Below are 53,486 nucleotides of genomic sequence, written 5' to 3'. Positions count from 1 at the left end.
AACTATTTAGTTAAGATTTATGTAGAATTTACCTTGCCTAAAAACGTTAAAGGGGCACATAGGAGAAATACTTTTAAAAACAGTTTCTGAAGGCTAAATTAGTAGCTGTGACATTAGAGCTTTACACTGCAAACTGGGACATACCCACATTCCCATTCATAATGGGACTACTCATTTTCAGATGGAACCTGATATTTGTAAATCTCATTTATTATGTGAAACAGTAATATCCCTTAATGGCAACACCTGAAAAGTTTAATATGTGAAGAGACACATTAAAACTAGTGAGAGTACTGTAGTGTCTTGTATTGTAAAAGGTAAAGAAAAAAATCAATTAACCAAACAATCTTTCTGTTACCAGGGCTAGAGATAATAGTGTAAATATGTGTCAACTTTACATTGAATTTTGTTTGTGATAAATAAGACAGACTGATCTAACCTTGATTACTTCTCAGTACTCAAAGCCCCAATAGTGTGTTTTTTAGGTTTGAGGGGTTAAAAAAATTTTTAAAGCAATCTGTGTTATTTGGAGTTTTTTAAAGTCTCTCCTGAAGCCAGGGAGACCTGAAAATACTGAATTCATCACATAAAAATTATTTTAGTCTCCAGGCTTGATACCTTAAAGAGCAGAATCTGCCTGGTTAAACTAGAAGATACTCAGAGATGTGCTAAATGATCTGAGGTAGAGGAGAAAATATTCTGCTAAGTGTGGAGACAAGCAGAGATGTAGTACTGTTGTAGGATTGCTGTTGTCCCTGTTATGGTGGCTACATGAGCTGAATGCTGACAACAGCTTTTTTTCTAAATTCAGAGATATTTCAAATCCCCATGCACCTGCGCTTCTTTGAGAAACCTTAACAGAAGCTGGGGACTGCAGAATGGGTGGAGAGGGTATTGCTGCAGGAAAGTCAGCCTGTTACGACAGCATTCATTAGAGACTCTGGGGAAACCCTGCTGTGGGCACGTTGGAACAGCCTTTCTTGAAGTTTCAAGTTTTCTTTGCCTGTTAGGTGTGTGATTCCAGCAAGGCAAAATCACATTCTGGACAAATTTGATGGGAGGAAAAAGGCCCAGCTCACTAGCTGTTGTACCTAGTCAGGTTTTTAAGCTAGTAGAAGCAGTAGTAAGCCCTCCAAAAGAGATCATTTTGCTATCAGAAGAAGCTGGTGAGCATAATACACACACACAACTGTTATTTCAGACTACTCGTCCTTGCCCCACCTCAGTCTGACTATTTAAAACTGGTAAAACCCAAAGTGTTGGGGCAGTTACCAGCTGGACAAAGAGCACTACAGCTTAGCTGGCCCAAGGATGTTGGATGTGATTGCTCCTTGCTCTTAACCCTCTCCCTGGATGTCTCCTTTGGACTGACGGTTCCATTGAATCCCTGGGGTAGGTACAGGACAGCTTTCTTCTCTGCGGTGTGCTTGCTGGGAAGCCTCTGAGTGGTCATCCTGCCATGAAGATTTCGTGACAGCCCCATCCAAGGAGTTCCTCAGATGCATGTCTGGAAACAAGCTGAGCACAAGACTGCTTCACTTCGCTTGTCTTTATGTCTTGGGAGTCTGAAGCCACAGTTGCTGTCAAAGGTTCTCTCAGCTTCATTTGAGTTTACTTCAACAGCTTTCATCAAATTCTTTGCTGTCCCCAACTTTTATGGATGTGTTTTGTTCTTTAGAAAGTTACAATTCTATCGGTGAGTTTTGTTCTCTCTAAGTTAGAAAGGAGGGTACAGATGGTGCCGGGATTTGCTAAATGGTATTTGATATGACTGCATCAGCTGGTTCAAAGCCTGCCCTGATAGCGAGGGACTGAAAGTTGCATCTGTAATGCCTATGTTTCATGGCTGATGGATCTTCTTGTACTGACCAGACTTTTAATATTAGAAACTAAATTTGTCAGAAAACATCATTTCCCTTTCAGTTGAACATGTACAGCTGTTGCGAATGCTGATGCATGCTGGTACCAAAAAATACCACATTTTTCTTCTACTGTTTGAACGGGAAATAATTGTGGTTTCTCAGATCCCACTTTGAAGCGGCGGTTGTTTATAGCTGGCTGGCTTTAATAACTGTAATTGTATGTGCAGTCCTGCTCCAGCTGTGCACTGGGCACCATGAGTCACTGTCCAAAAACGTCCCTTAGGTTCAAACCCCTCTTAAAAGAGACCATTCTAAAAGTCTCCTGAACATCCTCTACTCTGTTATCAGGAAGTCCCCTTCTGGTCAGGCAACTATTTTGTGGCCATTTTAGATGGATCTCTTGGACTTTGCATAGGCATATCCTATATTGCATGTTCCCAAGCCAGAGCCAGGGACAGAGGAGCCGGTGTCCCCGAGGAGCCACTGCTCAACCAGCGATGGGCGCGTGTGGTGATCTCACCCCACAGCACAGCAGACAAATACGCATGTCATGTGGGCCATTGCATGAGCCACCAGCCTCACCCTGGGCCCTCTCCTGAGGGCACATGCAGGCCTGGGGACCGTTCCCACCTCTACTGCTTCCCCACTTTGTGCAGAGCTACAAGCTGTTTCTGCCTCTTTGCTCTGCTCCTTGCTGCTGTCACTCCAGCACTTTTCCTAGTAGGTTAATTTGTTATAAACACTAACCCAGAAATCCAGGAATTTGTCTGCTTTGTCAGAAGAAGCCATAGTTTAAATCCCCATGTATTAAATTGCTATAAATTTCATGAGGCTTTGTAAATTCCTTTTCACCAGCAGAACTCAAATCAGTTTATTAAACAGCTAAGTATTGCCTGGTGTGGCTGCAAAAGTAAAGAAACTGAGGCAGAAAAGTGGAGTTCACCTCATGTTGCCAAGTGGTCAGTAAGAATGCTGGGTAAAAGGAGGTTATCCACTTCCACCTCTCTTTCTAGCAGCTATTGCCATGCTGTAAATAGAATTTAAACACTTAAATATTTTTCAAGTTCCTTTAAAATAATTACAATAAATGCCTTCTTATTTCATACATTTCCTGCCCACATAGTGTATTTACATATTATATGTAGTCGGAAGGTATTATTAGAGATCCCTGTTCAGGCACCTGAGTCATAGCACCTTTAACTTGCCACCATAAATAGGCATGTTTGACTGAGGCTGCTTGTGACGTGATGCCTCAGCCTGTGCATCTCTCTCCTGATAGCTAGGGCAGACCTCAAAATCAGACTTTGTTTCTACAGCAGAATCCCCTTTGCCTGATTCCTGGCAGATGTTTGCACAGGCCTGGGACCTGACCCTGATCCTCAGTCTGTTGCTGGCCTCAACAGGTGGGATGAAAATCACCTTCAAGTCAAAACACTAATGAGACTTCCTTTAAGTGAAGTGTGGGGAGGCACAGGGGATCTGTCACTGTGGTGCCAACACAACTGTCCACTTCAACAGTTTTCATCAAATTCTTTGCTGTCCCCAACTTTTATGGATGTGTTTTGTTCTTTAGAAAGTTACAATTCTATCGGTGAGTTTTGTTCTCTCTAAGTTAGAAAGGAGGGTACAGATGATGCCGGGATTTGCTAAATGGTATGCTGTCTGTAAGTGCCTGTTCACGTCAGCAATGCTGGAGGCCGACAGCTCTGGGAGATACTCGATTGCCAAGCACTAGGTCTATGCAAACCAGCTGGATGAAGACACTTCAGTCTGATTTTCTGATGTGCTGAGGCATGTAGGAGGTGGGGAAAGAGCTGTTTGAATGTGTCTCAAACAGTTGGGTCTGAAAACGGACTCTGTAGGGCTACTATGCCCTGTACTAATATCTATTTGATTTTGTAAATATAGGACTTTGTCCAAGAAATGTCGAATCTCCCTTGCCTAAGCTGGAAACGTGGCCCAGGTGCTATGTGGGTTATCTGATGCTTTGGGAGGTCCTTGATGGTATGTGTGTGAATTGTATCTACTTGGTAGAACCTGTTTTCTAGCAGGATCAGACCTATGTGAATCCACAGTGCAGCCCTGAACAATATGTGGCATAAGACTTTCCAAAAGTGTTATAATATCCTCAGTGGTGTCAGGGTATGTGCGCTACAGTGAATAGGTGCCTTGGATTCCCAGTTTCCTGGTAAGCCTGAGTGGATTTACTGCATGGTGGTTCCAACCACCACTGGACACACAGAAGTCCTGGGAAAACATGGACAACAGTTGTCCATCTAGACAGAACATCTGAGTGGGAAAGAGATATGTATTGTTTTCTAGGGATGTTGAGTATATTTGGCCCATAAGCGCTCCCCTGCATCTGTTTTGGTTAAAAGTCAGTCCCGTACATTTTCCTGAGTGATGTGAAATTTTATAGCTCATCAGATCTGACCCAATTGTTGGGACTGCAAAGAAATGTTTTGTGTGGACTCTCAAGAGATCAGCAGCAGTCCTGGAAGGCTGCTGAACTTGGGGTCTCTCTTTTGACAGAGTGTCATCTGCATACGATGCAGACCAAGATGTGGTTTCTCAAGAATAGCCACATTCTTGCAGGAGGCTACAGGCAGAGGGAATCTTAATTTTAGTTATTGAACATGGAATCACTTGTCTGCTTATGCAGCTCTTGGAAGGAGAGCATGGTTTTTCTATGCAGTCCTTTGTGGAAGCATTGTAATAGCTCAAGTTGTCCTTCAAACAAGTGACACGGGGTGTGTCACCTGGAAGGTGTGTGACCTGGGGAGACCTTGCACTTGAAAGTGGCCTGACCTCATGCCACTCTCTCGCAAAATGCACATGGAAATCATAGGATTTTGGTATGGTTAGTATGGTCTTTGCTGGGTCTGAAATGATGGCTTTTTGCAGGTTAGCAATCTATACAATGAATGATTTCATAGAATTCTCTCTAGGAAAACCACTGTCAACATTTTAAAACATCTACCAAATCCTCTTCCCATTAAAACAGTCTTGTTAAAGTTGTCTGCTCCAAACAGAAAGATATTTTACTGTTCTTGTTTATGTGGTTTTTCTCCTTGGGTTTCTGTGAAAGCATGAGTTTCACAAGGCATATCGAAGTTGTCTCGTGAGCAAAAACATGTAAATAAGCAACATGTCATTTTCTTGAAATCTTCTGTAAAATGGCTAGCTGTGTTGCCTTAACCATGCAGACAGTTTTCAGAGCCATAAGAGGAAAGAAGGATTTTGCAGACACTCCAAGCCTGTTGCTGGGGGAGATCTGAGCTGTGCCTGTGGCTCTTCGATTGCTCATCAGGAAGTCATCCAAATGTGCTTTCTATGCCTCAGTTTCCCTATTTGGGAGGCAATGGTTGTGTACAGGATCTGGGTTCTGCTAATGAAAAATATAACACAAGATCCACATGTTGCTGAGTTGACTCCTTACGTTCAGCCATACCTACTGTTGTGATACATAAACCCAGTTCATGCTCCTGGGAAGAGTTTACTGCAGCACTTTAGGGTGTGAAGTTTCTCTTGCACTGGCTCCACATCGAGCTCTTTCTCCTTAATGTAGCCAATACGCAGAAGGAAGAACAAGCTCTCTTACTCCTTGCCTTATTTCATTGCCTGGTTCTTGAGGGTAAATCATTAACCAAGCACCTGAGTCTGGCAAAGCAAAAGATATTTGTCGAGTGCCTTTTGCAGACTGCATGGAGCCTTGGCCTTCTGCAGGAGGAATGGCTCCCCTCTCCTACAGGAACGAACGCACGGCTGAGTCCCTCTGCTCGCCGCCATGCTTTAACCAGACCTTGTGCTTCTGGTACATCTATATGCTGAAGTGTATATATATTGAAGTTCTGGTGTTGCTCCTGCTTTGTGGGTGAGGAAAGGGAATGGTGGATGTGTCCTGAAGAAAAGAGTTAAGATGTATGTTAACTTCTCCTTCAATTCTTCCTTTGTAGCTACTTGAGTTTTTTGGTAAAAGGAATGATAATCCTTTTCCCAACAGCAATTAATGAACTGAAACTATTCTCTAGGGTGATGCTGACATGCCAGCTCTCTGTATGTGGAAAATGACTTCTGAAGTCCTACAGGAAAGGACTGCATAGTCTGCTGAAGATCATGGAAAAGATACCCTTCTGTGAAAGGTGGGGTTGTTTTGCCTGGTGGCTGCTTCATGCGTTTCCTCCACAGATCTTTCTGCTTGCCTTGAAACCATTGCCTTCATATGCTGGGCTGTAAATCCCTGGGGGTGGCGATGAAGGAACAGCATGGTCTAGATAAACTCTACTTAACACGCTTATTCAGATGGAGGTTGATTGGCTTTGTGCTTTCTCCATGAGCCAAGACTGAAGAATTACTGAAATGCTGCAGCATTATCAAGTGGGTGAGTGCTTTCATTGTAAATCTGTAAATCCTCTTAACCCCTATTTGTAAGAGATGAATGGGAGCCCTGCAAGCCCACCTTCTCATAGACTATCAGTCCCATTCATGCCATAGATACAATGCAAATACCAGTTTCTGCCTTTTAAATGCAAGAGCATTTATCTGCCAGTCCTGAAACCATATTTCCATGATATAAGAGTGGTCCTGATAATTAAGGAATAGAGTTATAATGCATCAGTTTGAACAGATGTTCTTGTCTGTGCTTGTAGAACGAATGGCCTTGATTTTGCAGCAAAGTCGGTGAGATGGCACCTGAATGCAGGGGTCTGAGTTTGTGAAATTGTTTGCAGAATGAGGGCCTATATTTATATTTCTTCCAGAAACTCTCGCTATACGGCACACAAACCTCATTTACAGAGTTTTACTGACATGGCACATTCAAGCCTTCATTATTAGGAGATGTCAGCAATGAGATTGTCTGTTCAACATTAATTCTTCCAGCCGTGCCTCTATGTATTGTAATTGCCCCGATTTATTTGGTTGCAGTTCATTTTCAGCAGTGTCCCCTTGCCTGCTCAGTGCTCATGGTGCTGGGGTCGAACCCAGACTGCGTGGCAGAGGGGGCTGTGGTGTATCAGACGCACGCTCGGGCTGTCGCAGGGGCCAGCTGGCCAAGGAGCAGCTGTGCCTGGCCGGTGGGGCAGAGGTGCTGGGTGTCTTCCAGCTGCCAGTGGAAACTGCTGCTCTTGGTGGCCCTTGGAGGGTGGGCAAACACACTTGTTTCATGAGGAGCAAGAGCCAGTGTTTCCTCAACTCTTAACAGCTAAAAAGTTGTCACAGAAGTTTGGGCTTGTTTCACATCAAAACTCAACCAAATTTGGAAAAATATGGAGATGTCAAATGGAAATGCTCGTCTCTCCAGCCTACCCTTGGCCCCATACCTTCATCATCCAGCCATGGAAGGGCTGTGCAGGCATAACCGTCCGAGGTTATGGGTGAGCACAAGCTGCCACTGGCTGGCAGGAAGCAAAGCTCTTTGTCACCTGCCTCACCTCCTTTTCCACCTCTGCGACCCAGGACTCTGTTCCTAGCCAGTCTTATTCCCTGTCCGTCTTTCCTCTTCTTTCATGTGCCCTGCTAGATCCCAAAGGCAGGGCCATTTTGAAACAAATCTCTGTGTCTCTTGGTCTCTTCTCTGCCAGCCCTTCATCTTGCCAGGCCTCCACGCCATGTCTCTTCCTTGCTCCTGAGCTTCTTGGTTTTTAGTTTGCACCTCTTGCTGCAATAGGTCTGTGTCAGTCCTCCTCCTTCACAGCCCAAAGCAAGTGTGTTCCTATGGCTCTGCAGGAGATAAGGGACCTCTTGCCCACAGCAGAAAGAGCAGATAACTGCAATTCTCAAAAGCCTTTACTGAGCCTTTAACTGTAGTTTTTCCTTGCTCTGTAATCTACCCAGTCAAAGTTGGGTAGATTTTAATAGGGATAGACACATTTCTGCCACAAAGTCCGCTTCTCTGCCAAATTTCAAAATTCCCCTTCTGAAGCTAGAGATCCTCATATAAAAGGTTGTCTGGATTTGTTTAACGTGTGCCAAGCAGTATATTTTTCTCTTAATAATATTCCTGGAAATGGCTAAAGCAGATGCCGAACAGTTTGGAGTCAATTCTCAGTGTTAAAATTCGGCAAAGTCACATAACGTGCCATTTTCTGTTGTTGATGCTGGGGAAGGCTGAGCACCGTGGCAGCAGGGAAGGGAGGTGGCACTGCTGGTTGGCAAACCAACCCCAACCAACAAGTGTTGCTTTCAAGAAACTGTCAGCTTGAAGCCAGCAAGGAGCACCCCTGTGCTCCTGCACCCAATGCGCTGTGTGGTTTGTACCTTCATCTTAAATAGCAAACACAGCAGCTCAGAAGCATCAGTGCTGCTTCCAGCTACCTTCAACTGCTTAAATCTGCCTTTTAAACCACCCAGACTCCCACTTCCCCACTTTCACCGCTCCTGGGTATAAGGCTGGATCTATATGTTGAATCTGTAGGTATGTGTTGGAGTTTGGCCTAAAGTCATTTGTATTGCTCCTTGATACTCATTTCCCACCTTGGGAAGTCCATCTATAGAACCTCTCTGTGACAAACAAGAGTGTTGCCCATGGCTGTTTCACCATATAGTTACATCTTTTGGGTTAAAGCCTTACAGGGCTGTGATGTGAATGAGGACAAGACTCCTTCCCTCTTCTCTGCTCTATGCCCTGGCTCCTTTCTCTGTTTTTAGGATTCAAGGCACAGTGGCATAAAACTCCTGTTTTTCCTGGGTATGTGTAATGCTTTGGTGCATAAACAGGCTGTGAAATGATCTGGCACCCCTTACCAAGTTGGCTTCGTCACAGACAATGCTATTATTTTAGGGGCAGAGATGAAGTTCCTGTCTCTAGAATTTCTTCGTATTTTAGAATGAAAATGAATGAATGAATGAATGAACAAACAAAACCTGTTACACCCTTAAAAACTGGTGTGCCTGCTGACCTCGGCACAACCCCAAGCTGGATTATCATGCTCTTTCCAAGTTTGTGCTGTGCAAGTCCTTTCCATAACTTCACTAGCTACTCAGCAGTTTTCTCAAATGATACTGCTACCAGAGCATGGGCCCAGCACTTCTATTAGTTGCAGAGCTGTGAATATCTGTTTTTATGTGTACCACGTTCACACGCTGTAGCTTTGGTCACGGGGCACGTCAGTGTTAGTGCGGGCTTAATAATAGCCTCTAAAGACAATTTCAGAAGTTACTTAGCTTTTCCCAGGGAAAGGACACGTCTTTGTATTTCCTACCTTTAGACACACAATCCACTCGTGGGCTTGACTACATAGCAAATGCAGTGTAAGAGTCATCCTTGCATATATATATTTTTTTTTTTTTTTTTTTTTCTGCTTTGCCTGCTTGGTCATTTTCTGCCTGTTCTCTCCAAGGCTAGTAATTTCATGGCAAGTTATTGCTCATAACCGAAGTAAGGTAACAGGCAAACAGCAACTGCTGTGCTAGGTAGCCCAAACTGACCCTGCTACTGCTTTGGTAGGAGAAAGAAGCTGTTTCAGAAGAGCACGGCCATCCTGAACATGCCTCTGGGCTTGGTGCACACAAGGGCTGCTCAGAGGAGAGCCCCTTGACCCTGTGCTGTCTCTGCAACCTCTGCCACTCTGACTGATAACAGTGAGTGCAGTTTGTGTTGGAGCTTTGTTCTCCACTCTACGGAGAGAAACATTAAACTGCAGAATGACTAAGTGTCTTCTCAAAGGCCACATAATGAATCAGTGAATGAACAACAACCCCAGCAGCTCCAGGCCCCTTCTCTCTACAGAACAATGCCTCGTTCCCTGTATCAAGATGTGCACGTAGTATACATTGCATACAGAACTATGTATTTCAAAAGAAATTTGGATATTAATATTTATATTGTAGCGAGGCCACTGTCCTCTGGGCTCTGTAAATAGCAGCACCACAACAATGTGAATTATTCCTTTTATGCAAAACCCTGGGCAGTGAAATAGCTTGTCAATGCAAAATAAAATTGCTGCACAAAAGTTTGACAGCTACATTCATTATATATGTCAATCAAAGGATCCTAAAGGCTTTATTGTCATTGTACAACGTCTGAACAATCTGCTAGCCCAATATGCTGCAAAGTTATTTTCTCCCTACTCTTTTCATTTAAAAAATAGCCACCAATAACTTTTGTCAAACAGTCTGAGAAAACTGCACGAACAGCAAAGAAATCTTAGATTTTCTTGGGTGCCTGTGGGCTGGAGGCATTCCAGGCTTAACTCGCTGCACTATGCTAACATATCACAGCGCTTACAGTAGATGGAATCTGATCAGAAGCACAGGACACACAAATTAAATTACTGCACAGACCCCAGAGCAGGCTGAGGCTGTGAAGATGGCACGGTGAGTCAGAAAGGAAAAGTTATGCTAAAGAGAAGTGAATTTAACCACTTAACCTGCTTTTTGTCTGCTTTTGCCAGGTATCAGATGCTCAGGCTCCTCTGTCCCAAGTCTCTCCCACAGTTAGGATCGGCCTCTTAAATTGTCCCGACCTATTTACCAAAACGTGAGGTTTGATAAGGCCTTGCTCTCAATAGGCTAGCCTACAACTTGGGGGAGAATTCTCCGCTTCATTTTCTTTTTCGGACAGGCTCTCCTCACTGAAGGAGTCAAACCCAGCCGCCAGTTATCACCGAATTTACTGTAATCGGGGGCAGGGGGACGGACGAGAGGGCGGCTGTCTCCCCAGGAGGCAAAGCCAGTCTCGGGGGCGATGCTTCCCCCCAGGCTGCCCCGTTGCCCTAAGAAGGGGAAGCCCCAGGGCCGGGCATCTTGGGTTTGCCCGGTTTTGCGGGCTCAGATGGCAGCTCTGCGGGTCCGCGGCGCTTTTCCCGCAACGCGCGGAACAGCCGCGAGAGGGAGCTGACACGGCTCTGCGCCCGTCGCCCTGCCCGCTCGGGGCGGCCCCGGGAACTTCATCTCTACCCCCAAAATAATAGTGTCCTCTGTGACAAAGCCGACGTGGTAGGGGGTGCCGGAGCATTTCACGGTCCGTTTAGGTACCAAAAGGGCTTTGCGCGGCAGCGATGCTGCCGCAGGCAGCGGGAAAGGTGGGGTGGGGGTTCACCTACCAGCGTCCTCCTTGCAGATGAAATGCAGCGTCGTGGTCTTGTGCCATGACGGGCAGTAGCAAAATCTGATTTATGAGGATGTCACAACTTGACCAACTTTAATTTGCGCTGGGCTGGAGCCTAAATTAAGTTTCCCGATTCAAAACATTTTGGAGGTTGGTTGTTTCCTCTAAGCGGTCAGCTTGGTTCTTAGCTCGTGCTGGTGCTTGGCTTTGCTGTCACACCCTGGTCGTGGGTACCGAGAACCTCAGGAGGCTGGTGCTTCCTGCATGCGCCCTTGGCTGCTGCACCTCTCTGGTGGCGGCTTTTGGGGTGAGATGCTGCTTTCAGCCTGGGCTAAAGGGCACTTTTCAGCTGCTGACCTAAAAGTGTTAAGGACAGTCCTGCTCTTATGTTTGGGAGTAAACCATGGAGATGCTCTGTGAGGATGCACACAGAGATGATGCACCAGGAGTGCTGATTGTAACAGCTAGTGTTTCTACTGAAAAAGCATGGCGAAGAAATGGAAAAATGGAAACTTTTAAAGAATTGTGGTGTTAATGTGGTTGTTAGGCATTGGAATGGGCTGCCCAGGGCAGTGGTGGAGTCCCCATCCCTGGAGGTATTTAAGAGTCGGGTCGACATAGCGCTGAGGGATACGGTGTAGTTGGGAACTGTCAGTGTGAGGTTAATGGTTGGACTAGATGATCTTCAAGGTCCTTTCCAGTCTAGATGATTCTGTGATTCTGTAATCCATGTGCTGAGAGAGCTGTGCTGCCAGAAAACTGTGTGACATTTCCCTGATGTGTGCTGCTTGCTGCTGCGTCATGGGTATGTGTTTGATTACAGGCAAAATAAAACATATTTTTGTAATCAACAGACTCCACAAGTAACTTCAAGGTACATGGGAGTAAAATACACAGACCAACACTTTCCACAGTGCTGAAGTTTGTAGTTTTTGGTATGTTCTCTACCATACATGGTTGCTCTCTTTTTGAGGTCCTGCACAGAGCCCTTTTATTAATGTTTTAAATAATTACCACTGGCATGGAAATGGCGTAGAAGTCTTTCAGCGCAATTACTTTGTGTCAAGCCCCAAATGTCGTGCAACAGAGTGTCTGTTACCTGCGATGGAGTTGATAGCCAAAACTACTATCTTTCATTTCGACTTTTCAAGACGGAATTCAACTGAGCGTAATTAGGTGATGTTGACAGGACTCAAAAGGCTTTCTGTAAGCAGAGTGGGCTGTGATTTTCTTGCTAGTCCACCTCTGGCCAAGAACAGGCTTTGTAATGTGTGAGTGCAATGATAAAGACATTGCAAACGCTTTTCCTACTCTGGTAGGTGCTGTATACAGAAAAAAAAACCCTACCCAAGTCTGAAGCCTCAGCTGTGAGCATCACTGCTTCAGCTTGTTTGTTCTGACCCTAAGGGAAACACTTCTGAAAGACCTGGGGGATGCATTGAAACAAGTACTGAAGGAGTGGGGTACTCAGCCCCTCCGCTTCTGTGAACACAGAAGTAGCGGCAGCTTCCCAGGGGGGATAAACCCGCCTGCACACATTGCTTGCCTGTCTTGCTTCACCACCTCGTGGGAAAATGCTGTGACTCCCTCTGCTTGGGCAATTGCTCATGTTTCTGTACCCGCCGACTTAGTCCGTAAAGTCTTAGCAGAAAATATGCACGGGTGCTGGGATGGTTTTTGCCAGCTAGGAGCTGTTTTACAGTGTCACTCACTTTTAGTTGGCATGTGGAACTGCTGTGGTATTTTCTCAATGTTTAATGTGACCTAATTGTGCACTTCCACTGTCTGGAAGGATCAGCTCTTCTGGTGTGACAATTGCCATAAAATTGGTAGTGTTCAGGAGCGTCTCCAGCATTTGCAGCTGGGTGCAAGGCACAAGTTCCTTGATTTTGCTGTATCAGCCCAGCAAAACATTAGCGTGGCTGTGTGTGCAGCCAACTGTTTTACATTATGCCTGGTAATAGCTTGTCAATGTTCAAAAGAAATGTAACCTCCAGCTGCCTAATTTGCTCTAGAGGGGAAAAATGTTTTCTGATAATCTTCATATTTACTCAGCACGTTTAGTTTGAAGCAGATGAAGGTGATGGATTGATCTACAGGACAAATGACAAAGCAAGAGGAGAAAAAGTGAGTGGCCACCCTGTTAGAGGGGGAACAGGTGTTTTTGACACTGGGGCCTCACTACTGGCCCTTTCCAGGGCTTTTTTTGGTAAGTCAGCTTATTGAAACTCCTGCCCACCAGCTTGCATCTATGAGCATGGCCAGCTGTCTCCCTTGGGTGCCCATTGTTACCTCTTGCTATCACCTACAGGGGAGGGGAAGGTGCAGAGCCCTAACTAACAAGAGGAGTGGAGGTGGCTGAGGCGATCAGCACCTTCAGTTCAGTCACACTGCCCTCCTGGCCCACCCCAAACTTGGGGTGCAGGAGCCTCCCTGTTGCACCACCTGCCTCTTCCCAAGTGAGTGGTGAGTTCCTGCATCCTTTTGGCTGAGCTGGGAAGCGGTCTTTCCTGAGCCGCTGCTGCAGGCACTGGCACTGAGCAGACCTGGGTTCCCCCGGGCAGGCTGGCATGGAGGCTCTGCCCTCCCTGCTGGGACCATGCACGCCACTGCCAGGCAGCTGGTAACTTACAAAATATGGATTGGCATAATTTATTTTTTTTATATTAACTTGTGCATCTGTCCTAGAAAGGGTTAGAAATCAGTTCTGTAAAAGGCTGCAGTAGTTTTTAGTGGAGAGTTGTTCTGCCGTGTCCTTAATTATTTATAAGCATCAGGATATAAGGACATCATGTTCACCCTCCAGCAGCAAGAAAGACTGCAAATAATCTAATAAATTACGCATGCAAATTTACGCTTTGAGTAGGTTCAGTTGCAAGTTCTGAGATTTAAAGGTGAGGAAATATCAGAAATAAGGCTGCTGCTTAATATTTTGTATGACGGGCAGTTTGTTTGGTCAGGCATTTGGACTAGATGATCATTGTAGGTCCCTTCCAACTGAAATATTCTATGTTCCTGATGGCACAATCTTCTCTTACAGGGTCACAGATTTGCTTCCCACCCGTGCCTCAGTTGCTCCCACCACCTTGACCTGCAGCAGGTGTTGCTCAGGGGATGAATCAGAGGCAGGCTGCTGCCCGCAGGGCTCAGGTCCAGGCAAGGCTGCAGGAGTCCTGTGGGGTTGAGGGGTGGGATGGGGGTGGGGATACTGGTTTTGGCAGCTGGATGGTGTCAGGAAAAGCAGGCTTCTCTCCCTGCCATGGATTTCCAGAGGGCTGCCACATAAGTCAGGGAAGTCAAACCAGGGCTCCTACCTGGGCTCCTAAACCTCTGTTGTGTGAGATGTGCTTGAAGAAGTGGTCCCTGCCTGGAAGGGAACCCGAAGAGACTTGCAGAAAGTGTCATTTGCCATGTCCTCGGGGAACCGAGCCTTGTGGCAGTGTGCTGCATGGGTGGGGATGTTGTCAGACCACTGGTATGCATCATCCCCTGGGCATGTTTGCTCAGAGCACAGTGCGCTGAACCACTGACACATCTCTAGGACTGTTATGCTCCTCCACAGCTTATCTACTGTGTTGCAGAAAAACTTAGAGGCTTCAATGGATTTTTGAAGTCCAGTTGTGTCCTGCATCATGTAAAAACATCTAATCTACATCACAAACTAACTCTAAACAAGCTGCTATTATATTGTATCAAAGGATACTTAAAGATGTTCCATCAGTCTCAAGCGGGAATAAAAAGTACCAGCATACAGAACTCAGTACTGTCATTTTAACAGGTGTCTGAATGTTGGCGATGTCAATGGTTTGACCTGGTGTTCTTGCAGTGCTCAAACCACTGCTTCCACCGTAACAAATGCAAGTTTAGAGCATTTCTGAGATGTTCTAGTGCAGTGAGAAGAGGACTCTGGAGGTCACAGGTGGAGAGAGGGAGGTCCCAGAGGGACAGCACCCCTGAGGGACAGCCATCTCTGCTCTCCATCAGCTGCCAGCACTGCTGATGCGTGCAGGCTGGGCAGGGCAAGGCCTTGTTCCTTGGGCAAGTCAGAAGAGCACAGAAAGCTAATTGCCAGGTAAGGTCGTTAAATGTTTCATTCTCAACTGAACCAAGAGGTGTCAGCTTCAAACTTAGAGTGATAAATTCAGAAGCTTCAAAGCCAAAAAGTTGTGTTTTGTAATACACAGCAGAAGAGAAACAGGGATTAAAATAGAGATCAGTCCATGTTGTATCTTTGAAGCTGGATGCATGCCCATAGCTGTGGTTCTGAATTGCTTCTCAAGCTGCAAGGCATGTGGATGGGAAATCTTGTGAAATAACAGATCTCACAGGATTTCTACCACTTGAAATTAGTCACGTTGCAAGATTTGGGCACTGTCAAGACTTAGTCCTGTTTTAAAGTGAAGACTTACTTTTAAAATGAGCCTAACCATTAATTTGAATTGGGTCTTTACATAGCACCTCTTCCAGCTGCTGCAATAACACCTGTTAGTGCAGCTATAAATAAATAGTATTGAGTACTATTTAAGATGTGCAAAGCAATGTGTATCCCGGTACTGAGCCAAGCATAGTGTCTCCTGGCATTGCTTGTGCTTACGGGACCTGTGGAAGAATCTCTAATGTGGAGCAAGTACCTGTTATGCAAGCGTGAGCTGTGGTCAACATGGCCTGTGCCGATGTGTAGCTCCTTTGTCTATTAAGGGAAATGAAAATGATTTTTCTCTTTGCTACAATTTCTTACACTTATTTTATATTGCTTTTAGTTAAAATGCAAATATTTAGCGCAGCATTTTGGTGGCACAGTGATTTATTTTTTTAAAAATACTTTTGTGTGAAGGCTTTGTGGGTGCCTTGAGGTTCTTCATACCACGCCCTAATATAATTTGAAGAACTTGAAGATCATGAAGTTAAGCATCCAAGCACTAGGGAATACCAGAATGAAAATAATCAGATTAAATCATGACATGTGTAAATTCAATCCTTTGTATTGTGCATTACAGCAAACCCTGTGGCTATGTTGTATGCAGAGAAGAGCTGTGCAACGTGCCAGTGCAGCTGGATGTCAGAAGACTTAGCCCTGCACCTTGAGACAAGGGTCCCTTGGACCTGTGTGAACTGTGACTGCTTTTCACTGGCTTCGTGGCCTGATCGGGTTTGAGATAGTGTTTGTGGGGATGCCAAAAGGGACATTCCTCCCTGTGGTAGTCTGTGCCAAATCCCAGTCCCGGGCTTTAATATTTTGGAAGTAATAGGACTTTTCAACAGAATGGGTAAAATTGTAGACAACTTCAACGTGGGCAAAAGAGTACATTTCAGAATCTTGTCTTGGTGACGACTGAGAGGTCTTCGCTGGTTGCAAAGAAATATCTAATTACATCAAACATGGTATCAAAAATTTGGCTATATCTTGACAAAGTTATAAACAGCTAAAAATAGGAGAATTTGATGGGACATACCAGGCAACTTGCAATAATAGGTGACCCTATCACCATCTGCAATAATTCTTTGATACAATCAACTGGTTGAATGCTTAGTTTATCATCTCTCAAACTCTGTTAATAATTTTAGTTGTTTAGTGTTCAGAGGGCCAAATACCAAGTGCATTTAGGGGTGCAGATTTGGTGGCAACAGCTTCTCCTATCAGTATTATAAGTTTTGCAGAGCTTCAGCTTTGCGTGCCTTTGACTAAAATTAATTGGTCCTATTCAAGAAATCCGTTAAACACAGACTTAAACTCTCCTGGATGTCTTTGGGACTTACTCAGTTAAGCCTTTAAGTTAAACCTGTGTTTCCCTGCATTCTTCAATATATTTTAACATGTACTTACTAACTGTTCACATGCATGTGAACATGTATTAGAATGAAATGTGCAGTTTTGCTGAACATGGACACAAGTTTAGTTGTTTTCTTATTTTAGGCATTACAGCTTCTCGGGCCATTTTGAAGTAGGTGTTGTACACAAAATGATGGTGTTCTGTATAATCTATTTCTGTAGGAAAATGAACATATTTTTCTACCTATTATGGAGTGCTCTGATGCAGAGGACAGTTTATTTCTAGCTGTATTTTTTTCTAGCCCTTTTTTTAGTGCTGTCAGTCTTGTCCTGTGTTATTAGGACAGTAGTTTTCAACACTGCCCACTCTTAGTTGTAGAGCAATGAGATCATTTGATTTTTCATTTTGTTAGGAGGTTTGCAATTTTGAATTTTTTCCTTGATACAGGATGGAAAAAAACCCAGAAAATTTCATGAATCTTGCTAATCAAATGATGCATATTGGATTTTACTGTATTTCAGAGAATTAAAAAAATATTTTCAAAATAGAAAATTGATCATTCCACTGTGGAAAGGTTGAAATAGTGCATTTAAATCTTACTAAAGCTCTCTGTTATCAACTTATAAACTGATTTTTTTCCCAAAGCTGCCACATTCAGCTGCTCAGCATTTTCCAGCAACTTGCAGCAACCCTAGTTGGGTGCCATACAAAGTTGTCTTGCAAATAAGCAAACATGCAGGACTTCATAGACAACAAACTGTAACTATTCTGTCTTCATCAGTCACTTTTGTCTCTGTATGAGTGTTTTAGCTGATCTGTCTGTGTCCAAAATATGCTTTCTCAACGTGTCCTGGAGCAGATGATCTCTTCCTGTCCTTCTTTCCACTTAACAGGCCTTGCACAACAAAATCTTGCTCACGCTTATGTTGTGCCAGAGGTGTAGAACACATTTGCCTTTCAACAAGCAGTTATGTTTATGGAAATAATGCCTTCCAGAACTGGAAATTTAGGATAGCAGATTCAGGAGCCTTCACTAGGTAATACGTAGTATGACAGAGCACAGCTCTTGTAAGCGCAGCACCCAAACAGATGCAACTTTGAAGCTGCTCAGGAATAATTTAGAACATGCTCTCAAAGTCTGGATAACTACTGGTTCCCAGAAGGGATAAAATCGTAATTCTTCTGTGCTCTGACCTTATCTTTCAACCATTTAATATCAATTCTTTACCTTACCCTGATATGTGTGCACATATTTTAAGAGTGAGAAAGCCCAGAAATCAGCTGACTAAAGAAGTGCAATTAAAACCAGTCAAGACTGAGCATGTCCCTAGTGGCAGAGTTTTATTTTTCTCCTGTGCCTTTTTTTCAAGAACTTCTATCTTTTCCAGCCCTTGCACACTGAAGTCAAAGAGGACTTGGCATCATCAGAAGTGTGTTTGCATCTAGTCTGAGGATATTCCTCTAAAATTGGAGAACTAGGTCTTCTAGGAATGTCTGGTTTTGATTGGGCCTTACTGCAACACCCCAACACAATGTTCTCACTACAGAGCAAACCAAAAATCGTGTCACGGGTGCACACTCAACATTTCAGCTTTATGAATTGTGTCATACCAACCAAGCATGTTTTTCAGAGACCTTGGGCCTAACTCTTACCTGCATTTGTAGGATCCACATGGGACACATAATGTTCCCAAATCCTCTCAAGATAGCTGCTTGGATAGGGGAAAACAGTCTTTCTAGCTCTGTAACCCTAACAAAGATTGCAGTATTCCTTCAGAGTAAAATATGCATGACATCTGGAAACAATTATTCCTTTAAAAATCACTCTGTGAGTCAACATTGAAAATACACTCAGCACTGAAAATGAAAACTAATAAACACTGAAGTTTCCAGTTATACCACAGTCTGAGTGACCCGCACTGGAACTAAGTCATTTCTAGAAAGCCTTAGCAGGGTGGGCACAAAGCTGGACTTGGATCCCAAAGCTGGCCAAGTTGTGCTGAGACAAAGAAGTAATGTTTGTTTGAAATCAGATGGCCAGGGAGGTTTTCCTTCTGTTATATTACAAGAATAGTGGGGGAATACAAGGAACACTAACTGACCTTGCCCATCAAGAAACTGAACAGAGCATTTATGGATTTAGAACCAAATCCTGCTTTTTGGTGATATGACTCATAGTTTTCTGGCCTTTTTAAAACAGTCTAATGTAGGATCATCACAGGGCTGGAAAACTTACAGCGTAAATAGTGTGACTGGGGTCTACTGGGCTAGTGAGGGAGCATGGATGCTCTGCTGGGCTTTGTTGGCAGAGTGGATCTCAGGACATCTCTGGAAAAGGTAGATGCTGAAGCAGACCCTGATTGTTTTAGATCTCACTAGATGTTGCCTTCAACCTTTCCACGGTAATGTGGAAGATGCCTGGGAGCTGATTTCTCCTCCCTCAGCAACATTAAAGTGTGCTCTGATACAGCAATTCCTAGATTAATTATTTAATTCAAAAGACAGGGAAGACTATGGGTCCTTATCAGCCATTACTAGCCTGGTTTCCCAAGGAAACATAAGTTTGTCTGGTTATGCTGTGTCAGTTTGTCTTTTGGCCACTCTTAAGACAAAAGAAAAATATTCAGTTCCTTGAGTTTTGTAAAAACAGGTGACTGTGTAGAGGGGAAAGCCCCAAGAGCAGTAGATAGGAGCTCAACAGTGCTTGTGGGCAGCAGAGGACTCACCCCAGAAAGGGGGTTCTGGGGAGCCCCAGGACATGCCAGGAAGCCCCAGTGACACAGGCAGAGCCGCAGGACATGTGGAACCAGCAGCTCCTAGTGGCACTGCCTTGTTTTTAAACCAGCATTGCCCTCTAAACACCTCTCAGAGGTGGGCCTCCCTCCTCCTTCTCCTCCTGTGCACAGGAGAGCAGTTTCAGTAGAGCATGCAGGCTGCCATGTCTATACGAAGCATCCCTATCCTTGGCCTTTCTGTCCCCTCCAATTCCTTCCAGCCTTTTGCACGTGCATAGTGCCCACTCGGTGCAGGCTGGCATTGCCATGCATGTACTGGGCTGGGGAGGTCCCTTCTGCAATGCAGCTTGCTGCTGCAGCGTGTCTCCAGTAACCTGCAGAGGAGAGCATGCACCATACCTTTATAATGATGCCCAGTTGCTCTGTTTTCCAATAACGCAGATTTTGCTGAGTATTCTTCTACCCAGCACCAGGGGCTCGATGAAGTCCCGAGGTGTTGCACTGTTTGATGAAACACCAGTTGAAGTCAAAAGCTTTAAGTGCCTCACTTTCCATCTTAGAGTGCATCGGGGCAAAAGCCCTGATGACACTATGTCAAATGGTACGATAGATGGTTAAACACTTAAGGCAGGAGTAATATTTGTTATTGGTGCTGCAGGAAACTCAACTGCTTAGTGGTCATGAAGATCCCTGAGTACCTACTGTTCTTCAGAAGGACTAGGTAGTAGTGCTGATGAACATCTTTGTGCTGATAAACATTGTGCCTAATTTGCATGCCAGCTGGATCAGCTACTTACTTGCTATTCTTTTTGCAACCATAATTTTTATCATAAATATTTTCCAGACATACATCAGTAGCTTATATCGCTTGGCTGGCAAGTCTAAGACAAGTCTGTCTTAGGAAGCCAGACGGTTTGTACAAAAGAAGCTGACTCTGTACCCCAGAAAGTGGTCATTTCCTGATTCTTTTGAGTCTCTGAGCTCTTTCTCAATACCTACAGTACATCTGCAGGGAGATTATGGCAAGAATGTTATAACTCCACAGGCATTAATGGAGGAAATGGTATTTTGCTAGCTTGCATTATATCTCTTTCCAGTGAAATACTATTTTTAAAATAACTTCAGGTTTAATGCGTGTTGAAGGAAGCAGTTAGGACCTCGGTTCTTAATCCTGAAACTGTAGTTTGCAGCTGCAGTAAAACATGTAACTGAAATGTAGGTGCCACTTTGTGTTGTGCTTTCATAGGGAGAGGATCTGGCAGTGAAGGGTGACTCCTGTGACCTCAGAACTGTGACCCATGTAAGCAAAGAGGGAAAAAAGCAAGATGGGGGATGGGAACAGAGAGAAAGGAAAGAGTTGCAAAGTGAGAAATGCATGGTGGGAGGAATGGAACTGATGTGCAGGAAAAGGAGAGGGAACAGAGGAGTGGCAGGATGTTAAACCAGCAGAAATTGTTTTGCGTTGCAGCCCTCCAAGAGGCCAGAGCCAGGCCCCTGCTGAACAGACTCCAGGGACAGTCCAGGGCTGAAATTTGTGCTACAACAACAGGTGAGGCAAAGGGATGGCAAGGGACAGTGCTGCTTCTCCCTTCAGGGGAAGGCCGGGGACCAGACTGCACAAGGAAGGGTAGGGGACGTGTTTTGCCAGCCTGTCAGATTGTCATACTCCTAGTAACATTGGTAATCGGATCAGGATGGGATTTCCTCCTCACCTCAGAGTGGCAGGCAGGCAGGTTTTTTGTTGGTCTCAGCACCCTGGAGCAAGGCTAGGTACTGAGGGTCATCAAAGCATTTTCTCCTGGGATTTGTTATGAGCTCTTACAGAGCATGCGGTGGCTTGTGATGAGAGCAGGATGCATAGAGAGGGTTTTGGTTTGGTGTTTTGTTGTTGTTGTTGTTGTTTTTTGCGTGTGTGTTTGTTTTTATTTTATTCTCTTGCATTTTCTCTCTGGTGGTTACCTGTGTAGTCCCTCTACAGTGGTCCCTGTGCGGTGGGTAGTGTGGGGTACCCTGAAGGGCTGTGGTGGGTGAGCCTGGAGCGGTCCCGGGGCTGCGGTGGCTGTGTGGTGAATGCCTTTCTAAGCAGTTGATTCACTTGCATATCTGAGATACAAACTCCTAACTTATGTTTTTTTCTTCCTTTAAAACTTAAAAAAGTAGAAGAGTGGAGAAGTAGGAAGCATAATGAAGTCCTTGCAGGCTCCTGTCTGGTGGTGACTGGTCCAGATTTCATTGTGCTGCAATATGTTCTTACTACTGTTATAAAGGCATGCTGAGAAGTCCTCTAAGGGACAGACAGTCTGCTGACATGAGTGCGGAGGGTGGTCCTTCCCCTCACTGCCTTACTATCAATAGGATGCAAGTACGAAAGGCTCTTCGACTCTAGATTTTTGCCTGCAGGAGGTCCCAAATCCAAGCTCCCCAGCTACTAGTGAGGGGATGAAGGAGATAATACAGTGCCAAGTACCTGCATTTTATCTTGATATTTGGATAAAATATCCAGCTCTGTGACCCAAGCTGCAGCAGACAAGCTGTAGTCCCTGCAGGCAGTGCAGGGGCTGCAGAGATCTTTGGTGATCATAGCACAACCATCTTCTCTGCCTGCTCTAGTCCACAGCTCCAACTGGTGATACAAGGTGTATGGCAGGCTGGGTGAGGCTGATGGGGTGACATTTCTGGTATCTTTGACTCAGATGGTGGGAACATGTTGGACAGTAACGCCTTCATCTTTCAATCCCTTTGTTATACAAATGGCTCATTAAAAAGAAAGAAAACTTCTTGCAATCAAATACTGCAGCAGCAATTTTTTTTTCTGGTGGTTAAATCCACTTTTTTAGTGTTTCTAGCCAAGCAGTGAGGCATGGAATGACTTTTCTTACTGCCCTAGCTAGAACTGGACAAACCCCAGTCATCTCTGCAGACCCTCCATGCTGCTAACACTCACTAAGGTTTCTGTTTTCACATCTGCCTGATTCCTATTTCAACAGCTAAACAAAAGTCTGATTTTAAGGAGAGACCAGTCCACACCCAGCTGTTCTCAACCTTTGCATTGTGATAAGGACAGCTAACTTGGAGGCAAGCTCTTTCCAAAATCCTTCTGCTTGTTTTGATGCCCAAAGAGGGGGCTATGCCCTCTGAAAATGCTGGCAGCCTGCTGCACTATTGCATGGTGGCGTGGCTGGGAAGCGGTACCTTAAAGCAGCTCTTCCTTCTTTCTGGCTCACGCTCTGTCCCAGTGCAGCAGGAGAGCTTTCCTCCACTGTTACTGTCAGTTGCTCAGAGGTCGTCACTTACATCACTTTCACATACACTTTACTCTGGGTGGATAAGCAGTGATAAAAGACTTTGTTTTATTTTGGTGCCTTAACCTGAGTGATTCACTCAAATAATCTGATGGTGCCTAGAAGGCATGATTAAAGAGCTATGACTGACTAATCAGCGATGATGGCCCCAGCTCTACATTGCATGGACATTTCTTTGCACATTTTAAATCCTGGCCCTGTTGGTAGCTGGTGTGTTATCTAAACTCTCTTTCACAGGGGTTTGCCAAAGTGCGTAAGAGTCCATCTGAGAAATGCTGTGCTTGGGTCATTTTTTTAGATCAGGGGTGCAGTGAAGAAACAGCTTGTCCAGTTCTAAATATACTGTCCTTGACAGACGTGAAATAAGCCCACTGATTAAAATAGCTGCCTAGTTCCTTGTTCAAGATCTTACTGTATAACATCAGTGTTTGGCTGCCCTTCTGATAAACTTGGAGAAGGACTGATTTCCATTTTTCTCTGTTCAAAAGGGAAGAGGTTGGAGGGTTGTCATGCAGCAGGAATGCACCGATTCTAAGAATTTCTAAACAAGACCCACTGCATAGTGAATGGCAGTGGGAGCTGGGATTTATGGAGAGATTACTTGGTTAAACGTAGCCTGAAGGAATGATAAATGAACAGCTCAAAAAAGAAATTTGTTGAATATCTTGGCAGTGAAATGGAGTGGCCTGATTTATGAGTAATACCACGTTATCTTTCTGCAAACAGATTTCTGAGAATGATTTTTCAACCCATGCCCTTTGGAGGGGCAGACCTTGGCGAGATGTATAGTTGTACCTATTGCTTGTGATACGTGATGGGACAGGCTCTCTTTATACAGCTGGAGTGCTTGGTGGACCGTCAACCGCCATAACAGGGGTGCTGGTGCTTTCTTGCCTTCATGTCTTCCTTGGTTGGTGGCTGTAGAGGGTGGGAAGGAGGGCTGGCTGCAGGAGTGCAGAGCCCTAGGGGTCCTCACTGCAGAGAGGGACAGTGAACCATGGGGTGATGGAGATGCCACTGGTCCCTGCTGAGGCTGAACAGGTGTCTTTGTGTTCAAGACCAGACTGAGGAGGTCAAAAGGCATTTTGATTTGTTTGCTATGTCATGCACTGTCAGAGGGACAGTCCACCCCCGGTGCCTGGTGGGGAGGTGTAGCCTGGGACAAGTCACCATGAGACTGCAGGGGTTAGAGGTGACGAGTCCCAGCCAACGTGAAAGGTTGTGGATGAAACCATGGTTTCATTGGAGTCTCTAAGACTTCTGCTATTGCCTTCAGTGGAGTCTCTAATTTTCCTGTGATGATTTTTGCATGTGTGTACACACTGGCATACATGTATGTGTGAATCCAAGATACACACAAAACTGCTTTCCATTGGCAAAGCATCCCGTAGATACCAGTTGCCCTGAAATTTTCCATTCAGCTATCTGCACAAATTTAATACTGCATATGTCTCCAGGAGTCTTGTTTTTGCCCATGTGAAGCTAACTGTCTATAATGAAGTCATGAGTTACTTGACTAAAATAAGAACTCAGACTTCAAAATAAGAAACCAGAACCAAACCCACAGCTATTTTTTTCAAGTTCTAAAAAAAAAATAGTATTTCCTTTTTAAACGAATCTCTCACCGCTTAGTATGAACTCGCAGTTCTGCAAGACACAGAGAGCTTTTTTCAGCAGATGCTAAACCTGAAGTCAGTGGAAGATCTAAGCAAGTGGTTAAAGGTGAGCATGTGCTCAGGCACTTCCTGAATTGGGACAGAGCATTCAGTGTTTTCCTGAGTTGTATCTTATGTTTCAAAGGAAGGACCTTTGTTTTGCCAAATGGTTCATTTCTGTTTTGCTGTGCACTGAGATCTCGGGATAATCCTATTTGGAGAGAAGCAGAGAGGAGGGAAGGTTACACTTGGGAAAAGCTATTTTCAGTAACTCTGTTTTCTCTAACCCCATTTTCCTAATTATGATCAGCTAATGCTGACAGACTGGTTCACAGAAATTAAACCCCATTATATGGTACAAACAAGTCAATGAGGCCTGGAGTCGGACCCTACTTTAACATAAGTAAAATAAAGATCCCCTGTGGCTTTTAATTCCTTTTTATTTAGTTACTTAATTGAACCTGCACTGTTCTTCCTTTGTAATTGATTACTACACAGAAAAGGTAATGAAACAGAAAACTTTATTTTCTCTCCAATGATTTTTATGCTTATCATGGAAATGTTTTTACTGTTTCCTTTTGGGACCTAAGAATTCTCAATATAGGCAAAGGGAAATCAATGTTATTTAATTGAAGGCATTTACATGGTTGAAAGATTAAAAGTTGTAGGGGGTTTTGTTGTTTCGGTTCCCCCCTACCCCTGGTAGGGTTTTTCCTCTGGTAAATCAGCTCAGATTTTTCAGAATGTGAATTAATCTGGCATTTTATTATCCCTTTCTTTTTCAAAGCTGCATCTACAAAGTTTGGGGACCTGGTCCAAAACCCACTGAAGCCAAATGGGAATAGTTCCATCTAATTCAGTGGCTTTGGATCATGCTTTAGAAGCACATATTCAAGACGTATTTATATATGTATACACACACACACAGATCCCTATCTGCTCCACATGCCATTTGTCATAACTGGGATTAATCTCTGAGCAAGATAGGGAAGGAAAATTTGGAGGGTTTTTTTGGATTTAAAGAAAAGCCGATGTTAATTCCCCAATTCTATTGTTCCCTTTAAATCTTATTCCTCTCACGCTTCTCTCTGTTTCTTTAGTGTGTGAAGTTTGGTTTTCTTCATTTTGTACACGTTCCCCCTTCTCCTCTTCTACCTTTTTATCTGTATGTCTCAGCTACCTTGGCAGGGCAGGGGGTCTCATGGATGCAGTTCACCCAGTACCCAGCACTGCACCCAGCTTCCCTACCCTTCACAAAGGTATGGGTATTTCTCAATGGTGCACAGAGCTGGCTGAGTGTTAAAGGACTCAAGTCTGAAAGACTAAAGGAGTTGCCAGCTTTCCCCACCCCTTGCCTTTGTGCATACAGCTTTGTGCTTGAAGCAATTTTAGTAAAGACTATGTAACAACATGGTGTTGGCATAGCATGAGCAACATTATTCCATCTGTTTCTAGGGAAAATGTAAAAACATGTGTTAGTATAACATTAAGGTTCCAATTTTCAACAGTTAAAAATCAGGCAACGCTGAAGTTACAGACTGCTTTTCAAAGCTCTTCAGTGATTTTTCATTGCCTTCATTTTTTTGGAACTTGGGTTCAGACGCCTTTAAAAATGTCTTGTGTTCAAAGAGCTTTGAGCACCCATCCTTGGAAACGAAGGCTCTCTTAGCTATTTCAGTTTGGGCAGCCAAAATTATTGCTTTCTGTTGATAGTGTTGCAGAGCTGATATTTTAAAGAGTATTTAGTCTCTCACTGTAGAGCTGAACGAGGGCTGTAAAATTGTATTTGCAAACATTCATCTTAACTTCCATGAGAATTAACCGTACATTAGGCAGAGGGCTTGAGCATGATTACTTTTTTTTATATCGATCTGAGTTTGGCAAAATATTAAAGCTTTAAAGGAAATATGCAGTGCTTTTCTGAATCAGGGCCTTAACACTTATTTTTTTATTTGATTTTTTCATGTGAATAATTATGAAGATACATCAGGCAGAGTTTTTACTAAACACCACATTTTAAACAGTGATGATAGAATATCCTGTCAGTGCAATTGTGGTTATTTGTGCCAGAAGTCTCATTTTAAGAGTTATGCTGGTACAGTCAGGAAACAAAGCGATGCAGCATGTGGCGTCCTGGCATTTGTACCTAGTAAGAACAGCTTTCACTGTCAGTGCTGCAAACTCAAAACAGGAAGATATCTATTGATACAGAACTGTATTGATCAAAGGTATGATCCTGTACAAAGAAGTGATCAAGGAGTGAAGAAGAAAAGGGGATTTGCTGAACCTGATACTATGAACAAGGAAGAACTGTTTGGAGACATGAAAGTTGAAAGTAGTCTTGGCTGCAGTGACCATGAGGTTGTGGAGTTGAAGGCCCTAAGAGGAGGCAGTGGGGCAAAAAACAGGACCACAGGCTTGGATTTCAGGAGAGCAGAATGCAATCTCTTCAGAGATCTGCTTGGAAGAATCCTGTGGAATACAGCCCCACAGAGAAGAGGGGTCCAGGAGAGATGGGTGCTCAGGAAAGCACCATCCCAAAGACTAGGAAATCAAGAAAAAGTGGCAGGAGGCCTGTATGGATGAGCAAGGACTGCCAAACTGAATTCAGACATACAAAGGAAGTGTATGACATTGTAGAAGGCTATTAGGTTGGTCAAGCAAGGTTCCCCACTCGTAAATCCATACTGACTCTTCCCAATCACATTCTTATCCTTCATGCATTTGGAAATGCTTTCCAGGACAATTTTCTCCATCATCTTCCTAGGGACTAAGGTGAGGTCAACCAGTCTGTAGTTCCTCAGATTGTCCTTCTTGCCATTCTTGAAGATGGAGGGATATTTGCTCTGCTCCAGTCATCAGCAGAAATTGGTTGAATTCAAGTGGCTGACTCCTATAAAAGTATTTAAAGTTTTCCATGATAGTTAAATAGTTCAAGGCCTCTTTCATGTACATCCCTGGAGTGTTATTGTATTAAGTCCCTACCAAAAATAGATATTACACAAAAGTAGCAGAGAAAAGTTTCTTTTAGAAAATAAATTTTATTTATGCTAAGTATGGATAGCACACTCAACTTAGAGCAACTGCAAGTAAATGTTATCGCATCATTTGATGTGTGCAATATATTCAAGACAGATTGTACTGCTTATCCAAAACCTTTAGGTAGCATGAGGTTCTGAGGTGCTTGTGGTGGTGGTGGTGGCAGCAGCAGCATGGGGTTTGTTGGTTTTTTGTCTTTATTTTCTTCTGGGTGTTAGGATAATTTACTGCGAACACCATAGCAAACCAGAGTAAGAGAGAGAAAAACAGTTTTATGATGGTTGCTGTGCTGTCTGATATGGTTGCTTGCAAATAAATCCAAGCACATGCTGAGAAGCAGCGTCTCTGTTCCTCCTCACCCTTTTTGTGAATGTGGCTCCACTTGTGCTCCCCAACACTGAGTGCACATGAGACAGCAGCATCCTCAGCAGCTCTGGGCTGGCCTTCTGAGACCAGAGCAGACCTGCTCCCCAGCCCTTGGCAGCGCTCCTCCATGAGGAGGGCCCTGAGGACCATTCACATTCCCCTGACTGCTAGAACTGGCTGCTCTCAAATCTGCTTTTTTTTTTTTTTTTTCATGAGGTGTGACTCATCAGAGTCATCAAGCTGCGACCTCGTAAAAATGGCTTTTCTAGAGCCATAGAAACCACAAGATCCCATTACAAGCCATTTCATTTTCAGTGACTAATGGAAGGTCAGCAGTAATCAGACAAGAGGAAATTCTTAACTCTTTCTCATATTCCCTCTTTCCTCTTTAGTAAAAGCAAAGCTCACCAATAAATGAAATTCAGCTCAGATGGGTATTCTTTATAAACGCTTTGCTAGTGCCCAGTTAGTTGACAGAAGACTGCCAAATGTCTGTTCAAGTTTCTTGGTTTTTCTTCCTGCAAAAACTGTTTGCCGCTTGTAGGATATATTTCAGCTACTTCAGAGGTCTCAAAAGAGCTTCTTTTTTTTTTTTCTTTTAATTTCCATTTGTGATTTTATTGATCAAATAAGTGAAAGTGGTAAGGAGCAATGTATCAAGATTGCAGACTGGATCCCTGAGCACATAAGCAGACTTTCACGACTAAATAGAGCAAGCTGGTGCAGTCAATGTAGCCCAGTCCTGCAGTCAGAATTGCAGAGTTGGGACTCAGGAGGTCTCACTCATTAATTTAATTGCAGCAAATAAAGAAATGAAGGGGGTAAGAGGACAAACAGACACAAACACACTTTTGAGCTTACAAAAAAATTGAGCCGCATGTGCTGTTGGCCCTATTAATCTAAGTGATTCAACATAGACCAACTTTCAGACCTATGCAGAGATCTTGTAAAATTAATGTGAGCAGTATGCTGAAAAATGTAGAGGCATGGGACTCATAAGCAAGGGCTGGGAACTAAGCTTATGGCTGGCAGGATGGGCAGTGCATGACTGGGAGGTGGTGGGCTGTGGAGCATCATATGCACTTTAATTATCAAGTGCTTTTTAATGCCTGTTGGGGGTCTATTAAATTTAGGATGATTACATACATATGCAAGAGTCTGCAGTGTAATGGGTTCTGCCTTGTGCTTAATATTGAAGGAGGATTATTGCTGGGGTCAGAGACCTACCCAGCCAAAGCTTCACTAAGTGACCCTGAAGTCAGCATGAACATGTGTAACATAATGCAAAGGATTATGTGTCATATCTTTCTGCCTCTTCTCGTGTATTGCTTTCTCCATATTGTTATATCTATTTTCAGCTCAGTGTGGGCCTGAGGGATAATGGCAGATGAGTCATGGACTGGACACCAGTGGCAACACTTACCCCATGTCTGTTGGCTACTGACTGAAATCAATGGCTCTACCTCAATTTACAGCAGCAAAGTGTCTGGTCTTACTTGGATCTACTTGAGAAATGTCATTTCTTCTCCACGTTCTCACCTTATGAAATCTCCAAGAGTGTGCAAAACTCACTCATGACTTACCTTCCCCACAGGGGTGAACAGATTTACGGATACTCTAAACAGCACAGGTAATTTGGATGATTTTATTTTTTGACTTCTTAATTTGCCTTTATATAGAAAACCTCTAAAAATGGCTTATAATTGCAGGTGAGGAGATAACTGTTAGAGATAAATGAGCGACTGCGCAGTTCCTCCCAGCCACAGTCTAGGGGAATTTAGGAACCTGTGTAACCACAAGGATGTTTCTTTCCTACCTCAAGTAGCCGGTGCCATTATAGCATTTATTTTCTCGAATTTGGCCAAAAACTCTTCTTAAAACTTTCTATATGGCAAGTATGAAGAGCAGTGAGGCTTTTAATTCCAACCACTGAACTTTACAGGGTCTGAGGTGGGAGAACTCCATAATACAGAATGAGACATGGGCTCCCCATTAGCCACCTGGTATTGTGCCTGTCCTCTGGGTCACCCGGAGACGACCTCACCAGGCAGCGTTGTCCCAGGTCCAAGAACAAGCTCCCCCTTCCAAGCCCACTGCCACAGCCTGCTGGGGTCACCAAACTGGTGAGGTCTTGTGGATACTGTGGGACAGCTGTGAGTCACGAACATTGTTTCCTGTAACATTCCTTTGTGTGGGTTCCTGCTTAGGACTATATAAAAGCAAAGACTGTGCCATCTCCAAGGACACACATGATGAAACTCAGGGGCTCCTCCTCAGGTGGCTACATCTTCAAACAAGCTGACTAAATGAAAAGAGCATTATCAAAAGTTCTGAGTCCTTTGGAGGTCCATCTCAGTCATGCTGTTTAGTATCTATGTACCTGTCACTTTCCTTTAGTTTCACCAAGTAAAGAAAGGTGATGAAAACCAAGGAAATGAGCTAAAGTGACCCCATGCAGGATAAATTGAAGATAGTGACAGACTAGAGGCAAGGGCAGGCTTCCCTGAGTAGAGCAATATACAGCTGGTAGATGTGATGAAATACACAAATGCTTCTGTCCAATGGATTTTACCAGAGTTAAGGTGTTTCCTGCCTGTGACAAGTGATGAGAAGAGATTTTTTTTTCAGGTTTCTCACTGTAAAATCTTTCATAATGCAGACATCTTCTGCATGGTCTTCAGTATCAGCAAAATAGGTGTTTCTTAGAAGCCTTAGAGAGAGCTTAAGAACATTTCAACAAAGTGACGACTAACACCATTCTCTTCCCTATATGTTGTTATTGATCTTCTTAATGGCCCTCATTTATTGACTTCCTTTTGCAGTACCAGGGGATCACTGACTGGGTAGTCCTTGATATTTTGGGTCTAGAGGTTATTTGGCCAAAGATGAATGTAGTTATACTTTCATTGGCTTGCTTCTGTTGTTTCTATTTTTTACTGGCTGGGAATTTCCTATAAGAAAATCATTGAAGTAAATAATACTGTCCCACACTGTGATCATGAGTCCTGAGGAGAAAAGTAGGCTGCATCACTTTAGTACAGCACTGGAAAACTTAACCTGGGGATGCCAGGCTGCACTAGAGGTAGAATTCATCCATTCAAACCCAAGAGTAAAAAGGGGCTTCAAGTTTCTATGAAATGGAGCTTAGATACTGCAGTCTGCATTTTGCCTGTTTTTTGAAGTAACTGCTGACAAAATCAATGTGATGTACTGTGCAGTGGACTGTATATCACAGTATCCATTCAAAATCCTAGTGCAAATACTGAGTATTTGAAGATTTAAAGTAATAGACATCCTGTCAGGAGCAGAAATGGGGACAACATCAACACACAGAATGTGAATAGGATCTTTTCTTGGGACACTGATTTACAGGCTTCAGATTGGAACATCAGTAAAAGTGACTTAGAAATTGTCTCTCAATGATGGAAAAATTTGTGTTGGAACAAAGTCTGTAAATGTATACATAACACCTAGCAGCTGATTGGAAGGTAATCAGATAAAAATATTGGTGTGAAGATCTGGTAAAAATCTAACTTCTGGCCTAGCCATCTTACACAAATGAAACACAATAACCCAGAGACTATTTTAAACAATTATTTCCTAAAATCCTACCTTGCCTTGTCCTTTTCAAACTTGCCATTAATGTAAAAATGTGGAAAGTTAACTCATTAGCATTCTGAATATCAAATTTTACCTTGGCCTTTCAGGTAGATCGTGCAGGAAAATTGTACATGACTAAGGACTACTGGAATAAAATATAACACAAGTCTGGAGTGAATATGTGAATCTTTGAGATATACTATCTCAGGAGCTGCTGTACATTGGCACTCCTCAGCTTCTACCTGAAGAAATGGTTTGATAGGCATTTGCTTAAGATCCTGAGGTTATCCTTGACATAAGCACCAGACACAGATGAACCAAAGCTATCCTAAGACAGTCAAGAAGAAAAAGCATTAAAGGCTGCAGGTGTGCTCTGTCCATCTGTGGCTTGGCAGAATATATAACTCAACACCACCTGAAGTTGACATGGTGTAAGTGCTTATTGGAAGGACTGGCACATATGAGGTCATTTTGGCTTTCCCTGCAAACACCTGTCATACAACATGCACAACAAACTGGACAGAGCTTTTTTCAGGAGAGATTTTAAAAGGAGAACTGAGATAGAGATGTGTGGGAGAAAGATAGTTTTCACTCTAGGTGAGAGTGTGTTAGACAGAAAAAAGTTTAAAGTTACTGTTTATTGAGAAGTTTGTGTGCTGTGTATTTAAGTGGATGCTGGAAATTATAAAATCATGCTCTCCTCCCCTTTTTAAAAAGAATAAAAAAAAATAGTTCAGCTGCACAAAATTTTAGCACCGATTGGGTACTGGGTATTAGCAGCATACTTCTGCACTGAATCCCACTATCTCTGTTGCATTGGACAAACCGGGAGTGTACTTTCTCTTTTTGCAGAGAAGGAGCATGGCTTACTCTCCTCTTTTTGATTGGCTGGCCAACAGGTGAATTCAGAGTGAACAGGTCAGCTCAGATATAAGAAGGACCTAAAGAGATCAAAATAAATGTGAGTGTCAATGTCCACAGAAGTTTTCTATAAAAAGCAGCTTATGAACATTCCCAGTGCTCCTGGTTACTGAAAGCCTCATTTTGTGGTCTGGCTGAAGTGGGCTTCAGGCTGTGTCCCTCCAGCCACAAACAGATATCTCCTTTGGAGAAAATGTAAACATACAGTTGTTCATAGGAGCAGTGCAGAATTTTTCCCCCACTCTTAACTTTATCTAGTGTGCAAAATTTGACCCTAAGCATTATATTTGGAGTGCACTTGGTTTAGCAATACATGGGGATTTGAATCCTGATGTAAGTCATTTAAACAAGTGCCACATCATATTAATTGCAATCAAAAGGCTTGCTGCACCACCTATCTGGTTACATTAGTCAAAGTTAATGAATTATTTATTTATTAAGACACATCTTCCAGCATCTGCACATTGTGCTGGAAATTGTTCAGATGGCAGTTTGAGCTCTTCAACTCAGCAGGAGCATGAATCTGGCTATCACCAGTGGAGTTGGGAAGCTCAGGAGAAGGGTACTGGGACAAGTTTTCTCTGTTACTATTTTTCCAGTCCTTTTAACAGTTTCCCCCTGTGTTGGACTGCAGCACTATTTGATCAGTTTTCTGCACCCTTACCCTGTTATCTCCCAGGCAGCACTTGGGGCTTTACTTCTCTCCGGTCAGCTGTTGGGGGCTTATTACCTTTGAGTCTTACCCACTGCAACCTATACACAATATACAATTTTTCTCTGGCTTACTGTGTGTTTCTTTTGCACTTCTGCAAAGTTAACCAATTTGTGACCTTAATTTTAAGCAAGTGCTTAAATGTTGGGGTTTAGGTCACACTTGGAGAAAGGGAAGAGGGATAGGTTACTGAATATTCTCTTAACACTTTTCTGAATTTGGCCTGCAGTAGTCTTCAAACCCAAAGTTTTCTTTCCAGGGTTTATTTACCACTAATATTAACATAGCAGGCAAGTCTGTCCAGTTACATTGCTCTTTATAAAGCCACTGCCATTTGTTTTTTGTTTCTATCAGCATTTAGCAGATTCCTGGATAACATTTGCTATTTTCTGTCTCTTGTTTCCTCTCACATCCCCGGGACCCCAGGGCAGAGCCCTGCTGTCCTAAAGGAGGTCTCCACCCTCACTGCAGAGGGGAAGAGAGGGGCTGGGGGAAGCATCTGGTTGGGGATGAAAGCAAGACAGTGACACACAGAGGAAGAAATGGCATTGAATGGGAGGCCAACAGGGTACTTCGTCCCCTTATTGCACACACCTGTACTGCTCCACTCTGCTTTTCCTCATGAGGAATCTGCTGTGTAAAGACCAAAGTAAGAGTAGAAGAAGAAACCCCTGACTGCATTGGAACAAAGAAAGGGTAGCGCTGGGTTTTACTGAGAAGATGGGGAAAGCCCATGATACAGAGGAGGAGGAGGTAAAGGCAGTAAAGGACATCCAGGTGCTACCCCACAGAAAAAGAGACTCCTAAAGCTGCCAGTCCTACAATAAGGAAAAGTTCAGTGGTAGCAGAACAAGGTCAAAGGCCTTTAGAAAACCACACATTCAGACTAAAATGGCCTGAGATTGTGCCTCCAGTCCTCTGTGAAGTTAATGATAGCCAAGGGCATGCAGTACTAAGCAGGACCAACACAGTGATGTATGCATCCTGGCCAAGGAATGTTATCTTCTTCTTGGTACTGGACGGCGGTAATCTGGCCCGGGGGTCTGCATCTGTCACAAATAACACTGATGGTACCGGTGTCTGATCAGGGATGCTGTATTTGCTGAAGCCTCCAGGAACATGCTCTCCGCTCAGAAGAGAGAGCAAGAGCAGATGTTTGCCAGGCAATCTCAGAGAGACTTTCAGGCAGGGCGTCCTGGGCCCTCCCTGATTTGTGTCTTGACATGTGTTATGTCCTCTGTGTGTGAGTGGAAAAGCTGTTGCACTTTTTAGCGGCTGTCTGTAATTTGGTCCGGGCTTTGGGCACGAGACTTAGGCTCTGAGAGCTGAGCCTGGGCTCACAGCTTCTCTGCAGTGTTGCCCCACAGGCTTCACAGAATGAGAAGCACCAAATCCAGGTTTTGTTACCAAAGCAAAAATGCCTCTTGGTGCATGCGTACAACCATGACTATTTGTACATAGTCCCTTGTCAGGCCAAAGCTGTCACGTTGCAGACTGCCAGGAGGGATATTACCACTGGACTGCTGTCCATGAGCAGATGTGAAGCTGTTGGTGTGATGCTGGTTAGCACACTGTCATCAGGTTACTCCTGTCTCAGCATCATTCATTTCCATGAAAGTGTGTGTGTGCTTAAGGCATACGTGGGTACAAACAGATGTGCGTGTGCATACATGCCATCCACTGCTCATGTGGTGCAGAGCATCCTTTAAAAGGCACAGAATCATAGAATCATTCAGGTTGGAAAAGACCCTTGGGATCATTGAGTCCAACCTACTCTACAAAGTTCTCCCCTACACCATATTCCCTAGCATCTCATCTAAATGACCCTTAAACACATCCAGGGATGGTGACTCTATCACCTCCCTGGGCAGCCTATTCCACTGTCTGACCACTCTCTCTGTGAAAATTTTTTTCCTAATGTCCAGTCTAAACCTCCCCTGTTGCAGTTTAAAGCCATTCCCTCTTGTTCTATCGCTAATTACCTGTGAGAAGAGACCAGCACTAACCTCTCTACAATGTCCTTTCGGTAGTTGTAGAGAGTGATGAGGTCTCCCCTTTGCCTTCTCTTCCTCAAACTGAGCAGTCCCAGCTCCTTCAATCACTCCTCATAAGATTTATTCTCCAGGTCCTTCACCAGCTTCGTTGCCCTCCTCTGCACTCACTCTAGCACCTCATACTTCAGAATTAATATTGAAAATCTTTATTAGTAGGAAGTGATTAGAAGCATTTTTTTAATATAAATGCAACTTTATTCAGTAATTCACATTCCTAAAAGTGCTTAATTCCATGACTCTGCTTGCTCCATTTTGGATTTTACAGTAGCAGATACAAATGCAAACTTTCATTTTGTTGCATGGTCATTTGCAGTCCTACTGTCTAATTTTTCTAGACCAGCCTGGATGATGGTTTGTAGTACAAGGCAGGTGGACACTAGTGAATGAAGAAACAGGGATGGAGGGGAATATGCAGCGTATCAACATTCCCTTGTCTGTAGCTTAGCCCTTGACAGGGTTTGGGATAGGCAAGCAAAACTCCAGTAAGAGCGGGTCATTCAATGTGATGGCAGATGCTTTCATTCTCTAGCTCCAAACTGCATGCTGTGTTGTCACATCTAAAACCATGGAAGAGATGAATCGAGCCAAAATACTCCAAAATCACACAATGTGCTTATCTTGTTGTTGGAGTTCTTGGAAGTAGCCCATAATCCACATAAATTGAAACAAATTAACTTCAGAGCTTGTCTGTCTTCTTTGAGCTTCCTGACTTCAGAAGTGAGGAGAAGGATTTTATGTCTTTCACATTGGAGTGCTCTGGGACTTCATTTACCAATGCTTTTAATAAGGTTTTGATCTTCAAGAGCCCAGTAGAAGGGCAAGTGACTGCAATTAGTAAAGCAAGATCATCTCTCATTTTGATCTTCAGTTCTTTTATATGCATAATCATAACAGCCAAGTCATCCTCACTTGTCTCTACTGATACTTGGTTTCAGAGGAGAAGGCTACAGCCTGACGAGCAACACAATGACTGCTTACTGTTTGGTTTTTTCACAGATATTGGATGTGGCAGCATCTTGTCACGATTGTTGCCTGAACCAGCTAGGAAGTTAAATATTTCATTATGATGATTTTGATACTTGCGCTGATCTCCTGCAGATTCATAACTGAAGACATCACAAAACAAAACAAACCTCCCCCAAACAATTGTGTGTGTTTAAATCACCTACATATGTTTCTTGTTCCCAGTTATGCATGGGTTTCTTTTTAATATAACTCCTGACATGACAAAAACCATGCTGGTGACATTATTGGTATTGTTGGCCTAGAATGTTTTCAATAACACTGAGTTTGTTGGGAGTGAGCGTCAATTAGTTGTCAGTTCTTGAGAAGTCAAAATTTAATTGCTGATCAAATGTTTAAACTATAATTGTATTAGTGATTGGTTTCCATATAAATTCCTTTTTGTGACTATTAGGCAAGAAGCCAAAAACTGGCAGTGTGGCAGCTCTGCTCAGCAGCAGCCGCAGTTTGGAATTCAGCTCTAGGCTTTTATTCTGGACAGAACTTCTCATTTTTTCAGAAATTTTTTGTTGTTGTTGTTGTTTTGGCAGGAAAAACTGCCAATGAGTTTAGGCTAACCTGAAATAAATTTTTCCTCCATTCTATTTTTCCAGGACAGTTGTCAAGCAGACAAATCAGTTATTACGCAGCTTTATCTATTATTCTCCATATAAATCTGTAGTTCTTACCAGACTGTTCTCTATCACTCCACCTTCTTTCATAGCCATCATAAAATGGGCATGGAATCAAAGTATTTTTTGCAGTTGTCTCTGCAAAAATATGGACTTTTACCTGTGAAATCATAGAAAAAATGAGAGTAAACCAGAGTAGAAATTTTTACTGAGTTCAGCTCCAAACATATTGTATTTTTGTAGATGACTCTATCCTTCCTTCCTGTTTGTGTTGAGATTATCAATCCATCAGTACTGTTCTTTCTTTCTTTTGACTTGCACATGCCTCTTTTGACAATGTAGTGTGCAAACCGATTAGAGACACTCCACTGAAGTACTGTTAATCTAATAGATAGGTCACTGTTAGGGCAGGGAAAGGGGAGGAGAAAGAGCGATTTACTGTGGGAAGAGCACTGGTGATGGGGAGTGGAGGGCAGTGATGCTTTCCACTTTGTTGGCACATCAAGGTCAGAACTCTCCTTCTGCAGCTGTAGAGAAAAAAAAAAAAAAATTAATCCAGGATTAATGATGTCAAATTCCCCTAACACAGAGTTATGAGTTCAGGATAGATGTTCCCAGGATAGCAGACCAATTGGATCATTCGTCTGTACTAGTATGGCTGTTCAAAGGTTCTTCAACCTCCTTGTCCAGGACCTTTTGCTTACTCTAAAAGCAAAATTTGAAAAGTGCTTGTTTCAGTGGCTGGCAAAGGAGCCTGACCAATGGCCCCTTTAACCTCCCACTTCTGTGCTCAACTTCTCAGCAGATTCCCAGGAGTATCTGTCTAAAGGCATGTACCAGAGCGGGTTGACCCTTCATAGCCAACAGAGTCCTTCGCCAGAGCAAATTCCTTTCTCTTTTTTGCTGTCTAAATGTTTCTCTGCATTCATTTCTTTACCTACACTGTCATCATCTGGAATTTGAAGTTAATCTCATGAGTTAATGTTCATACCATGTTTGAAAAGCCTGAAGTACTACAATTCATTATTATTTCTTTTGTTTTCTTCCTGATACTCTCTCCAAGTCCAGATCACATGCCACACACATCTCCCTCTGTAGCCTACTGTCTTACAACTGATCCCTGTTTTCAGCTCAGTCACTGCCTGTTTAACTCCTGTGTTGCTGGAAATACATTGTGAAACTGGGGAGAGTTAAACACTGTTTGTTAATTGCTTCATATCATAACCATGGTACTGGCTTTACATGTGCTTGTAAATGCTGGAGAATACACATCTAGTGCATTTCTGCAGTGTGTGTGTGTGGCACATTGTTATCTTCTGATAAGCAAAATTGGTCTCTCTTTCCTCCTTTTCTACCCAGCTGTCTGTTGGCCACGGACACCCCAGGGTCCTCTGTTTTTCCACCAGAGCATCAGAAAAAAGCTAGAACATGCCAAAGTGGGTGAAGTTTTAGGACATGAATTTGTGCTAAAAGCTTCTATGGAGCAGGTGTGAACTATTAAAGCAAGGTTTTGGTCTTTCAGTTTCTTTTTCTTTCCCCCCACAGAGGCTCATAGTTAGGGGATTTTTTTACATTAGTTTTTATTCTTTAGATGCAAAGGCTGTGTCAGTGACAAATATCAGGTCATTGCTCCAGAGCGTGTGGTTCAGAGTTGCTTGTGCAAGGATCTTATAAGCATAAAATCATCAACAACAGCTTCTGCTTTGGAAACAGACCAACTATTTTGCTGAAAATATTCCAAAAAAATTTCAGACTGGACAGAACCATGGGGATTGATTCAAACCAAGTGGTTACAGCCTGGCAAAAGGAATAAAATGAAAGCAGGGTTGAAAGCAGAATGTAGTTGGGAACTGTCAGTGTTAGGTTAATGGTTGGACTAGGTGATCTTCAAGGTCCTTTCCAACATAGATGATTCTGTGATTCAGGGGCTGAGAGCAGAAAGCGCTGAGTACCAGGCTCCATGATATTAAAGAAATTGGTTGCAGCAGTGTTTATTCTGGAGTGCATGAAAACATCCAACAGTAAGAATCCAGCTAGGGCAGAGAGGCAACACCCCACCCCCCCACCCCACCCCCTGTTTTGTGGTAGTTGTGTTTCCTGAGGGACAGATCTGTTTCCAACTGTGATGAGTTCAAGAAAACTGCTCTTGTGGTATCAGAGGTATATTTTTAGTGGGCACAAATGAGCCTGGTTACAGTGGAAATAGCAGTTGCCCAAATTTTCTTTCCTGTGTTCATTGCAGCTGGCATTGGTGACACTCCATGTTAAGGGGGAAGACCGAGTGGAGCATAACATGGCACTGCTTGTTTTCCTTGTCTCCTAATTTTCCAGGCTGATAGAAATGGTAGAGGAGATGCACGCAACAATTACTATTAAGGTTTGTGGCTGGAGTAGTTCAGCAACAGAATTTCTCTGTGACCATGAGGACTTAATTAAACCAGGAAATCCCAAGGCAGCCTCTGCATTGGTCTTTGAGTTAGCACAGGCCTTCTTGGGGGAATGCTGCTCTCTGGCTCTGGTGTGTCCTGGGTTGATCCACCTCCAAATGCATATTCACCAGCATGGCTCTCAGCCATCAGGTCCCCAACTAGCACCTGTGAATCTTGCAAGGGTATGTCTTGGGGTACTCTTGTTGTGTCTAACAGCCTGCTCTTCTTCTGCATTCTTTTTTGTTCCACATCAAAGCTTTCTTTTCTCTGACCATCACACTTCTTGCTTCTCTCCAAGCTATCGAAAATCTGCATCTCACTTTCATCTTTTTGTCCTTCTCCATACGCAGATCCTGCTTACATTTGCTTTGTTCCTGCACAGAGGAAGGCAACACAGGACAAAAGGCCCATGAAGCAATGAGAATCGCTGTCAAAGTTGTTATCCAGACTGTGAACTCATCAGGTTTCAGAAGATAATGAAACACTTTAAATATAATGCTTGAATGGATTGTGGGTGAGGAGTTGCATAATGGAGGCCTTTGACTTTATTTCAGGTAATTTACTTGGCTCTCAGCTGTCACTTTTCCATTCTCCAGCAACTCCTACCTCTGACTTCATTCTCTAACTTTCCTATTTCACCCATGCTGTTTGCTTCCTAAGTTGCTTTGGCTGGGGAGAGGATCTGTTTATACTAACACCCATTGGACAAGTTTGTTTTTTCTGGGAGACTTGCTAATTGTGACTGAAATCTCTCAACCCTTGAGTTGAAAACCCATCAAAAACTCTTCGAAGTCATTAAACACAATGGCCTTATCCCACCCCCAGACTCTTCTGCACACATTGCACTTCTGTGAAACCATCTCTTGTCAGACCAACAATCCAGCCTGCCCATGTTTCTGTTCTGCAAGCACAACTTGGGGCCTTTTTCCGTGCTCAGGGTCACAGGCCACGCGTACACCAGACTCTCTCCAGCAGGACTCTCCTGCCCTGCTTGCACTGGTGGGATGGCAGCTGCTTAGAAATTTAAACTTCTGCTTTAACAAAAATTTTGACTTGATTTCTGGTGAGAAACAAAAGCTCACCAAAGCTGTTCATTTTGGCTTAGTGACCTTTTTTTCCCTGAAGTGCAGTCTTGAACCTGAAGCACCTCCAGTGTTTAGGAGAGTGCTGGAAGCATCAGGAAAATGCAGTGTGTGCCCTGAATGCAACAGAAAAATGGATCAGACTGTTCTTAAAAGACTGACCAAAACATCCCGATGAGGCATGAAGGCACTAATGAGTCACACCCCAGGATGAGCTAAAGAGTAATAGAAAAAAGCTTCCTGTTTCAGTTCCCTGCTGGGCCCAGAAAGTTGATTCTTCACTACGGACTGGTTTATTTTTCCTCTTCAGTGAGTTACTAGCTGCAATTTATGATGAAATATTTCCTTTGGGAAATTATTCCTTTTGGGGAAAGAATTATGAAAAGGAAAAGAGATCCCCCCCCTCCCCATTCATCAAACCAATGAGAATAGCATTCAGAAAATTCTGATATCATGAGACAGGCTAGCCTTTGCTTCCAATTTTGTTTGGCTGATTAGTCTGAAAATGGATTGAGCAGCACCCTTGAGTCTTTTTCATCCTTTCCCACTGCACATTAGCAAAAAAGAGATTGTTTTACTATGAAAAACAGCTTATATTTCACAGGTGACCTTTTGTCTTTGGCAAAAAGGGTTTTGCCACATCTTTTTGAGAAGGCAGCCTTGCATTATTTATGATAAGCAGTTTACCAGGACAACTCTAGTTTAAATCAAATTCTAGCAAAAATGTCCAGCTTCTGTGACCTGAATTCAGTGCTGTCATGTTTGGATATGCCTTACCCAGGGCAAACGATTGGGCTTTTGGAGCAAAATGTGCCAAAAGATGAGGTCAGGACAGAACTCTGGCATCCACAGTCACGGTCTTCTACATTTCAAGAAGTGCTGGGAGGAACTTGTTCATTCCTAACCCTATTGTGAGTGTGTTTGTGGTGCTGTACATATGTTGAGGGCAGAGTTAAAGCTGCATGGGTAAGCACTTTTACCAAATAGCCTTTAGGAAAAACATACAACAGGAATCATAACCCTGCTGGAATTAAGAGTTCTTGGTAAGTAGGAATGTATTTATGACTTTCATTAATATGTTCAGCAATGAGTTTAGTGTACCTGCAAGATAAATTAGATATCTTCCTTCGTCATCCAGTGTTACAGGAAGCTGTTTTGCTGATACAATGCAGAGAATGGAAACTTGGCTAACTTCAGGTCCGAGGACCCACACTAAAGAGTCTGATTAGTGGTCCTGCAACTGGCGTGTTATTGTGTGGTATTAGGGAAGATGAATGATGGCTGTGTTTGGGCAGATTGTTTCCATAATTTAAGAGAGAGAAAATCAGCTCATTGTTGATCCAGATTTTGTCATAAGTAATTTGAAAGCGCTTTGTGGGTTCAGCTGAAAGGCATTTGGAGTCAAGGAGAAAATGCATGTTGATGTACATTGGATTTTTGTGAGCATCTGCTTGAAAAAGCAGTGGTTTATGATCATCCTGGCCCTGTGGGCTCACCTAATAAAACAGTTCACAATTAATTTGCAGGTTTGGGGTGAGTTCAATCACTCTTTTCTAGCTAATTAAAAAAAAAATTACGATATAATTACACACATATCAATAGTTCAGTCCAAGAGACTCCTTGAATGCCATTAGGAGACATATCATATCCAAATGCTGCCAATGTTAGCTAAAACTTCAGAGGCCTGTGCCAAACTGGGAGACACAATTTTTCCTTCCTTCGTTCCTCCTTCTATTTTTCACTCTTTTCCTCATCACTGCAACTAAAAATAATGTGCCCTGCTTGCCTCATTTGCTAACTAAAACATGTATACCTGCTTGTTAAGCTGTAATTTTAGCTTCACTTTGATTGATAGCTCAAGTAGGAAAGGCTTGAATTTTCGTCTTGTACAGACACATTCAAATTGCTTGGCAAAGCTCTTAGATGCATTGCCTTTGTAGACATCGTGCAGACTGGAGCTTCCCCAGTGATTGAAAAAAGTTTAAATGAATTTAATGAATTTTGGGTTCTTTCTCTTTTTTTCCCTGTTTTTTAGTTAGTGCTTGAATAACGCACTGGATGTTTTGGAATGGTGAATGCATGCCTTCTGAGTGAAGTGTAGCCAGAGCTGCAGCTGCACCTCTCTTCCTATATGTGTTGCTCAATAGGCTTGTGGGAACTAATGGAGCAAACTGCTGGGACTGCCAGGCGGGACGACTCCACTGTTGTTACTGGCTTGGGCCCAGTTTAATACCTCGTATGTAGCTGAATGTAGGAGAGATGTTGAAGAGGTGTTACTAGAAAAATGCAGCTTTAAAATGGGACCCCTAAAAAAACATAATTATGTTAATATCTGTTCTAATTGTACACTGTGGAGCATCACGTCAATACCTGAGGAAGCAGAGACTTTTTATTTTTAATGGCTTCGTGCCTACTTACATTCAGTGGGTCAAGTGTTTTGCCCGTCTGCTAGTCCTTAAAGGGTCTGGATGCTTTGCCAACCGTGTGCACTACTGTCTGTTGTGGGCTAGTGTAGCAGGCAAGGAAAGTACTTGTGTGACTTCTAACGAAGTCTAATAGTGCTGTGACTGATGGTGTTTCTTCTTTGGTAGAAGTGGCAGGGACTGGTTTTTGGAGCAGGGTTGCCTTGAGTCGAATTCAGCCTGGATAGGTGCAGGGAACTGTTTGGATATGAAGTCTTCCTTTGTAAGAAGACTAGAAAAAAGCAGGGAGAGAAAAGGCAAAACCCAAGTGGTCCAGACTGAGGCTGAAGCCAGTATTCACTTACTGGTGCTTCTGAATAACTAAAGCAGAGCAACTATGTCACGACAAAAATGACCCTGCTGGGTCAGGGTAATGCCCTATAGGTGACTGGCTGGTAGTGAATACTTAAAGAAGGTGCACTGGTGTACATCCTTTCAGCAGCCAGAGGTTCTAACCTCAGCATCTGGACCATCATGGTGCAGCAAACAATGGATTTACCCTCCAATGTATTTCATCTCTGCAAGCCAGTGTAAACTTCTTGCCACTACAACATTTTGTGGCGATAAGCACTAGGACTAATCCCATTCCCTTAGTAAGGTACAGGAATGAGTTGCACGTTTTATTGATTGTATGAAAAGTTGTTTTCTTTGGCTTTTTTTGTTTAGACTTGCAGCCAGAAAGTGTTACCAGACACTCAGTGTTTGTTTTACTAGTGGGACTATTTTTTTAAAAATCAGCTTCTCCATTGGAGGCAGACTTCCACACAGCTCTGCTAATGAGAAATCTCAATCTACTTGAGATAAAATTGGGGAGATTGTAACCTCTCGTTAGCAACACGGGTAGTAATATCCTCAGATGTTAAAACCAGATTTGGAAGAGAACATCTGCCCAAGTCTCATACTGTGAAAATCAGCTTTCAAAATGAAAAAAAGCTTTGAATGACTTTTGCTGAACTGGTCCAGTTGAACCAGAGGGAGCATCTCTGTGTTAGCAAGACTAATTTGTTGCATCGGTTTTTTGTATTTGGTTGGGTTTTGTCCTCTTTGGATATGCTTATTTTTTCTTTGGGTACATGTTGGTCCTCTCTGGGTACACAGCTGATGTCTCCTTGCATCTATCTTTAAATGCAACAGTCATGCAAGTAAATGAATCCTGGTAATAAGTGGGTGAAATCACAAGTTAGTTTGTTTCCCTTCCCCCATTTCTTTGTAATCAGAAGATAAAGTCATTCCAGAAAATGCAGAGGAGGCTCTGCTATCCATGGCATGCCATGCCTGCAGTTAGCACACATTTTAAATCACAGTTCTAGAGCTTATTTATATAGCTAAATGTCATATGTTTAAAAATAATGAGTTTATTCAGAAAGAAAAATTCTCCCAAAAGTGATTAATTAATGGAAAGAGACTCACTCCCAGTGTAACAGCCAGCTAAAATTATTCCAGGCCTTCTCTTGAAATCAATTACCTGTTGGAAAATCTGTTCACTTCACCAAGCTGGTCCAAGTTCAACAGCTAGAAATAATGAAGTAATAATATATAGCAAGAATCAGTAAATTTTTCATAATTGCTTGTGCATCTCATTGTAACATGTCAATCACATTCTATGACAACAAACTGGTGTGGGTGTTTAAAGTTAAAAATAATAAGGTTTAGGCAAACAGTGGATTAGGTGTTTTTCATAGTGAAACAGTTTCCTTTTTGCTAATGTGTATAAGCCTCCCTGAAAAAGCAAGTGACCGTGACGTTCTTAAATCCACATGTAGGACTTAATGTTTGGTATCATAGTTGCTGACTCTTCAGTGTCTTACCTCAGATTGAATTTAACATGAAAAAAACTGCTGTGCCATAGAGCACTATCACAAAATTGCAATTGCTGCTCTTCAGAATCCTCACCTCAGCTTGCAGGCAGATGTGAAGCACAGACAGGCACACACAGATGCTCTGGTCTCCCAAGAAAGCTTTCCTTATTGCTTCTTGTCTGATCCTTCAGCCAATACATTTGTCTGGACCCCAAACAAGCAGGATCAGATGAACTATAACCACAGTGAACTGCTTTGCTGGACTGTTGACTGCAGCTCAATATCCCTCCCAATTTAGTTTTACTCTTTGGTCCCAACTTCCAGAGTTTCATAATGAAGTTATAAAAACACATTTCACAGTGAAACTTGGCATAGTGACAGCCAAGAAATGATTTTCCCTAGTAATTTTACATGCATCGATACAGTCACTGTTAAGATATTCTAAGGAACAGAGGATGGGGGAATAACAGTATTTAAAAAGCTTGATGTCTTGTGTTGATGCTGATGGGAGATGTCATTTGTCTTTTGTTCATAAAAAGATCTGAGATCCAATAATTTCAAAATATTAATGGCATGATACATAAACATCAAATGAATATATTGACTAGGGCTGGGACTGCTCTTTTCCAGTGGATTCATAACATGTCTTGTCTAGTAAAAGGAAAAATCTAATTGCAGGAATTTATGCAGCTGACAGACCAGAAGGGCTCTGGTGGAGTTGCTCTTGTCTCTGAAGTAAATGAATTGTACCTTGTAAAACTTTGTAATTACAAGCTTAGTCAAGGAACTGTTCTGATCTTCAGGGTAAGTACTACAAGATTTATAGGAAATGTGCTGAAAGGGGTTTTGGGGGGCATTTTGCTGTTTTGTTTTGGTTTTTTTTGTGTTTGGGTGTTTGCATAAATACTGAATTTCTGACAGTAGCTAGGAACACTTCAGCCAGGAAATTCAAAGCTCTGCTTGACCATGCATTACCAGCTCATTGTCATGGTATGTCTTTCTATTTAAAAAGTAAAATCCGTGTCAGACACACAGTAACGTAAAATTGCTTGGGAGGGGTTTCTTTAGGTTGTACCATGAGGCTATTTGAAAGATGTTCTCAACATTAATTTGGGGGAGAGGGGCAAATACACCAATTATGTTTTCTAGCTTTCCTTTGGAGGAGAGAGGTCCTGTGGTTATCTAATATCAAGTAAAAATCCCTCTAATTCAAAGTGTGTGTGTGGCCAGGGAAAATGAGGTGAAAAGATACCAGAGAAGAGGTGGTAGCTGAGAGGCAGCTGTTTGTTTGGAAAAGCATCAAGGGGGAGCCAGAGGGGCCTGGGCTGGTGGCAGGGCAATGCAGGGAAGAGATGGATGCTGAAGGAGCTTCATACATGTTTAATATCTTCAGAGGACCAAAATCCTCACTTATGCTAGGGGGTGTACAGAATAATTTGTTTCTCTTGTATGGAACTACTCCTACTTCACACTTTTCCTAAGATCAGAATCCAGCCCTGTGAAGTTTGAGATATTTTTAACTTGTGTAAAAAAAAAAAAAAAATTGTTGCCATTTTTTGTTTTCTGCCTGTGCCTGTGTGAGTGAAAGAGCTCTACTGATTCACACTGTGGTGATGCACAGCAGCGTTTGTGTTCTGAGGAAGGGGTAGTGATACAATCACACATTCAAAGGAAAACATACTTAATGTATCCACATATGTTAATTTGCCACCAATAGAGAGCCTTAGTAACAAAATGGATCATTAGTCACGCAGAGATGATTACTAAAAACCATAAAATGCATGTTCTCTGCAGTAAGCATCAAGTGAGACAATGCCACGCAGATTTCTGTGATTTATGATGCTCTGTTTTATTGTCTTCTAGGCTTGTACCTGATGAGAAAGGAAGATCCAAGAGATGGCAAAGACCTCCTCCTGTTTCATCTGCCCAATTTTTTGGTATTGTTTGAAAGAAGATTTCTTGGGCAGCTGTTATTTGTTTTGCAACCATGTCATTCTTAAAATATACAAGAAATATTCAATGAAGACCAACAGTGAAAAAAAGACTACAGAACACACTTGAATATGCAACTTATTATTTTTAACTGCTTTTACAAAAGGACTGTTCTTTTAATAACAGTCTGCTTTTGTAAAACATCTCTCAGATGCAGACTTCAAAATGTGGTAGACAAATTGTCTCAACATGTTTGTGGGCTAGGTAAGTACTATTAATCCCTTTTTACAGAGGAAGAAAGCTGAACATCAGAGGGCCAAGAACACTGTTTTCCAGCTTTGGTGTTACAAAAGGACTGTCAGAGCTGAGAGTATTTTGTTAAATTCCACCCCCTAAGTCCAGTTTTGCCTTTTGCCCTTCCAGCAGGTTTGTTATAACTTCATATTTTTGTTCACAGGTTGTAAATGGGCAAAGGCAGGGGTGGGTGTGAGAGATGGCTGGTCATTCCTGAGATGTACAACATGTATCTGAAGTTAATTGTAAACTCCTAAGTTAAACATTTCATAAATATGTCAGAATGGATGTAGACTTTCTTAAAGTTCCTCAGCCTGAAACTGTTTAACCTATCACCATGTCTCTTGTCTAAGTTCACAGAGTGTGGGCAAACTCCCCAAGAATGTATGGCCTTCTTAATGTCAGTGGGGTTTTTTCTATATCACAGGCATGGTAGGTATTGATTACTGCATGCATGTAGTCAGCAACCTTACTTCATCTGGTTTCTCCAACGGATACTTAAAAAATGCAAGGGACTAATAAGAAAGTTAAGTTCATGATGGAAAGAGAAACCTAAAAACACAGCAGTCTGTGAAAGCTAAAAGCAATTTTCAGTCGTCAGAATAAATGTTCTTCATTCTGGAAAGGGATATATATTGAGATAGACTTGTTTAATGGGTTGAAGTTATACCTTGATTAACGCTTCTTAGATCCTCTTTTGCTCAAAAAAGACAAAAACTGTTGTTCTGGACACCTTAGGCTCCAGTGAGGATGCATGCAGACAGATTTACCTTGGAGTGTGGTATCTGCTGTGGCACTGAAGGCTACCTGCAGCTCCGAGTTGCATTGTGTGTAAATCTAGCCAGACTGCAAGCCCTCTCCTTCTTTTCTATCCCAAAGGTACATTTTGCTGTCGGGTGTTCTGTTAATGCCTATCAGGATAAAACCAGCCCATTCTTCACTGTATTTATGATAGTTTCCCCTGGCTGGCCTCAGAGCTGCAGACTTGCTCACCAGTGGCAGCCCTGGCATGGAGAGAGTCATGCTTTTCTTTTTGGCAGGAGCACCTCTAAACAAGAGCTGGCGGAGGTACTGCCAATGCATCAGTGAAGGGCAGGAGCAGACAGCCACACTTGCAAGGCAGGGGATCATGCTTGTTATTCCCGGCTTGGTGCTGCCTGCAGGGTGCTGCCAGGTGCCCTGGGGCAGGCAGAGCCTGCAGGAAACAGCCTGGCCTTTGCAACAAGAGCATTGTATCTAATGGCAATGACAAATCTTGCCTGAGCAGAAGGCAGAGCTTTCTCAGACTTGTCTGGAGCCATGGAAAAAAATTCCTGTAGGACCTCGGTTCTTCCTTGGGCTGATTTGCAACTGCTATGCAAGGGTTTGTCTTGTTGCCATGCTAACACAAAGCACACCACACAGCAAGTCTATTCATATAATAATTGTTCCACATGCAGCTTGTCCAGGAATAAGGTGCTTACCATGCTCTGGGATGCTACTGAATACTACACGTAGTTTGGGTAAGTTTTAAGGAAGAAAGAAGAGAGAGTTAGAATTAACAAATGACATATCATTTAAAGCACGGGGTAAGTTGCGTGCCACGGAAAGGGGCTGAAAACTTCACTTCTTGTTTCAGCAGCATGTGAGACCCAGCCATAGGGCTGGCAAAAAAAGGGAAAAATCGCAGAGTGCCTTACACTGAGCTTGGGCTCCTAAATTCAAATCTCTTATAGAACCAAATAGTGCAGGTGACAGCAGTGCAGTTTTCTGAAGGAGTCTGATTTTGGAAATAGGCCTCTTGAGAATATTTGAAAATCCCATCATTTGTCTTTTCAGCGTACTTTTGGACATCAACAATCTCCCACTGACAATCTTCATGACATTTGCATAGCCTACAGGAGCTAGACGCAGAGAAAAATGTGGAGCTGGCCGCAGGAGATGTCCTTCTTCTGGCTGATGCGGTGGGTAGTGGGACCCTCTAATCCTGGCCCATGAGGATGTGTGAGCTCTAGCATGCCCCGACTGAAGGAAAAAGAGACTAGGATGAAAAGCATCCATTAAAAACTTAAGCATTGGTAAAGACAGAGAAGGTGGTAAAAATATTGTCTGGTACAAGACTAGATGAAGGTGAAGACAAAATACACAGTACAGTTCTTTTCTATCCAAGATTTTTGAGGTAAAGTAAAAAATAAACTGAAAAAGAGTAAGTAGTCCACAGAGCTGCCAACAGAAAGAAACCCAAGATATCTGTTCATGTATTGTTGTGGCTGATCTCTCACTTTCGCACCAATACCACAGCCTGTGTGCGGCTGTGGGAAAGAAGGAGTTGAAGAGGATGAGAATGCCTTCAAGCAACTTCAACAATTATGCTTCAATGAGGGGCATAATTAGGGAAAAAGAGAAGACCCCCTTCTCTACCCCATCTGTTTTTCACATTCCTCATTCAACATATGCAAATGTAAAGTTGGGAATAGCCACTCTTTGGAGTCAGGTTTTACTTTCATGATAGTTAGTAGATCTTAGTCCTTATATAAAATTTGCTATATTAATTATTGTCTTTCCCCACACTTCACCTCAACAGAAGAGTGAAGTGTGGGCAACAGGACACAGTAGTTTTGAATGTTTGTTCCCCAATACTGCATGCCTAAAGAGGAAACTCAACATGTTGCAAGTTAGTGGGAGGAGTTGCCTTGTCTTCAGAGGTCATAAAAGAAACTCTTAAGGGGGCAAAGAAAGAATAAAGTGGTTTTGAGCATGTAATCCCTTTTTGGTACAGGTGTCTCTAACACTTTTTAGGAGCTGTGTAGTTCCTTCCAAAACACACTAATGCAAAACCACCAGAAATAAGAAGGTGAGCCATTAGCTCATTAATACTGCCAGGAGAAAATAAAAGAATTAGAAAACTCTGTGATGGGCAGCCACAGCCAGACCAAATGCCACCTCTGTGCAATGAGGTGAGCTGCAAACACCAAGAGCCTGTGATAGTATGACCTTTAAAACCATGTTTCATAAATGGAAAAATGAACTGAAAAAGCTGGTGGTGAAGCTTTCAAGAAGCTGGACTGCTCCTTTATGCATTAACGTCACGCAGACTTGCCAGTGAGCCAGGAGGCAGAGCTGACAGGGGCTCCACGTTGTCCTTTTTATATAAACCTGCACAGAAGCTGGTAGCCGTGCAGAATGCCCACTGTAGGACATGATGAATATCTTTCTGATGCTTGTCACAATTGGGTGTTACAGTATTACATTGCCTTTGGTGCCACCCCCAACAGTCAGCAGTGGGTCTGGTTGCAGCACCAGTATTTGCCACCACGGGGTGTGGAAATGGGTGGAAAAGCCCAACCAGGGAAACAGAGCTGTGCTGTGGAAAACGGGCAGCAGGAGGGGAGAGTGGACGGCAGGCCTTTGCTGCAGGGAGCCTTAAGCAGGCACGTCTCACCAAAGCAGGTGGCAAGAGAAAAGAGGCAAGGCACAGATAACAGGTTTTGGGCAAGGGGGAGATGAACAATGTGGCAATATGCAATATTCAGTGTGTGGCTTCGCCATGCCCGCCTGTGAGGCTGGGGGCTTTTCACGCAGGAGCAGAGACTGGGAACAGAGCGGCTGCAATGTCGCTCTGACAAGCCGTGATAAATGCCAGCTTTGTTAGTGTGCGTGGCAAGTTACCAGGAGCTCAGCGAATTCCTGCGCTTGGAGAGCCTTGCGTTGGGAAGGAAAAATGAGCTGTGAAGTAATAATGATAATAACAGGATTCAATGAGGCAGATGTAATCCACATTTCTTCAGCTGATCCTGGCTTGCAGCACCAATGCTGATTGACATAATTGTATCCACGGGGATCTTTTCAGAAGTTTGTTTCGACACTGGAGCTATGGTGTGGCTCAGGCTGATCTAGAGCTAAAATACAGCATTGCTTTTCTCAGAAGTCATATTTACAGAGTACTTAAGTGAGGCAAGTACCTCAAAACAATTGTCCATGAGAATTAGTAGTTTGGGGAGGGGTTTCCTGCTCATTTATAAAAACTCAGAGTACATTTTTGCCCTTCTGGCTTACTGACAAGAAACCTTGGTAGTGCTGAGCTTCATGCAAATATGTATTTGTGGCAAGCCCACTGGAGCTGGAGAATGGCAAATATTGACCCTCCTGTGTCAACAGAAAAGCAAGTGCAAAACTGGCTGTGGGCAGATCAAATTTCATTTTCAAAATAAACATTTGGTGTGTTCTTTCTGCTTTCAGCTCAACTTGGTGTGTTGATACTAAGAGGGTGAAATCCCTCCTGCTGCAGCTTGCCTCTGTGTAAGACATTGTTGACATGTCAAATTCTCTGGGATGCTCAGGGTCCAGCCAGGCACTGTGCACATTTCTTCTTCTTCTGACCCACAATGTCATCTCTCAAACCATCTCATGCAACTCCTTTGGGGCATATTCCTGCACCCTTTAGATACTCTGGAAAACACCCTGCAGGGCTTGGACACTTCTGAAGGTGATCTAGAGTTTGCAGATTCACTACACTTCACTACACCATTTGGACAAGAAATATCTGCAAGCTATGGTGAAACCACTGTTATTTCAGTAAGACTAAGGTAAAACACAAGCAGAAATATTTATTTACAGCATGTACTGTAGGAAAAACAGAGATATTCATGTGAGACTTAAATGGAAAAAAATGTACACACCTTTGAGAATTCATCTTGATGTGCCGTCTGGCTGGTGCTCTCCTGACTTGCCTCTTGCTGGGGACTTTGTCTGCCTTCCCCAGCTGTGGCCACAGGTCTCCAACAATTTCCCCCAGCATTAGCTGTCACCACAAGGACCAATCCTACCACCTGCCTGCCCCTACCAACAGAGTCCTGCCCTGCTACCTTTTCCACAGTGGCTTTGGACATGCTGGTGGGGTCATGCAGTGGTGGGGGTTAGACCACCCATTCCTGCTGAGACTTACCTTTTTTTGTTGTTCCCAGGTTATCTTTCACTGGATCACTTCTTTTACCCCGTGGACTGTGAGGCTGCAGGAATACTTTGGGCAACCACCAGCAAAAGGGCAGGTGAGGGGCAGGAATCGGCAGTGGCTGCTGGGCTGGGGAGGGGACCACTGGCACATCCTGGCTTAAAGTCTCTCTGAAATCGTGGGCTCACTGTGAGTGTTTTTGCCTGAAGCACCAAGCACATTTGGAGCCAAATATTTGGTGTCTGTTTATCAACAGAGATACTTGATACAATTGTCTAAATGAGTTAGATGCATGTAATTCCTGACTGGCTCTTGACTGAGAGCAGACATGACAGTGATTACCCACTTTGGGACAGCTTCTTGTCTGGGGAAAGATGGATGTGATATGATATATGGAAATCTCAGAGGTGTGGGAGCCGGCTGCAGGGCAAGGTTCAAACTAAATGTGGGACTTTAACTATCTGCCTAACCCTAGAGACTTTCCCCTCCAAATAAATGTGACGCTCACTGGCAGCTGCCACACACAAAAGGTTGCACAGAATTATGCTGCTGTCTACGGAGCAGTATATGTACAAACACAAGCATCAGATCCTTGCAAGATATAAGTTACACTTCACCACATATAATGTGATTGCCAGTCACTAACCAGCACATTTTAAGTGCTCACTTTGTTTTCCCACTGCACAAAAGCACTGCATTGGTTTTTACTATATAATTATAAAAGGCCAAGGTAGGTTATATTTCTAGATCATCTTTCCATGGGTAGCTGAAGTTGTATGGGTTCCTAAATCCTGTTCTTGTGAAAACTGGGTAAATCTTTTTTAGTTTTTGCCATCTGGACAGTACCCACCAACATCGTAGTCAAGATTTGCCAGCGAAGCCTAGGGAGCTATGATGTGGACCACAAATTTCTTTTCTTCTGTGAAAACATCAGTTCTTTGAACCTAAAAGATGAAAAAAATGTTAAGAGTAGTGTGAAGATGACAACTTCATCTAATTCCACATAAAGTGATTGACCACAATAAGGTCTGACCAGAAAGAGAGGTGCCCTAGCATTTTATTTCAAACATGTTGGATTCACAGAGCCTGACACAAAAAATCTGGGGAGGAATTTTGCGGGAATCGTTCCCAGGGGGCTTGTTCAGGTTCACAGCAAATCAGTAGATGCACACATCTGCTGTTTCCCCAAATCAGGCAGGCTAGGCAACTAGTAGGGTGATGGCTGTATATAAGGCAATGCAAGTCAGAGGTCTAAACTAGCAATAAACAACAGAACTTAGATGCACAGGGAGACAAATGCACCTTGGTGACGTATATGTTGTTGGGGTTTTGGAAAATAGATATGAAGTGCTCAAAGCATGTGAAACGGAAGAAGATGTTCCAAGAGAACTAATTTCACCTGAAAATGTATTGCCTGGCAGCCCAAAACCCAGGTCAGTTCAGTGGCATGAGGATGCTGCTATATATGTACTAAAAATATAGGGAAGTCACAGGGAATTAAATCAAAATTCTGGTGAAGCCATAACCTGTGTTGTTGTAACAGAGAAAACTGAGACCTGAACATTTGTTGAAAAAAATCTGTTATGTTCTTCTTTCTTTGCAAAGGTTCAGCTAATGAGTGACTCAGCCTTATATAAGGAAAGTCTGGATTGGGCATAATAAATGTGAGTCACTGTAACAAATTTTCAGATTTTCCTTGGGACTTTTCCTTACAGGATTTTTGTATTGGGAAAAGGAAAGGGATAGGGGAAGACTTGCATCAAAATTCGTATAGTTATAAATACAGATGAGATTATGCAGCAGCAAGGAAAAGTCATTTGTCTCCCTTTGCATAAACGTGTGGTAAGAGGGTGGTAAG

General features: G+C 43.1%; 1 long non-coding RNA gene across 1 annotated transcript; it reads left to right on the top strand.

The window, feature by feature from the left end:
* The first annotated feature begins 46,633 nt into the window (after positions 1-46,633).
* On the top strand, positions 46,634-51,726 carry LOC141941855 (uncharacterized). The gene is made up of 3 exons (XR_012628446.1): positions 46,634-46,668; positions 48,517-48,641; positions 51,642-51,726. It is a non-coding gene; the product is annotated as an uncharacterized LOC141941855 (long non-coding RNA).
* Positions 51,727-53,486: the final 1,760 nt, after the last annotated feature.

The sequence above is a fragment of the Strix uralensis genome, chromosome 3 (genome assembly GCF_047716275.1).
Source record: "Strix uralensis isolate ZFMK-TIS-50842 chromosome 3, bStrUra1, whole genome shotgun sequence".
Taxonomy (NCBI): domain Eukaryota; kingdom Metazoa; phylum Chordata; class Aves; order Strigiformes; family Strigidae; genus Strix; species Strix uralensis.
Note: the sequence above shows the minus strand (reverse complement) of the source record. Positions and strands in the feature narration are given on the sequence as shown.